The following is a 72,089-nucleotide window of genomic DNA, read 5'->3' as shown; positions in this document are numbered from 1 at the left end:
CCATCTGCTGGTAGTACTTTCTTCCCTTATGGAATCTCTGTTTAGCATCAGCATCCCGTGGGGTCGAGGTGCTGGCAAACTGTACTAAGTGAAAGCTAAGACAGCTTCCTCTTCTGTTCTCCCCAATTCTAGGCAACTGTCGAGTCTTTGAAAACCCAAGTGAATTTCGATCTTTTTGCCAAATGCCTTCACTTAAATTTCAAGCTATACCCAGAATTCACAGTGGTACGGGCAATCTATTTGACCTCATAAAAGCCACTTAAAGGCAAATGTGTACACCCAGCAATTCCACCTTTCCATTTCTCCCCAAGAGAAATAGTTGCAATGCTCATAAAGAAGCACATAAAAGGATGTTCACTGCCACCCTGCTTGCAGCAGCAGAAAACTGGAGACAGCCTGAATACCCACCAGTAGGAAACTGGTTAAATAAATCATGGCACGCCCATGCAATGGAAGCAGGCTCAGCAGTCTTAAGCAATGAGGATGATCTACAGAAGGGTCTACAGGACATATTGATAAGTGAAAAAAATTGCAGAACAATTGCATTTATGTAAAAACAAAATTAAGCATCACATTGAATGTTGTATGTATCAGTGCACAGATGCACAGAGAAATGTCTGGAAGGATGCCCAGAAAACTAGTAACAGTGAAACTGAATTAATTGGGTTGGGAGGGAGACGAAAAGAAATCAGAGAGAAATTCGCTGCCTGTTTTTTTCCCTGAATGCTAGATTTTTTTTTTTTTTTTGCAATAAGAATTTACTATGTATTCCTACCATAAATGGGAAAATGAAACACACTCACACATAGGAAAGGTTAAAATTACAACTCTAAAGAACATAAGCTCAACACAATTCCATAAAAATGAACACATCACCAATGACTTGCAACACTAGAGTGAAGATAAGTTGTGACATATTCTCACAATAGAAAACTATATGCTAATAAGAATAAACAAAACACAATTAGACACCACGACACAGATAATTCTCGCCAATGTAACAGTGAGTTAAAAGAGTTACACACAAAGAACCGTGCTATATAATTCCATTTATAGAAAGAAGAAAACCAGGCAAAACTGGAAGGGGCTGTTAGGAAGCTTCCAGATGCACAGGAATGCTCTTTCAAGATCTGGGCACAGGTTACACCAGTTTGTTCAGTTTGTGAAAATTCATTACGCCGAACATTTATGATTTGTGCACTTTTCTGTATGCATGTTATACATCAGTAAACGTTTCCCCAAAAGTCAATACATTAAAACATGCTTTTTTTATATGACGGGGGATAAAAGCCCTTTATCTTCCTAGAAATACCACCATAAACCAGTCTTAACCATTTTCGAAGCCTTTAACACAAGTAAACAATCATTTATTTAATGAAGGGAGGAGTCCATAGCTTTCATCAGATTTTCAAAGGGAACCTTCACCCCCTGAAAGATTAAGAACAAATGCTCATGCTGTTTTGCAGAGGTTGGAAAGGTGGGGTGGGTGATTACCCCCCCCCCCAAAAAAAGAATCTTGAGTTAAATTTATTTCTCGCACTAAAGGTAACAGCCACACAGTATCCAGCGAAAGGATGTTGGAAGTGGGGAAGGTCAGGGTGAGTTCCTCCAACAGCCGCCCCCTCCAAGGTCTTGGTCAGCCTTGCTTGCTTTCTTGCTAGCGGATGTTCACCTTGCCATTCCCCACATATCTGCGGTTTATGGCGGTGTGTGATGCTTACAGGGTGATTTATAGCAAGGCTCAGGCTTGGGGAAAAGGTTTCTAGAGGAAGGTCCCGCCACACTCGTTTGTAATTTAGGGGCATTTCTTGAATTCCCCAGCCCATTGGCTCCTGGCAGAAAATGAATGTGGGTCATTTCTGGGATAGATGCTCCCCAACATATGTGTCCCTGTGAAGAGAGATGGATGGTCACGGGAAGTGGCTGTTCCCCATAAATCACAGCATTTAGAATACACTGTCTCTTCTTATGAGATATGAGACCGGGAAGAGAGAGGGTGGGCTCACGTGCAGGACACTGCACAGGAAGCGGTGGGTTAGGGGGCAGAGGGGAGAACCGGGGCTGCCTGGGACATGGCAGCTTAAAGAGGCTTCGTCCCGGCAATGGCGTAACATCATCAGGTCACATGGTGGATCTCTCCCTGCATTTTCGGAGTCTTTTCTCACTACCTGGCATTGGGATGCTTTGTCTATTTCCTGGGCTCACTCCCTTCCCATCTTTAGTTTCCCTCTCTGATCTGTATAGGGGAAAGGCGTGTATAGACCTGGGTTTAAATCCCAGCTCTGTCTCTTACCAGCTGTGTGAACTTGGGCGTGTTATGTAAGGTCCCGGATCTAGAAAATGGAAGTACTAAGCCGACCTCATAGGGTTCTTGTAGGGGATTCAATGAGATGTTAAATGAAATTAAGTGCTTTTTACAGGACACTTAGTTGACTCTCAATTCATAGTCATTACTATTTTTATTTTATTTTTAATTAATTATTATTATTTTTCTCAAATGGGGTCTTACTCTGTTGCCCAGGCTGGAGTGCAGTGGTGCCATCATGGCTCACAGCAGCTTTGAACTCCTGGGCTCCAGTGATCCTCCCACCTCAGCCTCTGGAGTAGCTGGGACTACAGGCATGTGCCACCATGCCTGGCTAATTTTATAAAAAATATTTTTGTAGAGACAGGGTTTCGCTGTGCTGCCCAGGCTGGTCTCAAACTCCTGGGCTCAAGCAATCTGCCCACCTCGGCCTCCCAAAGTGCTGGGATTACAGGGGTAAGCTATTGCACCTGTGCATATTAATGACTATTTTTTATACCTTCCTGTATACCCATGGTTCTTAACAGGGGTTGACTTTGTCCCCAGGAGATTCTTGAAAATGTCTGGAGACATTTCTGTTTGTCATGCCACATTTGGGGGAGGGTCTGCTACCGGCATCTAGTGCGGGGAGAGCAGGGATGCTGCCAAATGTCCTACCACGTGCAGGACAGGCCCCCACGGCCGAAAACTGCCCAGCTAAAATGTCAATAGTGCAGATATTGAGAAATCCTGCTTTAGGCCGGACATTCGGTATTTTCTGTCTTTGGTATTCCCATATTGTTTCATCCTTCCCTTTTGGCTTTATATCATCCTGGATGATGAAGTTCTTAATAGTTGTCACATTTCCAACATTATTATTAGACATCACAGATTGGGTCTAAATTCTGGCTTTGCCACTTACTGGCTGTGTATCCTTGGATGAGTTACTTAGGCTCACTGAGCCCCAGTGTCCTCACCTCTAATGTTGGAAGTCGACTAGGAAGATGAAATATGATCATGCACAGGAATGACGGCCCGGAGCACTGCTCAAGAAAACATTGTGCATCATCAGTGTCCTCAACAACCTTGAGAAGCACGTGACCTGCTGGAATATCAAAGTGCATGGCTGGCTCATTCCTGTGGCCTAAAGTTCTTACTCTCTTGCCTCTCCCATGACTTTCTCCTAGTCCCCTCTTTTTCCTTTAGTTTCTTTTCTTCCTCCCTTTCATTTCTTCTCTTTTTTCTGGCTTACCCTCAGGCAGGAAAAGAGGGGGCCCAAACCCTCTCTACTGTGGTTACACATGCACAATTTCAAAGCCTGCTTCTGAAGACAATGTGGCCTGTTTAAAGGCGAATGATTCACTTGTCTGGTTTCTCTTTCACTCCCTGGCTCTGGCTATTAAAGTTTGGTTCCTGTAGGAGGAAGGGGTGAACTTTGAACGTTCCTCAGGGCCTTCTTATCGTGTCACCCACAGCCCCAGCTTTCCTCCCTTGGTGGTGAGAGTTGGGATCAGAAACTCTTGGGCAGGCTGCCTTCCTCTCTCCTCATCTGAGCCCCATTCGCCCTGATCTCTCTGCTGACAAGAGCTGACATCCACGTGCAGCTGGGATTCCCTGTACATCTGAGCACCACCTGCCCGGCAACCCCCCAGGACCCAAACAGAGAGGAAGGCCTCTGTCCTTGGCTACACCCCTGCCTCTTCTTCTTCCCAGGAAGAACCTCACCTCTCAGGGGCTCTGCTTAACCAAGATCCACTTAAAGTAAGAAGAGAGCCCCATTCAACACCGATGAAGTGTATTCAATATGCCAGACACATTGCTAAGTGTTTTACATGCATTATCTCATTCAATCCTCACACCAACCCAGGGGGGTGGCCATTTTGTCATCCATATGTTAAAGAGGATGAAACTGAAGCTCATAGAGTTGTAGTCACTTGCCCAAAGGCACACATTTACCAAGCGGAGAGCTAGAATTTGGACCCATGTTCCTTGGATGTCAGAGCTAAGTTGACTAACTTGTCCAAGTTTGCCTGGGACTTTCCCAGGTTTACCACTAAAAGTCTCAGGTCTTGGGAAACCCTTTAGGCTCCTAAAAACCAGGTTGTCCTATAATCAGAAGGAGAGAATGCCATGAGACCAACCCTGGTACTACAAATTCCGAGCATTTTTAAATAATAATATTCCCTCCATTCCTCTCCCTCCTTCCTTCCTCCCTCCCTTCCTCCCTCTCTTCTTCCCTTCCTTCCTCCCTCTCACTTCTCCCTTCCTCCCTCCCTTCTTTCCTTCTATTCTTCCTCCCTCCCTCCCTTCCTTCCTTTCCTCCTTCCCTCCCTCCCTTCATCCTCTCCTTCCTCCCTCCCTTCCTTCCTTCCTTCTTCCCTTCCTTCCTTCCTCCCTCCCTCCCTTCCTTCTTCCCTCCCTTCCTTCCTTCCTCCCTCCCTCCTTCCTTCCTTCCTTCCTTCCTTCCTTCCTTCCTTCCTTCCTTCCCTCCCTCCCTCCCTCCTTCCTTCCTTCCCCGTGTGCTCTACTGCTGGAGAAGAGACTGGGCCAGCAGTGACTTTTGTGTGAGAATCAAGAACTACTTAAAATTGACAATGCCTGGGTTTGGAGAAAGCCCCTTTCTGGTGCCAAGGTTATGCACAAAAGAAGTGTTGCTCCTCTGCGGGCTTAGGATCTTCCCAGGATGTTCCTCAGCCCTTCCCTGACATCCTTTCTACTTGTGGTCATGTTTTCCTGGGTCAGCTTCTGTTTTCTGAAACACCACTTGGCAGTGGGAGCTGTGGGCTTAGTTGATGGGATCCAGTCACACGATATGTAGAACCAAGCCTGGTACTCAAGGCTCTTTGGGATCTCTTCCAACCTTACCAATCTGTGGGAGAGTCTGACCAGCGTGTCTCCAAAGCCATATTCTCTTCCTCCTGGCCACCCACCTAGACTGCACTTCCCAGTCTCCCTGCAGGGAGGTGTGGTCATGCGCCTGAGTTCTGACCCTAGAATGAATATAGGTGGAAGTGGCATTTACCATATGGTTCTCGCATAAACATTGTCCATATGGAGTCCACCATGCTTTCATGCTTTTTTTTTTTTCTTCTTCTGTGTGACCTTAGGCAATGTGAAATCCACAGGACAGAAGAAACCTGGTTCTGGAATCCCCTCTTGGAAGTGAGCTGCCTGCTGATTAATAATACTTGTTGTTTTGGATTTTATGTAAGCTCAAAATATACTTTATTGGTGTGACCCAATGAGATTTGAGGATTTGTTTATTACAGAAACTAGCATTGCCCTAATATATATCCAGTCACATTTCTCTCCACTCTAATACACAAAAATCTCTATGCTGCTCAGAAGAGTTTCCATCTCCCCCACTACTGCTTATATGTCTTCTGCCTAGAATATCTTCAATTGCTTTCTTCCTATTTTAAACTATTCATCTTTAAGGCCCAAGCTAATTGCCATCTCTTTGTTTGTATTTTTGTTTTATTATTATTATTATTATTTTTGGAGACAGAGTCTCGCTCTGTTGCCCAGGCTGGGGTGCAGTGATGCAATCTCAGCTCACCGCAACTTCTGCCTCCTGGGTTCAAGTGATTCTCCTGCCTCAGCCTCCCGAGTAGCTGGGACTACAGGCACGTGCCATCACACCTGGCTAATTTGTTGTACTTTTAGTAGAGATGGGGTTTCACCACGTTAGCCAGGAAGGCCTCGATCTCCTGACCTAGTGATCTGCCAACCTTGGCCTCCCAAAGTGCTGAGATTACAGGCCTGAGCCACCACGCCCAGCCTATTTTTAATTTTTGAGTCTTGCTCTGTTGTCCAGGCTGGAGTGCAGTGGCACAATCACAACTCACTGCAGCCTTGACCTCCTGGGCCCAAGCGATCCCGCCATGCCTATGCTCCCAGCTACTTGGGATGCTGAGATAGGGGATTTTTTTTCTTTTATGTAGAGCTGATGTCTTGCTATGTTGCCCAGGCTGGTCTCAAACTACTGAGTTTAAGTGATCCTCCTGCCTTGACCTCCCAAAGTGCTGGGATTACAGGTGTAGGCCACTGTGTCTGGCCTACATCTCTTTGGTGAAGCCTTCCCATACCACCTATGTTTCAAGTCAACTGCAGTATCTCTGTCTATCATCTGTTTCTTCATTCATTCATTCTCTTAACAGGGTTTATGAACACCTTCATGAATGTCCACTGCTCTATGCTAAGCACTGAATATTTAGAAGAAGACAAATCCCAGGCCACACTATCTTAAAGTTCAGTGAAGACAGTAGATGAAACAAAAAATAGACATCACAATCCACTGTAATATGTGCTAAGTTTGGCAATGCACAGGGTGCTGTGGTTACATTGAGAAGGAATGATAGGCTCAGTTTGGGAAGAGCTATATTCAATAAATAATCACTATTGTTATTTTGCCAGGTCTCATATTTAGTCTGTTAGCAAAAGTCAGTGGACAATCAACGGCCCTCTGTATGACCCATGATGCACTGTCTCTCTTTTTTGCCTCAGTTTTCACCATATGCTACTCAATGGTTCCAGCTTGTCATCATCATATCAGTTACTAGAGAAAAGACTTGTTCAGAGAAGGGAAGACTTAAATGAATGGGCAACAGGCCTAATGAGAAAGGGGTGTTGGGTATGGAAAGCTGTGGAGGGAATCTGACATTTATTGAATGACTACTGTGTGCCATACGCTACTGCCTTTTATTTCACTTAAACAGCACAACAATCCTGTAAACTTAGTATTATTTTTGTGCATATTCTATAGAAGAGGTAACTGAGGTTCAGCAATGTGACATCACTTGCCAAGTTCTTGTATCAAGGAAGGGATGGACCCCCTAGGTTTAAAGTTTTCCTGAAACCAAGCTGCCAACCACAATGCTGCTATTGGTCAGGGTTCTGGTAGGAAAGAGGAGGCTCACTCCACAAGAGAAATGGAAGAAAATTTAATTAAGGGAACACCTGCAAAAATGTGGGCAGGGTGAAAGGAAGTCCATATGCCTAGTGAAACAACCTGGGATTGGCGATAGTCTGAAGTGTTACCTACTCTAGGCCAGAAGAGATTAGTACAGGGAGGCAGACATTACCAGAACCAGAGCAGTAGCCACAGGAAAGGGCTTCTAGACAAGATATGTTGCCTTAGTCATTGCCCGTCCCAGACCCAGCAGAGAGACAACCGAGGGAATAAACACTCTGATATCTCCCTTCTTCCTCCTTCCTATTCCCTGTGAACGGCTTCCATTGGTCAAACACAACTGGAATTTTGAAGACAAGGTATCCTGTTTCTGTTGACCTTGTAGGACAGCCTTCCGGGGTGGAAGTTGAGGTGCAGGCTTGAGCTGGAGTGGTAAGCTAGAATATGCAGCACGATGACCTATTGCCTCTCATATACACCTAATTTAAATGATAACAGATTAAACTTGCACCTTCCAATGGTTGTTTTTTGTACTGTATTTATGCAACTGTATTTCAGTAGAAATAAGAGAGTGGGCAAACTTAACAATAGTTTGACCACAGACCATAAATTCCTGCAGTTTAAAGATTCTGGGAGCAGATCTCTCTGGAAAATATGACCTGGGGCCAATGTGGTCAGGGTGGACCCATGAAACTTCCCTAGCCACAGGAGTTTTGTTAAATAGTCTTTGTAAGTTTATGCTCTATCATTTCTTAGATGGATTTAAAAATTCACTCATCACTGCTGAGACAAATTGTACCAAGCACAAGGACCACTGATTGAATAAAACAGAAGCAAACTTTTCCTAATGAAATAGGAACACAAAGGAGGCCTCCCAAAGATGGCTTCTTTAGAAAACAGAGAAGGAAATAAAACAGCCCACTAGGATGTGAAGACAAGAGCCTTAGAGAGAGCCCAGAGCCTTCCACAGAAAAGGAAAAGGGAGAACAAAACCAGAAAAAACAACTCAAAACAAAACCACCCATTTCTGATTTCCTGAGTTTTCAATATGGGGATCATTAACAGGAGCATTCTGGCTAATCTTAATTGCTAGGGCCGAGGAAGGGAATTGCTGGGGTAATCAGATCCCAAAGCATACAGGGCTTTATAGATTAAAGCAAAGTTATCTCCTAATCCCATCAAAACGTCATAATCTTGTGTCACAGCAGCATCTAAACACAGCTGATTGAGATGCCACGAGTGCTGAATCTGGGATCCATCACAGCCTTGCCGTCCGGAAAGCAAATAACCCCAAATGAGAAGATTGGATTTAGTGTGGTCTGGAGATATTTACTACAAAGGCCTAAGCCCTGGCTCCCTCTCTCCCTTGGGCTTTGCATGGGGAAAATTCTAGTGTCCCCAGATGCATTCCTTCTAAAGAAAATTTTCCCCAAATGGAAATAGATTCATCATTTTTGCTGATTATAAAATTAATGTGTGCCTGCTGCAAAAAAAAAAAAAAAAATGCAGTCAATACAGAGAAATAGGAGGAAGAGAATAAAAAGCACTCAATCTCACCAGCCAGAGCAACTATTGTTAGTCTGATGTGTTATCTTTTCAGAGCTTTCTTCTGTGCACATGCACACATACATGTACGATACATATCCTCCCTCCCTCTCTCTCTCCCACACACACCCTCACACCCACACACTCTCTCTGATCCTCTTGTGACATCTGTATTCTTCTCTTCCACTCCTAAGATCAGCGCCTGTGCTCTCCATGTAGACTAAGCATGGCCAGTCCATAGCTTTCACCTCTCCATCTGCTTAGTTTCACCAACCAGCAGAGACTGACTAGTATCTTTGAATTGCATTCCAAATCCCAACGAGAGCGGATCCAATGTGCCCTACTTCAATCCATTATGACGTTGCCATAGGGTCACATATACATACACAACTGTTATACAACAAAGTACCCTTGCTGGAAGTGGGGAGGAGAAAGTAGGGGACTGGTGGCAGCTCCCAGCATCACCCCAAACAACATCTAATACATTTTAAGTGGTCCTAGTTCATGCCCAGCTCCTACAGAGAAGAAATGGCCTGCGAAAGTCTCAATTTGCTAGTTGAAACTAGTGAGTAGCTCACTGAAGTCTGAGATCCAAGACTTATTCTTCCAAACTCTGGGGTCGCTCTATTTTATCAGTTATGCCTCCACTATGGAAATGTTACAAAGTCATATAACAAATAAGAATTTGAGGCCGGGCACAGTGGCTCATGCCTCTCAGTTCTTTGAGAGGCCAAGTTCGGCAGATCACTCGATCTCAGGAGTTTGACACCACCTTGGGCAACATGGTGAAAACCCATCTCTACCAAAAAATACAAAAATTATCCAGGTGTGATGGCACAGGCCTGTAGTCTCAGCCACTTGGAAGGCTGAGGTGGGAGGATCACTTGAGCCTGGCGGGGCAGAGGTTGCAGTGAGCCGAGATCACACTACTGCACACCAGCCTGGGCAACAGATTGAGACACTTTCTCAAAAATAATAAATAAATAAAATAAAAAAGAACAATTTGAGAATACAAAGAAAGATAATTGAATACTCATACAATGTTTTATATATAATTTCGGGGGGTTCAAAGACCCCTTTAACTTAGAAGTTTAATTTATGGATCCAATATTAAGAACCCTGTTTTAGAGGAAAATAATACTCATGTATTTAAAATATTCTTCAATATCAAATTGAAGTGTCTTCTACTTGTGTTCAACAGAAAAGCATATTCTACCCTCTCTTGTAAATTGATGATATTCAGGACCCACAAGCGGGAAGGGTTTTATCTTTTCTTGATATCGATGCAGAAGTCCCAATTCCTGGAATCCCCAGCTACGGAGACCTTCAGAAGACCTCCAGGATTCCAGCAGCATCAGGGCTGGTAACCATCTTTGAATCACTGGCGTCTTAGTTTTCTCTTCCCTCTCTCCCTCCTCTCCTTCTCTTTCTCTTCTCTGTCTACATGCTGAAGTTTCTCTGCCTCTGCCTGTGTCCTTTCTTTTTCCTTCCTCTATGTTTCTTTTCTTCCTTTCTTATTTGAATGCTTTTAATATACATTTCACATTTTTTATAAATCAGTTTTGCTGACATCAGGAACAGCTAATAAAGTTAACATAGTCTAATTACAATAATAGATCGAGAAGCTATTCAAATTGCCTTTTGCTGGGGGCTCAAATCTTTGTGTCTCGGGTTCAAGCCCAGCCTCTGAGACTCCCTTGCTCTAAGTTTTCGGATATTCCTCACCTCACTTAGACTACTTTCTCATCTGTATAATGGGTGTGAAAAATACCTCTACCTCACAAGGAGGTCAGGAAGCTTCTGAATGAGATAACGTATGGTTTAGCTGCCATCAAATATTAGAAAGACATCATGTTAAAGAGGCACTTGATTTATGCTATATAGATCCAGAAGGAAGAATTAGCAATTGTTAAAGTTGAAAGAAAGTTGAGTTTGGCTCAGGGAAAAGGAAAAATTGCCCAGAGCTGTCCAAAAGTGGAATAGATTGTCTCAAGAGATACTAAGCTCTCTGCCACTGGGAGTATCCAAGACAAGGCACAAAACCCAATGTGCTTGGATATTAAAGGAAATTCTAGGCACTGTGTACCAGTGTTGACCTCTGACTTCCCTTTTAGATCTAGTATTCTTGATGCTTAATACTCTTGCATTTTTATAACATACCCTTTATTTTCTGTTTTCTTTTCCAGAATCATAATTGTTGGTTAATTTCACAGAGCTTTGGGAGAGGTGGGCTGATATAGAGGTGAAAGACACTAGAATGTCTGAATTTGGAAACTTATTATTCCCTAACAGCAAGATAATTGCCTCCCTTCTCTTGGCCTTTGTTTACTCAGCTTGGCAAGAGACAAGCATACCCCACTCTGCCTCTCTACCCTCACTGATCCAAAAAAGGTACTGTATTAGTCCATTTTCACACTGCTGATGAAGACATACCTGTGACTGGGAAGAAAAAGAGGTTTAATTGGACTTATGCTTGCACATGGCTGGGGAGGCCTCAGAATCATGGCGGGCGGTGAACGACACTTCTTACATGGTGGTGGCAAGAGAAAAATGAGAAAGAAACAAAAGCAGAAACCCCTGATAAACCCATCAGATCTCATGAGACTTACTCACTATCACGAGAGTAGCACAGGAAAGACTGGCCCCCATGATTCAATTACCTTCCTCTGGGTCCCTCCCACAACACTTGGGAATTCTGGGAGGTACAATTCAAGTTGAGATGTGAATAAGGACACAGCCAAACCATATCATTCCACCCCTGGCTCCTCCAAATCTCATGTCCTCACATTTTGAAACCAATCATGCCTTCCCAACAGCACTCCAAAGTCTTAACTCATTTCAGCATTAACCCAAAAGTCCACAGTCCAAAGTCTCACCTAAGACAAGGCAAATCCCTTTCACCTATGAGCCTGTAAAATCAAAAGCAAGTTAGTTACTTCCCAGATACAATAGGATTACAGGCATTGGGTAGATACAGTCATTCCAAATGGGAGAAACTGGCCAAAATAAAGAAGTTACAGGGTCCATGTAAGTCTGAAATCCAATGGGGCAGTCAAATTTTAAAGCTCCCAAATAATCTCTTTTGATTCCAGGTCTCATACCCAGGTCACACTGATGTAAGAGGTGGGTTCCCACGGACTTGGGAAGCTCTGCCCCTGTGGCTTTGCAGGGTACAGCCTTCCTCCCAGCTGCTTTCATGGGCTGGCATTGAGTGTCTGCAGCTTTTCCAGACACACAGTGCAAGCTGTCAGTGGATCTACCATTCTGGGGTCTAGAGGACAGTGGCCCTCTTCTCACAGCTCCACTAGGCAGTGCCCCAGTAGGGACTCTGTGAGGGGGGCCTCCAACCCCGCATCTTCCTTCCACACTGACCTAGCAGAGGTTCTCCATGAGGGCCCCGCCCCTGCAGCAAAGTTTTGCCTGGGCATCCAGGCATTTCCATACCTCCTCTGAAATCTAGGCAGAGGTTCCAAACCTCAATTCTTGAGTTCTGTGCACTCGCAGGCTCAACACCATCTGGAAGCTGTCAAGGCTTGGGGCTTCCACCCTCTGAAGCCACAGCCTGAGCTATACATTGGCCTCTTTAGGCCATGGCTGGAGTGGCTGGAACACAGGGCACCAAATCCATAGGCTGCACACAGCATGGGGACCCTAGGCCTGGCCCACAAAACCACTTTTTCCTCTTGGGCCTCCCGGCCTGTGATGGGAGGGGCTGCCGGGAAGGTATCTGACATGGCCTGGAGACATTTTCCCCATGGTCGTGGGGATTAGCATTAGGCTCCTTGCTATTTATGCAGATTTCTGCAGCTGGCTTGAATTTCTCCTCAAAAAATTGGTTTTTCTTTTCTACTGCATCATCAGGCTGCAAATTTTCTAAACTTTTTTGCTCTGTTTCCCTCTTAAAATGGAACGCTTTTAACAGCACCTAAGTCCCTCTTGAATGCTTTTCCGCTTGGAAATTTCTGCTGCCAGATATCTTAAATCATCTCGCTCAAGTTCAAAGTTCCACAAATCTCCAGGGCAGGAGCAAAATACCACCAGTCTGAATGCTAAAAGATAACAAGAGTTACCTTTGCTCCAGTTCCCAACAAGTTCCTCACGTCCATCTGAGACCACCTCAGCCTGGACCTTATTGTTCATATCACTATCAGCATTTTTGTCAAAGCCATTCAACAAGTCTCTAGGAGGTTCCATACTTTCCCATATTTTCCTGTCTTCTTCTGAACCTTCCAAACTGTTCCAGCCTCTGCCTGTTACCCAGTTCCAAAGTTGCTTCCACATTTTCGGGTATCTTTTCAGCAAAGCACCACTCTACTGGTACCAATTTACTATATTAGTCCATTTTTATACTGCTGATAAAGACATACCCAAGACTGGAAAGAAAAAGAGGTTTAATTGGACTTATAGTTCCACATGGCTGGGGAGGCCTCAGAATCATGGTGGGAGGTGAAAGGCTCTTCTTACATGGCAGCAGCAAGAAAAAAAATGAGGAAGAAGCAAAAGCGGAAACCCTTGATAAACCCATCTGATCTCATGAGATGTATTCACTATCACGAGAACAGCGTGGAGAAGACTGGCCCCATGATTCAATTACCTCCCCCTGGGTCCCTCCCACAACACGTAGGAATTCTGGGAGAGAGAGTTCAAGTTGAGATTTGAATGGGGACACAGCCAAACCATATCAGGCACAGTGGGGAATGTCTTAGTAGGAAGGGTTGGTTAACCCGGTGATGGGAGTTGGTGCACATACTTGGAAGTGGAATTAGGCTGGGGGTGAAGTGTACTACATAATAAGAGGAGGCATTTGAGGCTCCATCAGAAGAACTGCAGGAGGAAGGGGAAAGAAGCCAGGTACCGCATTGGGCAAAGGATGGAGAACACTTTCCACTGATGGAAGCACAAGGAGGAGTCAGCTATAGAGACGACTTGCCCAATGAGGAGCTTTCATTGTTTTTTGTTTGTTTGTTTGTTTTGTGTGTGTGTGTGTGTTTTGTTTTCTTTTTTTTTTTTTTTTGGTGAGTGTGTGATGTAAACATCCTCTCCCCTTTGCCCTGTGGAACCTTCAGCAAAATCTGCATAGCTCACCACTGAATGCTTTTGATGCGAACAGTTGTCTGCAAGAGCACTGACATCAGTTAAAACAGAGAAACCACGTGGGGCTGGCGGACTTCAGGCTTATATCTGTAAAATGAGGACAGTAGGTGGTCTCTCATTTACAGTGAAGGGTGAATGCAGACAGCATGGAACATGTAGCCAGCTACTCAGTACATGCTTCTTGAATGTATAAGCTCCCCATAGAATGTGAATGCAGTCTTTTTCTGGAACTGTTGCATTTTTCTCTCTGAGCAATGACAAACACTCAGATTTTTTTGAGCATTGGATTTCACGTTTACCTTGGCCTGGAGAGTGAGGCAGGAGCAGCTTGTGCGTGCCGGAGAATGCTCCAATACTTTTCTTGATCTTTTTTTCCCCAGCCCTACCACACTACAGCCTCAAGCTAGTTCTGGCAACCTGGACTTTTCACTGCCTGAAATCCAATCCAACAGAACATTTTCTCATGGGAGAAAAACATTAATAGAGCTATTCAGTGGAAATGTCTAGCTCTGAGAGGGATTTTTTTTTTTTGGAAGGAAGGAAGACCATACTATATTACTGAGATAATTTTTCCCTTTCTTTCCAGAAATCCTATGATATCTCTGGATGTATTTCTCTCCCTCTCCCTCTTATTGTTTTTCTGAGGCAATAAATGCTAAATAGACTGATTGCACACCAAAACATTTTATCTGTTCTAATGTATTCTGCTCTGTGAATGACTTTAACAGAACAGGTGCAAGGTACAAGCTGGTGCTGTGCAGGTTTCCTTTCAATAGGAATTTTGTTTTTGGAGGGTTCCATAGATAAATCAATGCCAAAGCTTCATTCAGGCAACTACCTTTTACTCCCTCTGCCCAGGACTAAGTGATACAGTATTGATTCCTTGGGTTAAGAGAAAGTATAAGTTAACACGGGTGAGAAGCCGTTGCCTTTCTTCTCTCAGCACTAACAGTATGAAAAACATTGGCCTCAAATTAATTTGAAGTCAAATTCTGTCTTTAGCTGGGGTGAAGGGAGAGAGGGAAGAATGGAGGGAAAAAATAATGGCTATGGGTACTTTACCCGTGAGTTGATGTCTTGCTTCTCATTTCAAAAAAAAAAAAACAAACTCACTACATGGCATCTCCAGTCTCAAATACTGTCATGTGATCTAAGGGAGTCTTCACTACAATATGTGGGCTAGTTCTTTGCTGAATACCATGGAAGACCAAAGCTGATAGTGGTTGAAAACCTCTTTATGTGACAACCTGAAGTCCAGTTTTGTACAACTGGGAAGCTGATTGGAGAGAGAGAAGCACCTCCAGGAAACTTTTGCTTATAGTGGCTGCCATCAGGAATCTGAAAGTGCATCTATAAGACAACAGATAAATCAGCTCAGCAAGAAAATTAGTTTGTTAGGTTAAAAAATCAGTTAGATATTGTAATAATACATACTGACTAATGATATTATAAAAAGCTATTAATAATAATTATAACCATTATCAGTTGAATATTTAACAAATACCTGGATTTGACTATAATAAAATTAATTGACAGCATACAATGAGTATTTACCATGTTCTAGAACACTTCTAGGATCTTTGTTGTATATTAAATCACTTAATTCTCACAGCAATCCTGATATGGGTTGGCTGTGTCCCCACCCAAATCTCTTCTTGAATTTTAGCTCCAATAATCTCCATGTGTTGTGGGAGGGACGAGTGGGAGGTAACTGAATCATGGGGGTGGGTTTTGCCTGTGCTGTTCTAGCCATAGTGAATAAGCCTCATGAGATGTGATGGCTTTATAAAGGTGAGTTCCCCTGCACATGCTGTCCTTGCCTGCCACCATGTAAGACATGCCTTTGCTTCTCCTTTGCCTTCTGCCATGATTGTGAGGCCTCCTCAGCCACGTAGAACTGTGAGTCCATTAAACCTCTTCTTCTTTATAAATTACCCAGTCTCCAGTCTGTCTTTATTACCAGTATGATATCTAATACTGACTAATACAAATCCCATGAGGCAGGTACAAGTAATGTATAGATGGGGAAACTGAGGCACAGTGTGTCTAAAAGGAGATATTGTTAGTATCTGAATTAATCCTCATTGTGATTTTTGAGATAGGTAGCATAACTCCCACTTTGTGGGTGGGGAAATTGAGGCTGTGTAATTTGCCCAAAATTGCCCACACAGCCAGAAAGTAGCAGAGGTGAGGTTTGAACTTAGGTCTGCCAGGGTACTTCTAACACGGTACCATCTTGCCTCCTGGGCTGGCCTGGCATCTATAGACACACAGTGGGATGGCTGGACATGCTATTCATTCTTTACACTTCTTCCCATGACACCATACTGATCCCGAGGGGGAAAAAATGTTGAGATGTTTGGAGGGATTTTTAGCACCTGAGTATCTGCTGCCTCAAATGACCTGAAATGAGAACCAGCAAAAGAAATGAGGTCAGAATTTCACCCTCATAGGATCTTGCTCTTCTTTATCTCTTTATCTTTCTTCTCATACCCCTGAAAAGCCCTTAAAAAGGCAATTTTGTGATGCAGATTCTGCAAAAGATACCATGGAGGTTAATGAAATATGATTAAGCTCAAAAGCAGTCTTTAGAGCGGATGAGACCTATCAGAGATCCATTGCTCCAGCACCTGTTTTGAATAACCCTTCATTTCCCCTGAGCCATGCTGCCACCTTTGTCAAACACTAAATAATTGAATAAAGTCTATTTCTGTGTCCACTCTTCTACCTCTTCGAGCACATTCTCTCAACTCTTCCTCCAATGCATATGATCTGGTTATTGTTGCTAGTTAACATTATCACCTGGAAAGGCAAATACTTTCATCCTTGGAAAGAAATTCTTGGCTAAACTTGTACATTTATTCATCCAAAGGAACTTGAAAACTACTTTGCCACCCTCCCGCCCCTTAGTAGCAACTCACAAAAGTAATCACTGGTATTTTGTTTTAGAATTGCATTGCATCTTAAACAATTGGAAGGAAATGACATCTTTAGAATGTTGAATCTTTTCATTCAATCAAATATTTTCATATGCCTTTTAGGAATGTTAAGTAATTTTTTGCATATGGTATTATACATTTTGTATTGTTTTCTAGGCATTTAATAAAAATGGTTGCTATTGAAGCTGAGTCCCTTTTATTTTTTAGCCATTTGTTGCTGTTTAAGAAAACTATTGATTTCTGAATGTTTTATGTAGTATCTGGCAATGCAACTAAACTCTTTATTGGGTTTTGATGATTTTCAATTGTTTCCTTTGTGTTTTCAGGTAGAATATTATATCATCTGCAAAGGACATTTTTTTCCTTTTTTATGTCTATTAATCTATTTCTGTCTTATGAATTCTTACGTTGCCTACATCTCCCAGGAAAGATGTTAAATGCTAATGGTGAAAGTGAACATCATTGTCTCGGTAGGTTGACATAAAAGTAATCGTGGTTTTTGCCATTAGTTTTGCACTAACCTAATATTTCAATTCTAACAAAAATACTTATACAAGTTGCTATTAAATAGCACTCTGCGTGTGGTTTTAAGATAGGCAATCTTTAGAAAGTTTTATGAAAAATATCTATCCTTCTATTCCAAGTTTTCTGAAAGATGTTTTGGTAAAATGATGTTGATGTTTTTTAATGCCTTTTATGAATCTATCGAAATTATTATACATTTTTACTTTGGTATACAGATGAGCTATTTTATATTGTATTCTAGCATAAGCCCTCACTGAACATGAAGACTCGTGTTTTTAACTTAATATTTAAGTTAATTAGTAAGGATTTTTGCATTTATGATTCTAGGTGAGATTAGTCTGTAGCTTTCTTTTCTTGTATCAATTTGGTCTTCCGCTGTGTTGCCAGTGTCACAGCTGCAAAGAATGCAGTACGCAGTGATTCATCTTTCTCTATGGTCTAAAACAAATGTATATGTATGGCATGAAAATTACCAATGTATCCACGTTGAAAAACTGACTATTAAAATTGACCTCTGAATCTTTTTGGGGGATAAAGTTTTTGAATACTGTCTTCTATGATGCTTGTTCAATGACGCTTGTCCTCTGTTTCTTTAATCTGGTAACTTCTACTTCCAGAATATTGATTATTTTGTTGTGATGTAAATTATGTGTGTATTTATATAGTGTGCTTCTTATTTTAAACATTATGGTCGTACAAACCATATATCTGATAAAAGGTTAACATGCAAAACATATAGGCCAGGTGTGGTGGCTCACGTCTGTAATCCCAGCACTTTGGGAGGCCAAGGTGGGTGGATTACCTGAGGTCAGGAGTTGAAGACCAGCCTGGCCAACATGGTGAAACCTGTCTCTACTAAAAATACAAAAATTAGCTGGGCATGGTGGCACATGCCTGCAATCCCAGCTACTCGGGAGGCTGAGGCAGGATAATCACTTGAACCCGGGAGGTGGAGGTTGCAGTGAGCTGAGATCGGGCCATTGCACCCCAGCCTGGGCAACAAGAGTGAAAATCTGTCTCAAAACAAACAAATAAACAAACAAAATGAGGAACTCCTACAACTCAATAGTAAAACAACCAAATAAACAAACAAACATGAGGAACTCCTACAACTCAATAGTAAAACAAACCCAAACCCCAAAACCCAAAACCAAATAACCTGATTAAAAAATTGGCAAAGGATCTGAGTAGACATTTCTCCAAGGAAAATATACAAATGGCCAACAGGTATATGAAAAGGCGCTCAACATCATCAATCATCAGCGAAATGCAAATCAAAACAACAATAAGACACCATCTGGCACCTGTTATCTCTTATGTATCACTTATTATCTCACTCCAAAGATAATAAATGTAAGTGAGGATGTGGAAAAAAGGGAGCCTTTGTACACTGTTGGTGGGAACGTAAATTGGCACAGCCAGTATGGAAAACAGTATGGAGGTTCCTACAAAAATTAAAAATAGAACTACCATAAACTCCAGCAATTTCACTTCTGAATATATATCCAAAAGAATTGAAATCAAGATCTCAAAGAGATATCTGCACTTCATTACAACGTAATGTTCATTGCAACATTATTCACAATAGCCAAGACATGAAAGCAATCTCAATTCCCATTGATGGAGGAATGCATAAAGAAAATGTGGTATATACATATACTTTTATTGCGACTTTAAAAAGAAGGAAATCCTACCTTTGTGACAACATCAATGAATCTGGAGACCATTATGCTAAATGAAATAAGCCAGGCACAGCAGGACAAATACCGCATAAACTTTTGTATACGACGAATCTAACTTAGTCAAGCTCGTAGAAGCAGAGAGTACAATGGTGATTGCCAGGGGTTAGTGGGAAAGGAAATGGGGATCTGTTGGTCAAAGGGTACAAAGTTTAGTTATATGAGATAAATAACTCCTAGAGATCTACTGTACAGTATAGTGCCTACAGTTAATAATACTATATTACATACTTAAAAGTTTGTTAAGAGATTAGATCTTATGTTACCTGTTTTTATCACAAAAAATAGTAATAACAAATAAAAAGGGCGGGAGAAGCCTTTTGAAGGTGATAGATGTGTTTATGACATTGATTGTGGTGATGGTTTCATGAGTGTATGCCTATTTCCACACTTCTCAAGTTGTATACATTAAATATGTGCAGGTTTTTGAACATCAGTCATACCTTATTATAGTGGTTAAAACTAGCCCTCATGTTTATATTTTTCTTTCTGTTTTCTAATATTATTTGTAGTTTCTTTATTCTCAGCTAGTTGTGTGTGTGTGTGTGTGTGTGTGTGTGTGTGTGTGTGTGTGTGTGTGTGTATGTGATTTTTTATATAGACAGGGTCTAACTATGTTACCCAGGCTGGTCTTGAACTCCTGGACTCTGCTCAACAATCCTGCCTTGGCCTCCCAAAGTGCTGGGATTACAGGCGTGAGCCATTATACACCCAGCCTCTCTCAAATAGATTTACTTTACTAAATATCAACATTATTCAACACTTATGAACATTTGTAATAGCTACCAATGTGTGAGGCACTGTTTTTAGCACTTGACATGTATAAACTCATTTGAACCTCACACCAACCTAATTGGGTAGTTGGTAATTTCCTCCATTCTACAACTGAGTTATTGGACACACAGAGAGGCCTAATGACTTGCCAAAATCACCCAATTAACAGGTGATGAAGGTAAAATTGAAGCCCAGATTATCTGGCCACAGAGCCTGGGTACATGGTACCAAATGTGTGATAGCTTAATTAATATTTAAAAGGCAGAAGAATTGATCTTATTGAAAAAGAGAGAAGGGAAATAAAATGATATGCAGAGATGTTAAATATGTCAATGGTCTACCTTCCAGGAGAATTGATCCAATAAATTTTTCCATTCATTTCTTCATTCATTCATTTACTCATTAACTCACTATTTGATAGATGCTTTCCAAATATTTATTATACTCCTAACAATAATTCAGCCACTAATCCAGGTGCTTGAGAATCCTTGCCTTTGTGGATCTTACATTCTAGTTAGTGGGATGGAAGCAAGGGGAAAGTGGAGATGACAAACTTTTTGCCACAAAATATAACATGTAGATGGCATTTGGATACATGATTAGGCTACTAAATTCTGCTGTGCATGTGTATTTCTAGTCAGCTGTGTTTATTCTATAGATGATCCTGCTCTACAAATAGTTACTAGCATGTGCAGGGCTGTATTCATCCATTCTCTCATTGCTATACAGAACTATCTGAGACGGGGTAATTTACAAAAAGAAAAGAGGTTTAATTGGCTCACATTTCTGCAGGCTGTACAGGTTCTGGGGAGGCCTTGGGAAACTTACAATCATGATGGGAGGCAAAGGGGAAGCAGGCAACATCTTACATGCCCAGAGCAGGAGGAAGAGAGCTAAGGTGGAGGTGTTACACACTTATAAACAACCAGATCTTGTGAGGACTCACTCACTATCATGAGAACAGCAAGTGGGAAATCCACCCCCATGATCCAATCACCTCTCACCAGACCCCTCCTCCAACATTGGGTATTATAATTCAATATGAGATTTGGGCAGGGACACAAATCCATATCAAGGGCCCTGGAGTAAATGTAGGAGCCAGACAAGCACTAGATGAGGAAACTGGGACTTGAAAAATTTAAATCTGTCCAACTTCTCATAGGAGATAGTAGAGTTGGACTTATCTATGTGACTTTCACAGGGAACAAAGAACTGGAGTCTGACGCACCTCTACAAGGGCTCTGCACAAAAGAGAAATTAATCCAAATTTGTTGAATGAATGAATGATATAATTCTCAGACTTCCAGGGAGGTGAACATGATTTTAGAGAATTCCAATAATCAAAAGCTCATTCTGAGAAAAGCTGAAATCGACCTCAGTGCCCATAGGAAGCAGAGACATTTAGCTGGTACCAGGAGACCTTTAAATAATGACGTGCACACTCCAGGCGCTCTCAGATTGAAAGAGACAGGCATCTCAGTGGCTTTCCCTGGGCCTCGCCTCCCCCTTTGGTCATCAAGGCAGACTGGAGCTGCAGACGGGACCCGCTGCCTTCAACACGGGCCTTGCATTAGATGCGTGTCAACAGAGATTAGCTCAGCCTCACATGCCACCATTTGCCATTTGTTAGGCCACCTTCACCAACCCCGTAATCTAATCTTGGCTGGAGCAATGCCTCTTCCAGGTTAAATGTATTAAAGGAGCCGGGGGACGTGGGCTGTTCAAGGCGGCCGTGGCTTCTCCCTTTCTGACAAGCCTGACCCCACTCCAAACCCCTCATCCCCAAGAGACACCAGGGGTCAGAACCTCCTTGGTGTAGAAGGGAGCAAAATGCTAACAGAGAGAGACGAGCGGATATTGGAAACATATTCTCTGGGCCTCCGTGCTTTAGAAATCCGAGAAGAACAGGAGGTGACAAGTTAAAGCTTTCACTGCTGGAAATATTTTTCTTTTCCATGTTTCAACAAGAATTTGATAAAGATATTTGTGAGGTTGGAGAGGAGAGGAGGAAGCAGAGAGAGTCCTAAAGCAGATGGTACCTGAAGGAAAGAAAGGATACTTTAGACATTTTTAGAGGAAATTTATGGGGGACAACTTTCCATGGCACACATCCATTCTTATTACATGTGTTTTTAAATCATGTGACATTTTTAAGCAAGTAAATGTTTCATCAGCAAATTATGCATTTATTTTTCCTTTGAGTTCCTTTGAATCCCTGATTTGGTGTAGGGGGATATCTGTGTAGTTTCCTGTTATTCTCACTCCACTTTATTAAGAGTCGAGATGAATGATTTCCCTTTTTCTTCTGAACATACCTGGAACCCTCCAACTGCTGTCGTTGTTCTCATGTTGTTTTTCCTGCCCCCAAATCTCCCTCTACCCCCATTCATCGTTCATCTCTGCAAATCCAAGTTTAGTAGGTTTTATCTCCTATTTATCATTTTTTAACTCCATTCTTGAAAAGTTTGAGAACCACTATCTTGGGCCAGCCACCATCATTTCTAAAATGGTACCAAAAAAGTTCATTTTAAAAATATTTAAATTCATGTACCATCAGAGAATGGCACAGGTCTCAAGTGTCCAGCTTAGTAAATTGTCACAAACTAAACACATCGTGTAACCAGCACCCATGAGAAACAGAACCTCATCAAACCCCTTGTATCCCTCTTTGCCCGAGGGCAACTGGTATCTGGACTTGTAACACCATAAACTAGTTTGATTTCTTTTTATACTTTACCTAAGTGGAATTTTAAGGCATGCCCTCTCTTGTGTCTTATTTTTGTGAGAGTCATTTGTGTTATTGTGGGTAGTTGTAGATCATTCTTTTTAATCTCTGCATAGGACTCATTGTGTGAATAGGCCACAGTTATTCAATTATTTCTTAATTCTACTGTTAACAGGCATTGGGAAGTTTTCAGTTAGGAATTCTTGATTTTTATTTTATTTATTTATTTATTTATTTTTGAGATGGAGTCTCGCTCTGTAGCCCAGGCTGGAGTGCAGTGGCGTGATCTCGGCTCACTGCAAGCTCTGCCTCCCGGGTCCTGGTTTAAGCAATTCTCCTGCCTCAGCCCCCCCGAGTAGCTGGGATTACAGGCACATGCCACTATGCCCAGCTAATTTTTGTATTTTTAGTAGAAATGGGGTTTCACCCTGTTGGCCAGGCTGGTCTTGAACTCCCGACCTCGTGATCCGCCCAACTCGGCCTCTCAAAGTGCTGGGATTACAGGCATGAGCCACCGCGCCCCAGCCAGGAATTCTTATAAATTCTACTACTATGAATAGTCCAGGTCCTGTCTTCTGGTGAGTATATTATATACCAGAGAGTTCTTTTTCAAATCACAAAAGTCCAATTGTTCCCCTCTTTCAAATGATTTAACAGATCCTCATTGCTTTAAAGATAAAGACAAAACAGCCTTCAAGGGTCTAGGGAATCTGGCCTCTGCTGACTTCTCTATCCCAACAACAGGTATCAGAAGCATAACTGTGTGCAGAGACCAGGCAGGGAATATAAATGAGAGAAGTGGAAGACAAGTGTGAAGCAGTAGAGATGGGTGGAGACTATGGCAAATTAGAGAGACAAGAAGTAGAAGATATATGTTCTTGGCTGACAGTTGACACATGCAAATCTGGGTCCACTGTGACCAGATTTTCCCCGATTTAAAATATAAGTTGAAAGTTTATATGTTTATGTGAAATCTGCCCATTTTTAAATGATAACCATTTCAAAAATATTTTTCAACAGTACATGAATGCCCCAAAACACACATTTTGAAGGGTAGCGTCTGGCTCTTGAATCTGCAGTTTGGAACCACTGGCCCTTATTTATCCTTCCAAACTCTGAATTCCTATTACCCCCTGCATTGCCTAGTGAACTGCTCTTACCTCCTCAAACTCCCCATGTTCTTAACCCTGAGCTTTGCATTTTCTATTTCTTCTGCCTGGAGCATTTTATCCCTTGCAGACTCTTTCGCTCTTTTAGTCACCATCTTCCATCAGGAAATCCATCTGAATCCTCAAAGTGAGTAAAGGGATCCTCTGGTACATTCTTAAGGCATTCTGCCTTACTGTTGTCATAGCACCTAAAACAGTGCCCAGGATTTCAACAGGCCAGGCACATAGAAGGTGCTCAACAAATAGTACATGATTAATGACATTTACAGAACTGGAATTGTGTTTACATGTCTATGTCCCCTATAAATAACAAAACAGATCCCTGTCACATCTCTGCTTAAAACCTGCTGTAAACTTCTTAACAATTTCAACAACAAATATTAGAATCTCAAATGGCGACAGGAACATGGCGAGTGAGAAATGTGTAAAGCAGACTAAGGGGAACGATAAGGAGTCGCCGGGACTGTGGCAAACTGAAGAGTGCCTGAAAGATCCTTGACTAATGGGAGAAGAGCATCTTAATCTTCATTGCCCTTCACAATACCTAGAACATGGTAGGTCCTCATTAAATATATTCTCACTCTAGGTTTTCAAGGGATCAGTGGAACAATTCATATACGGGGTGCAGTATTTCCTACTTGCACTCCAGAATGGCATACACCAAGGATAGGGTAATAAAAGGCACATTTGGCAATACAACTGAAGGCAGAGAGAGCAAGACAGCAGACAGGCTTTTGGCATAATAGCACATCGATAGGTGAAGAGAAACTGAAAGTCATACTTGGAAGATGATGTGACACCATCCCCATTGTGCTTTCCGGAGATGAGCCTGATGGACTTGAATTACTGACAACCCACAGCAGAAGCTGAAGAGGTGAGCGGGCACCCTGGTTAGGTGAGAAAGAGATGGAGAGAACTGAGCCATGGAGAGGGATGGAGGAGAGAGCCCCAAGATGTGGTCAGGAGGCAGGAAGTACCTGGTTACGAGGAACTGGGGTGGTGTTTGAAAGAAAGGGTCCAGGAAGGGTGCCCCTGAGGATGTGCCTTTTGTACTTTGTTAAATAAATAATGAGAAACAGCCATGTCTCAGGCAGAGAGAAGCTCAGGAACAAAGATCCTGGGACAGGAACCAGCTTGGCATTTTGGGGAAACAGAAACAAAAGCCAGGGGAACTGGGTGGGTTGAGGCTGGGGAGCTTGGGACAAGGTGGGCTCTGAGCAATGCTCCAGGGCTGGGTGGGAATGCAGCCTCAGTGCCGTTGGGCGGAGTGTGGATTTTACTTTCAGTTAGGCAGGAGCTTGCTCATTCTGAACTCTAGCTCTCTGCTTTGGAGGTGACTCAGCTGCCCCCTTGTTTTTTCTCTGATTCTTGGCTTCTGTTCCTAGTACCACTGCTCACGCTCTTTCCTCCATGCCTGGGCCCCACCCAACCCCACTGAATCATTCTTTCTGGAGGAAGAGCCCAGACTTGTGTAAGTTACTAAAGCTCTGCATGTGATCCTGATGTACATTCAATATAGGGAACCAGTGGATCTCTCTCGCTCTCTCTTTCTCTCTCTCTGTCTCTCTCTGACTCTGTTTCTGTCTCTGTCTCTCTCTCTCCCCCTTTCTGTCTCTCCCTCTGTGTGTGTGTATACATACATGCATACATATATGTATCTGTGTATCTATATACACAGTATTTATATACATAATTATATATATGATAATCTACCCATCCATTCACCCCACCTATTATCTGTGTATCTATCTATATCTATCTAATCTAATCTGTCTACCTACCTATCATCTACTATCATATAGCTATCCATGTTTGTTTTATCTATCTATCCATTTTTAATTAAGCAAAAAAGAAAACTTCAAAGAATAGTAAAATGACATCATCTTTATGTCTCTTAGTATAACACTGATATAAACAATAAAAAGGAAACACAAGGAAAGAAAGAATGGGTAGGTCTCACTAAATAAAGACCTCATTTTGTTATCATTTGCAGCACTACAATGATTAATCAGGTACCTGAATATTTTGGCAGATTCATTTGGATTTCCTTAGGAAAAATTTCCATAAGTGGAATTGCTTATTCAAGGAGTATTAAGTTTTAAAAGCTTTCAATACATATTGTCAAATTGTTCCCTTAGCACTTACACCAAATCATTTATTTATTTATTTATTTTTAAAAAGACAACTAAAAGGCAAGAGATGTACTGGAAATAATTTTAGCTACATATATATTCAACAAAGGGTTAAGTGCTCTTTTACATAAAGCAGTCATAGAATAAGCAAAATTCTAAAACCCCAAAGGAAAATAAAATGGAACTGGGACATAAACTAATAAGTGAAAGAGAATGAAAATTTTGCTAATGAATATTTAAAACTATATATATTCACACACATTAGTTACCAGAGAAACACAAGCCATAATTGCAATAACATATTTTACTCTCAAATTTGTGATTAAAACCTACTTACCATGCTTGTGAGTGTGTGATGAAATGGACATTCATAGAATGCTGATGGGAATCTGAATTGGTATAAGCTCTAGGGTAGCATTTTGACACTGCATAGCAAAACTCTTAAAAGCATTCATTTTTCTTAACTGGATGATTCTACTTTTAGTGTTTTTTTCTAAAGAAATAAATATGCAGAAATATTTTGCCATCAGCTAATTCATTGTTGCAAATAATAGCAGAGTTGGTATGACCTTTATGGAAAACAGTGTGGAGGTTCCTCAAAAAATTAAAAATAGAGGCCGGGCGTGGCGGCTCACGCCTGTAATCCCAGCACTTTGGGAGGCCGAGGTGGACATATCACCTGAGGTCGGGAGTTCAAGACCAGCCTGACCAACATGGTGAATCCCCGTCTCTACTAAAAATACAAAATTAGCCGGGCATGGTAGCGCATGCCTGTAATCCCAGCTACTTGGGAGGCTGAGGCAGGAGAATCGCTTGAACCCAGGAGGTGGAGGTTGCAAGCTGAGATCACGCCATTGCACTCCAGCCTGGGCAACAAGAGCAAAACTCCGTCTCAAAAAAAAAAAAAAAAAAAAAAAAAAAAAAAAATAGAGCTACCATATGATCCAGAAATCTCACTACTGGTTATACATCCAAAGGAAGTGAAATCAGCATGTCAGAGAGATAGCTGAACTCCCATCTTCCATGTTCGTGGCAGCATTAGTCACAACAGCCAAGTTATGAAAGCAACCTATGTCCACTAACAGAACAACATATAGATGAAGAAAATGTGGTAGATATACACTGTGGAATAATATTCAGCTTTATTTTAAAAATCCTGCCATTTGTGGCAATGTGCAAGAAACTGGAGGACATTATGCTAAGTGAAATAAGCCAGCCACAGAAAGACAAATATTGCATGATCTCTCATTTATATGTGGAATCTAAAAACATTTAACCCATATAAACAGAAAGTAGAATGCTGGTTTTCAGGGGCTGGTGGAGGGGGTGTGGTTGTTGGGGAGATGTTTGCCAAAGGACACAAAATTTCAATTAGATAACAGGAATAAATTCAGAAGATCAGCTTTACAACTGAGTGACTAGAGTTAATGATGTACTGTGTTCTTAAAGAAGAAAAAAATATAATGTCCAAAAAAATTAGAACCTGAATATTCAACAAAAAAGACTGGTTAAATACATCATAGAATATTACAGCCTGAGAAAATGATGTCATCTATAAAATCCAAGATATAGAAATGATAAGAAAAAAAGACAGTATGCAAAAATGTGCGTACAGAGTGATCTCCATTTAAAACACAGTCACTCCCAGCTTATGCAAGAGTTTTTATTTTGGAAAGTCTTGTGCAATTCAAATTTTGCATAAGTCAAAAAGACCCTTTGTAGTCACTGCATATTTTAAAGTTGCAAAACTTTTGATGTGCCTTTGGTGTGCATGTAATTCGAACTGTCATTCAGATTTTTTCCTTTTTATTGTTGAAGTAGCCAGGGTTCACAAGAAAGGGAGCAAAGAGTTTTTTGAATATCACCCATAGTGTTGGTTGTTTAATCAGTGCTTGGTAAACACTTGTTGGATTTACTTGTAGGAGGCTGTGATGGTTTTACGGATGCTTATCAAATATTTCTGGCTCTTCATCTTTCCCAAATGTAATAGACAATCTCAGATCTCCTTGCAGTTAATTAGGGTCATGTGATTAAATCTAGCCAATGAGTTGTGAACTTCTTGATGGGCATTTAATGCCAGTGTGAGATCCACCAGAGAACTTTTTTCCTCTGCTCTTGAGAATGGCAGTATTCCAAATGATAGTTCCTCCATTATCCTTATTCTTAAAGTGAGGATGGCATGGAGCAGAGCCCTCAGCCAGCCTGTGATGAACATGTAGCATGCACAAGAAATGAGCCCTTGTTATTTCAATCCATCAAGATTTGGGGGACGTTTGTTACTGCCACAAATCCTAGCCCCTTGACACTCAAAGAGTGACCTGCAGACTGGCTGCATCAGCCTCATCTGGGGGTTTGTTAGAAATTCAGGATTTTGGACCCTTCTTTCAGACCTGCTGAATCAGGGACTGCATTTTTTTTGTTTTGTTTGTTTTTGTTTTTGTTTTTGTTTTTGTTTTTTTGAGACAGAGTCTCACTCTGTCACCCAGGCTGGAGTGCAGTGGTGAGATCTCAGCTCACTGCAGCCTCCGCCTGTTGGGTTCAAGCGATTCTCATGCCTCAGCCTCCTGAGTAGCTGGGACTACAGGGCTGCACCACCATGCCCAGCCAATTTTTGTATTTTTTAGTAGAGACAGGATTTCACCATATTGGCCTGTCTGGTCTTGAACTCCTGACCTCAAACGATCCACCCACCTCAGCCTCCCAAAGTGCTGGGATTACAGGCATGGGCCACTGCACCCAGATCTAGGAGCTGCATTTTCATAAGGGGCCTCAGGTGATCTGTGCACATAATAAGAATCCCAGAGTTCTGCTCTAGCCTATCTGGAATGATACTCAGGCGAAGGGAGGCAGAATCCGTGGAAGTTGAGAAGTGTACGCAGAAGCCTGCATTCCAGCAGGTAAGTCACTTAGCTTCTCTGAGTCTCAGTTTTCTCATAGAGATTACAGTGAGAATCCAGTAAAAATAACATACACTTCATGATGCATATTTTAAAATAAAATATATTATGTATATTTATCTATTATATATATTTACCAATAATGCACATTCAGTAATGTACATCATGGGTCCTAGTAAATGCTCAATAAATGATCGTGGGCATTATCATTTCAGAAAGGGTATAGATTGCCAAATGCCGGGACTGGAGTCTTGGCTTTCTAAAGATCTTTTCCATTACCTCTGCAGCAAGAACGACATCTTCTAAAGACTCAGGATGGCCTCTAATGTAAGGATTCAGTAAATATTGATCAATTAACCCACCCACGATGAGGTTCCTGTCAACCACTTAATCACCTTCAAATGGCATGTTTATTTACTTAATTCTTCTTCTGCCCTGTTTCTGCAGCTTCATGGCCTAATTCCCTGATCCTCCAACCAGGAGGCCTCCCCAGGCCTGAAAGAAGTGTTTGTAAAGGTAAGAACAGCTGTTAGCTTTGCATGCTTTTGTAGGATCAATGTTCTATCCCTCTTATGCCTACAGAGGGCCACTTTCTCTGAGAACTATGGAGAAATTGTTCAGCAGTAGCTAATAAACACACACACACACACACACACGCAAAACACACACACACACACACACACACACACTCTTTCTTTTTCTATCTAAGGCAGAGAAAAGTGAATACCCCAGGGAAAGGACCTGGGTAAACACAGTGATGATTAGACTGTTCACCACTTGCTTTTCCTGGAGAGAACCATCTATAGTATGTTTGTTCATTCCACCCTAAATCTTCCTGTGAGGAAGAAAATGCAGGGATTATTTATCTTTTTGTATTATGGAGAAACTGAAGTTAAGTGGCTCCCTAAGGCCATAGAAGACAGTGCCTACCAGGGCAGTGTTTGGAGTCAGGCAGGCCTGGGGATGAAGCAAGGGACCACCGAGGATGAACCTGCGGCATCCTGAGTGCGGTATTTAACTCTCTAAGCCTCAGTTTCCACATGCAGCTCCTCCCGGCTGGGAAAGCCCCGCCCCATGCACTCTGTGATGTCGATTTTGAGTTGTTTTTAAAATCAAGGGGTTGGATGCAATTATCTTTACAGAACTTTCCCATGCATGGAGCGTTAACTCATCTAATCTTCCTAATGAGAGGAAGAAATTGAGACAGAATCAGAGAGAAGAAATATAGGGGAAGAGAGAGAGAGAAAGAGAGAGAGGGAGAGCTGCTTATGGGAAACAGCATTTCATCCTTTATTAATAACAACCACATAAACCCAAACTACACTCAAAAAACTGAAGCCCACTATGAGAAGGAAATGATGCTGAATCTCTGACACGGGGACAAGCAGTCCCAGTTTGCCAGGGACTAAGGAATTCCTAGGACATGGGACTTTCAGTGCTAAAAGTCCCAGGAAACCCAAGGTGAGTTGGTCACCCTCATCTTTGACCAGGCCACAGAGATTACAAACTGGCCCAGAAAAGGTGGCATTTCAGGGAATGCTAGGGCATATGTAAAAGAGAGTGTGGCTAGAAATTTCAAGAGAGGAATTGAAAATCTCCATGGGCACCCACCACCCTCCTTCCTCATGCATGGCCTTGTCTGAGCTGAGGTTTGCAAGGGTGGGGTTGCTGGGCCAGGGGTTGGATCAATCTTTGGTAGGAGAGGGAGGTGGAGAGAGAATGGGAGGAATTGAAGCACAGAAGCTCTTTAGAAGATAGACACCAATAGCAAAACTCTAAGAATACATTCAAAATCGGAAATCATGAATGTATCACAAGACATTTTTTAAAAAGATGGGGATCATGTAATTATAGAGGAGACGAAGGCTTGCTTTTCCCTGGCATTCCCTTCTGGCAGGGAAAGAAACCAACAGGGCAACTTCATCACGCTGATTCCTTCACGCTCTGGCAGGCAAGTGATAAAATTATCAGATGAGGGTCCCCAGTCTCGTCTCCTACAGCCACTTTCGCCAAGTGTGCCATGTCTAAAATAATGAAGGTGGCCTGATTAAATGTTCGCTGGCTGCAACCGCTGTGCTAATTTGGAGATGGGCTTATTAGTTTAATGACCGCTCCAAATCATCAGAATTCATTAGCGTTAGTGCCGCGGCTTCATCCGACCTCAGCCCAAGGCTCCAGGCTGCCACCTTCGCCGTCGCCATGTCTCTATTTATATCACCCCTACTTCTCGGGGAGGACAGTGTGTGTGTGCGTGTGTGAGAGAGAGAGAGAGCAGGCACGCATACATGTGTATATGTGTGTGTACACGTGCCAGCACCACAACTGGGACTTTCTATGCACTTTATCTGCGTAATGATTTTAGCTTTTCTTCCCCCAAAGAAAAGTTGTTGTAGCCTTTTTCTGTTTTTAACACCTCCACACATGTGCAAAGAGGGGCTCTTAAAGTGCTTTGGTGAAATATTCTTTTTCATTAGACTAAGGAGGGGAAAACCCAAATAATTGCTTACAATGACCCACAGGCTCTACCTGGCCACCTACCCTCCACATGCTGGGGGGTATCTGATTTCATCTCCTGCACAGTTCTTTTCCTCACGCTCCTCCAGAGGCACAGACTTCCCATAATGCTCCTCAAACATACCAGGCATGATTGCCACCTCAGGACCTTTGCACTCACTGCCTCCTCTGCCTGAAACTCCTTCTCAAGATGGCGTCACGGAATACTCCCTTACCCCCAATTGTTGTTCAAATGTCACCTTGGGGAGGCCTATTCTGGCCATCTTATTTAAAATCATAACCTCCCTAATACCTCCCCCTCCACTTCACTCTGCCTTGTTTATTCCTATCAAATACACTATGTAATTTACATACATATCATATTTAATGCCTGACCCCCCTACACACACTGTGTCACTGTTGCCTGTTTTGTCTACTGTTATATTCCCAGTGCTTAGAACTACCAGAGAGTTGGTGCTCAATACATAGTTGTTGAATGAATAAATGAATGATCCCATAAATGCATGAATGGTGTCAATATACAAGGAAATAAGGATCACCATGGACTCAGTGGAAGTCTTTTATAGATTGCCTTTCAGCTGAGCTGTCACCGGTGGTGTTACTTGGCACAGATGAAGGTGAACAGGCCAATGTAATTCTCTCTCTTTCTGTAAGTTAGCTGGGAGGACACTGAGTGGAGGTGACAGGGAAGTTTGGGAGCTAAAAGGTTGTACAGAGAGATTGTGTGGGGCAAAGCTAAGGCCAGAGGAACCATGGTAACTTGAAGATGGAAAGAAGGAGGTGCTATAAGGGGCAAGGAAGATATACAGGTGAGGAAATGAGGAAGACACTCAAACGTGAAAAGTGAATAGAACTGAGTTACATTAGGAGAGTAAAGGTCTCCAAGTGACTGGCCCTGGATATTTACTCCAGCAACATTGTAGCTAGTATCACCTTCCAAGAGGTTTTTCTCTACTTTGCTTTTGTTTGGGGTGTTCTATGAGATTTTCCCTTTCATATCTCTCTTTCTATCCACCACCCTCTTGGGGTTATAAAGTAGGTTGTTAGACAACAAAAAGACCCTTGCTAAAATATAGGGGCTGAGAATTCTAACTTGTATTTGACTTGATTCTTCTTTTTCTCATCTGTAAAATGGGTCAGCTGTAGGTCAAATACTAGTGGTCTCCAGAAACATAGCTTAACCCTTCTAGGAACAGAGAGGTCTACAGATCTCTGCCCCTGTGGGTTCGTACAAAGAAAAGGGGTATAATGAGAGATGGGGTATAATGCAGAAAGATGTTTTTGAGTGCAATTACTTTGTCTTTAAAATAAACTTTTAATTATGACAAAAGTGATAAGGATTCAATGTAGAAAACATGGGAAATGCAGAGATAATAAGGAATATTTTGTTCCTTGGAATATTTTGCTCCTTCCTTCCTTCCCTCCTTCCTTCCTTCCTTCCTTCCTTCCCTCCCTCCCTCCTTCCCTCCTTCTTTCCTTCCTTCCCTTCCTTCCTTTCTTTCTTTCTTTCCTTCCTTCCTTCCTTCCCTCCTACCTTCCCTCCCTTTCTCCCTCCCTCCATTCTTTTCTTCCTTCCTTCCCTCCCTCCCTCCCTCCTTCTTTCCTTCCTTCCCTTCCTTCCTTTCTTTCTTTCCTTCCTACCTACCTACTTTCTTTCTTTCTTTCTTTCTTTCTTTCTTTCTTTCTTTCTTTCTTTCTTTCTTTCTTTCTTTCGTTCTTTCTTCTTGATAGAATCTCACTCTGTCGCCCAGGTTAGAGTGAAATGGTGCAATCTTGGCTCACTGCAACCTCCACCTCCCGAGTTCAAGCAATTCTTCAGCCTCCCGAGTAGCTGGGATTTCAGGTGCCCACCAACACGCCCAGCAAATTTATATATTATTAGTAAAGACGTGGTTTCACCATGTTGGCCAGGCTGGTCTCGAATGACCTCAAGTAATCCACCTACCTCGGCCTCCTAAAGTGCTGAGATTACAGGCCTGAGCCACCATGCCCGGACTTTGGTCCTTATTTCTGCAAAGATTATCTGCCACGAGTATTCCTTGATTCTAAGGTACACACATGCTCTCCTGATGTCTGAGATCAGGACACATCTTAAAATAAAGGATAGGTACATATATTTAATATTTCACACCACTCATCTCATACCCCTCTAAATAAAAGAGGACATCAAATCAATATTGAATCTTATAATGAAAATCATCTTAGATGAAAATATAACACTCTCTCTCTTAGAAAAATGGCATCGTGCTCTTTGCTGGTCTGCTCTTTTCTCACTTCATTTTAACCACACCAATATCTGGAGCTTTAGCCAAACAACTTGGCTTCTAGAAAATGTGGTAGGGAGTTTTCAAATGAGTGTGAGTTTTGCCCTTCCCTTTAACTCTCTAAATTGGTTTCTTAGGAATTAATTCCATAGTTCTTTCTCTAGATAATGTTTTAAAAAATATCTTCACATGAAAAACACAATCCCCCCCCCCTTTTTTTTTTTGAGATGGAGTCTTGCTCTGTCACTAGGCTGGAGTGCAGTGACTCAATCTCGGCTCACTGCAACCTCTGCCTCCCAGGTTCAAGTGATTCTCCTACCTCAGCCTTACAAGTAGCTGGGACTATACGCCCGCGCCACCACACCTGGCTAATTTTTGTATTTTTAGGAGGAATGGGGTTTCACCACGTTGACCAGGATGGTCTCGGTCTCCCGACCTCGTGATCTGCCCGCCTTGGCTTCCCAAGATGCTGGGATTACAGGCGTGAGCCACAGAACCCGGCCGATCCAATCTTAAACTTACAACTTATGAGTTTTGTGACCTTACACAAGAGTCTTAATCTTTCTGGACTTCACTTTTTTGATCTGCATAATGGGAACAGTAATAGGACCCCTCTCCGTGGGGTATCTGAAAGGATTATATGAGGTAATGGATGTAAACAGCACTTATGAAAACACATAGCAAGTATTCCATAAGTGGTAGCAATATTAAAAGGTTAAAAATTTGAAAAAAACATATAAACACAAAGAGAAAAATAACAATGATCTGCAATTTTGTTACCTAAAACGAAAACTACCTTTTAATTTATATTCATCCACATTTTCTGTACATTCTCAAGTATTATATATACACCCAGACACACACAGGCATGCACTTATATGCCCATAAAAGTGAGATGAAACTGTATATATCTTTCAGTAAACAACTTTTCCCATTCTCCAATAAAGTATAAATATCTTTCCAGGTCAACTCCCTTAGATCTTTTAGATTCCAAGAACAAAAGATAAAAGAAGTTCTATCAAAATACAAACAACAAGCAACAACAACAACAATCTTCCTACCTTGATGTGTACATCTGTAATTGTGGTGTTAAAGTTGTGTAGGGAAAAAGGGAGAAAGCTTCATTTGTCTTCCTCCAGCTTGAGTTGATAGGTGGTGATTGGACTAATGGTCCCATGTACTGTTGTAACTTCAGGAACCGCCGTGAAGCAAGGATTCACCAAAGAGGGGAAGTGAGAGGATTTTGTTTGCTTATTTAATAAAAAAAATTAAAAAAAATAGAGATTTCCTTTAGCTTGGAGGTATGGTTTAATTAGAATGGTTTTCTCCCGGGTTTTTGTGCCCTCATTCTCCACCCCTCCTCCATAAAGCCCGCCTGAGAAATGGCTTCTTAAATATGAACAAAATCATCCTAATTATTTAATCTACTCTTATGGAACACAGCACGTGGAAGAATGCGCCCTCAGTTTGACCTTGTGTGGTAGAGGAAAAGAGAGAAAGTCTAGATTTAAAAAACAAACAAACAAATACAATGACACAAAGCTCTTCTTTACTTTGACTGTTTTGCTCTTGTCTGCTTAATTTCTCTTAACTGTGGGCTCCTTGAGGGAAGATACCCCATCAGATTTATTTGTGCACCCTCAGAACCTCCCTAACACAAGGTACAGATCTCGGAATGAATAAGTGAATGGATGAATGAATGTAAGAGGGAGTGATTTGCAAAATCATTGCCAGCTTTGCTATTTTTCTTTTCTCTTAGACATGATCAGTAATAGAAGACTACTACATTTTATTCGTCTAAGGAAGGGATGTTCTTAAACTTAGGTTTCCTCTACCTTCTTTCCTCAGAAAGAAAAAACAATAAAGATTCCTATGAGGAAATTATAATAAAGAGGAGGCCATACACAGTGTTACATAACTCAAATTGCAAGCTGTGATTGGTTTTGGTAGGGAGGTGGGATTTGGGGGATGAGGAAGAGACCTCCTGCCAACAAGCTCCTCACATTTCAGTGTCCTAGGTAATCATCCACTGGAAATCCTCTTAAAGCCCACGTTCATGCATTCCACATTTAAAATGCATAAAACTTTTGATGATTCAAAAAGGTTCTCCGAGGTTGATGTGGTGGTCGGGGCCATGTGAATCCTCATACCCCATAATATGTCTCGAGGGATTTCTCAAATCCCATGTTTACGAAAGTGAGCCTTATGCCCTTCTGTACACTTACACATGTTTAAAGGATCGTCTTGAAGTGTGAAGAAACAAAGGTGTGGGAGTCAGAGCCCATTTCATTGTCTATGGAGCCAGGATCCCAGCAGAAAAAAAAAAAAAATGCGTTCAGCTGTTTAACTGAGAGACATTTCCATAAGGGCTATTTACAGAATTGTGAGCTGAGTTAGGAGAACCAGAAATGGATGATGAAGCACCATCAGGGACTTCTAACAGCAGGAAGTTGTCACCAACCCTGGAACACAAGGGGCAGTGGGAGGAAAACGACCCTTGGGGTCCAGTGAAAGCTGGAGCCATGGAGGTGAGGTCACCTAGTGAGTGGTGTAGACATGGGGAGCCACAAACCCTTTCAGATATATAATACAGAAGCAGAGAGGGAGTAGAGGCATTGATACCCAAGCTCTCTCTCTCTCGCCACCCTCAGTCTTCTGCTGGTGTTTATCATTGGTCAAACCCAACTGAAAGCCAGGGGTAAGGGAACATGAGTTTCATAGTCTGCGTGTATCACAAAGAGGGCAGAGCAAGGTAGAGAATTAACTTTTGAGATGGAATTGGAGTTAGAATAACCAGCATCCTTGATTCAAGGTGGTAAAAGGGAAGACAATGCCACCTGCCTATTTGTTGAGGAGACTGAGTTGACAGGAACAAAGTTTATCGGGTGATATTCCCGTGCAGAATCAACATAGAAGCTCCTCATTCTTTGGCAAGAAATGTTCCCTCCAATTGTATATATTTGACATTGGTCCGAGTGATGGATGGAGAGAAAAAATAAAGGATACTAGGTCCTCGGTGTGTTGTTTCACATGAAGACCACAAAGATTTTCTAGCTGAGAGATGTATTCTTATGGTAACCAGCTTCTAATAGTCCTATCCTTGTGTAGTTCCCTCCCACATTATACCACGGTTGGTCTCACCAATGGCATACAGCAGAAGTGATGGTGTTTCACCTCTGAGATTAGATAACAAAAGAAATTGCAGGTATATTATCTCTCCCCCATCCCCCCCTTTCCTGCTCTCCTTTTTCCTTCCTCCCTTCTCCCTCCTCCCTGCTCTCTTCTCTCCTCTCTGTCTTTCAACTGATCACGGCGGGGCGGGGGGCAGGTGGGGGGAGCTATTTTGGGAGCAGCCCTGAAGAGAGACCTACATAGTGAGAATCTGAGACTTCCTGCCAACAGCCACATGAATAAGCATTGAAATGAATTTCCCCCAGTCAAGCCTTCAAATGAGATGACAGCCCATCTGACTACTTGACTGCCATGTCATGAGAGACTCTGAAGCAGAACCATGCAGTTAAGCTGCTTCCAGATTCTTGATGTTCAGAAACTGCGAGCTAACTTTGAGGTTAAATGCATTTGCTCTTTTTCAGTAATGATTTGTAACATGCATTGGAACCTTTTATTTTGTGCTTATTTTAATCTTTCACAAAGCCTGGGATTCACACTCTCTTAACTGTGTAACAAAGTCCTTGTCTAGCCTCTGAGGCTCAGTTTCTTCAATTTTCAGTGAAGATCACAATAATCCTATCAAAAGGGTTGTCCTGAGGATCAAATTGTTGTCCAAAATACTTATAGTATTCTAATTCCCTAGGACAGTGCCTAAAACAGAGTAACTACTTAACAAACTTAGTTGTTATCATTAAAGAGGGAGAAAAATGGGTTTCAAATACTATTTATAATTAAGAGCATGGCACCAATGAGACCTGAGATTACAGTTCACCATTACTGCATGGTCTATTTCAGCTCTGTTATTTCTCTTGCCTCGAAGACAGTTCTGTTCTCTCACAATTGCTGCAATGCACAGTTTCCCAAAACAACATGCAGTTCTGCCAACCTCAGAGGCCTGGAGTTTTGAAACATCCCCCTCCTGACCATGGAGAATTGGCTGTCTCCACTCGCTCCTCCTTGGCAGAAGGGGAATCCCTGATTTTCTGGACATGCTTTGTCACTCCCTGGGTGTAAGCCAGATCTTGCTCATGATTTCCATTCTCTAATGACTCGGGGATGAGTATGTGACTGAGTCATAGGGAGCCGGTGGGGTGTGGGTGGCTGTATGGTGTTTATACTGAAATCACAGGGGGTTGGGGCTTCATAGAAAATAGCAACAATGAGTAGATGACCGGTTCAGATGTGAGTTCAGCAAACCACCAAGGCACGTGTATACCTATGTAACAAACCTGCATGTTTTGCACATGTATCCCAGAACTTAAAGTATAATTTAAAAAAAGAAAAAAAAAAGAAAATAGCAACAATGAATAAGGAGTCAGAGCAGCTCACCCAAGCTCTGTCATGTTTCACACTTAACCTGGGAAAATTCACCAACTTTCCTTGTTGCTAAAAACTGCCAAGTTTTTCAATCAGTAAGCGCATCTTCTTTCTCTCTAAGAATGATGTCAAGAGCACTATTAGTAGCTTTTGTCTTGAAGCTTGAGCTGGCCTTCATGACAATCTTCCCACTTTGGCAAGAGAGTACATCCATTTTAGTTTTCAACTCTCCCTTACTCCCCAGAAGCAGGTAAAAAGGAAAAGCAGCAGTGAAAATAGTAGCTGTCATTCTGTGTCAATTACCCTCCCAGGCATAGAAAACTCTGACTGGAAAAGAATGGAAGAAAATTGCCAAGTGGACAGAAGGTTGAATCCCAGTATTTTCTCTCCAAAGCAATTCACCTTTCAGACTACACAGATTCAAAAAAGCATATGGGCCGGGTGTGGTGGCACATGCCTGTAATACCAGCACTTCGGGAGGCCGAAGTGGGGGTATCACATGGAGTCAGGGGTTTGAGACCAGCCTGGCCGACATGGTGAAACCCCATCTTTACTAAAAATACAAAAATTATCCAGGTGTGGTGGCATACACCTGTAATGTCAGCTATTCTGGAGGCTGAGGCAGGAGAATCACTTGAACCGAGGAGGCAGAGGTTACAGTGAGCCAAGGTTGTACCACTGCACTCCAACCTGGATGATAGAGTGAGTGAGACCCTGTCTTAAAACAAGCAAACAAACAAAAGCATATGTACAAGCACATATTTAGAGTCATGCTGTTTACAATAGTGAAAAATAGGAAGCTACAAAAATGACCATCTATTCGTGACTAATTCAACTCATTCATATACTTTCAAAAGTGGTATACTCTATAACCATTAGCAAGAATATGCTATATTTATTTGTATTATATACCCAAAGGATTATAAATCATTCTACTATAAAGACACATGCACACATATGTTTATTGAGCCACTGTTCACAATAGCAAAGACTTGGAATCAACCCAAATGCCTATTAATGATAGACTGGATAAAGAAAATGTGGCACATCATATACACCGTGGAATATTATGCAGCCATAACAAAGAATGGGTTCATGTCCTTTGCAGGGAAGCCATCGTTCTCAGCAAACTAATACAGGAACAAAAAAGCAAACACTGCATGTTCTCACTCATAAGTGGGAGTTAAACAATGAGAACACCTGGACACAGGGAAGGGAACATCACACACGGGGGCCTGTCAGGGGATGGGGGGCTAGGGGAGGGAGAGCATTAGGACAAATACCTAATGCATGCGGGACTTAAAAACCTAGATGATGGGTTGATGGGTGCAGCAAACCACCATGGCACGTGTATACCTATGTAACAAACTTGCATGTTCTGCACATGTATCCCAGAACTTAAAGTAAAATTTAAAAAAGATAAATAAATAAAAAACAAACAAAATCACACAAAGGAATGTATAAAATATCTATTAAGTGAGCCACGTCACAGTATAATAGGAATAGTGTAGTTCCATTTCTGTTTTGAATTATCCTCTGAGTGTGTATCTGCATATATTTATTTGAATAAAACATTTAGATGTCTGGAACGTTACACGCTAAACTATTAACAGTAATTGGGGGTGGCCTGGTTTTGGGAAGGATCATAAGAAAAACAGCTTTTACTCTCTAAAAATCTCTAAAATTCTATACTGTTTGAAATTCTAACAACAAACATATTTGTGGATGACTTTTAATTACTTTTTATTAAGCAGCTTAAAAACGGAGAGGTATAAGACATGGTGCCCTGGGTTTCTTCTAGTTTCTCTGCAACAAACCAGTTATGAACAACTAGCTAGTTTTGGAGAGAGGCCCCAAGTATAGGAGAAGGGGAAAAAATGAAGGGATGTGGGAGAAAGAAAAGAAGGGAACTGGACAGTGGGAAGAGAAAATAACTACACGAGTATAGTCCAACAGGAACTATGGAAGAATTCTAAAACTCTAGACTCACCTGGAAGTTTGCTGAAAGACAAAGTTGGGGCCCTAGCCCTGGAGATCTTGAGTCAGTCGGTCTAGAGAGGACAAGGGAAACTGCATTTTAATGCTTCTCCCAGGTGTCTCTCTCATTAGAAAACATAAACAATGGGGTTAAGGCCCAGCTCCACAACCACTGCCTCTGCAACCTTGGACAGGCTGCTTGACCTCTCTGTCCGTTTGTTTCCTCATCTATAAAAAGAATTCCTTACACTCTCTTTCTCAAATGTGACTTTGTATCACAATAGCCTGGAGGGCTTGTTAAAATGCAGATTTCTGAATCTCCCTTTCTGCAAATTTCTGAGTCATTGGGTCTAGCAGTGAGCCCGATAAATTTGCATTTTGAACAAGTTCAAGCGCTGTGGATGCTGCTGGTCTGGAAATCACTTTTGAGAACCAGGACTTTACCATTGAACGAGCCACAGGTTGCTGTAAGTAAGGTGCAAACGAAATCATACATGAGTGAGTGTTTTGAAACTAAAAAGGCTCATGTCACGGTGGTTAAATGTATCATTAACATCCTGCCTCCTCTACTTATAACTTTACAATTTGAGGAAAAACATCATATAGTCTTCCTGAGCCTTGATTTCCACATCTCTAAAATGAGTATAACATTTGATAGATGTGAAATTTCCGTGAAATATGCATTAATTCTCACATGATTACCACAGGAATGCTGGGAAGATTAAATCATTTTCAATGGAGAAAGTGTCTACCTGTGACAATTTTTGCTTTTATTACTGTCAGTGCTAAAACACTGTAAATGAGGAAAAAAAAAGATTTGGGCACCAGGGGAATTCAGCTATAATTTATCAAGCCTCGTCTGCATGCTCAGGGGTGGCCATTCAGTGAAAATTGAAGTAGCAGGAATCTCTTTGCCAAACCACAGCAAGAACTCAGGCACCGGGCTCTGGATCCTGATACAGGTGTGCTGCAGAGTGGGTCATGTGACCTTGATACTAAGAACCATTATTCCCTTGCTTAGAATTGGAAATCTGAGAACTTCCCCTTGGGACTCTTGAGAAATCAGCCAGTCAACATGATCAAGAGCTGGCTGGAAAGCCAGGCTCTTTTCCTCCAGACCTATTTGGGTCTTGAGGCCTTGAACACCCATGGGTCCCTTCTCCACTCTGAGCCCAGTTCACCCTCTGTGTCCCAGTTTTTCCATGCCCCAAACTCCCAGATCTTCGTGCGGGTTCTGCGAAGAAGTGGCAAGAACACAAACCCTGACACCAGCATCCTGCCCATTGGTAGGCAAGCTCTGCTCCTCCCTGCTGCATTCTGATGGGGAGCGGACAGATGTAAGAGTTGTTGAAAGAATTGAGTTAACCCAAGGGAACCACCTGGCACATAGTAGATGCTTTCCCAGTGAGATCTGCTGTTCTCAACCCTCCACCATGCCTATCTAGTCACTGTCCCTTCCAGGGACACCCTAAAGTGGTTGAAGGACTGTCCTGCCAGGGACATGACTTGGCTCCTCCCTACTCATGAGTTTCCTGCCAGCCTTTCCCATGACGTCTTTCATTGCTTTTCAGTCCATGATTCATCTAAACAAACGCTTAGTGTTTTTTGTAAGCATGCTTACCCCAGTTCTCCATCATCAGGGCCACCCGGGAATGCTCTTTTAAATAACAGATTCTTCTTCTTTCTTTTTCTTCTTCTTCTTCTTCTTTTTTTTTTTTTTTTGCCAATTCTTGGGCTCTAATTTTAAATAGCAGATTCTTCTTCTTTCTTCTTCTTCTTCTTCTTCTTTTTTTTTTTTTGCCAATTAATTCTTGGGCTCTAATTTTAAATAGCAGATTCTTCTTCTTCTTCTTCTTTTTTTTTTTTTTTTTGCCAGTTCTTGGGCTGTAACTCAGATTATCTGCGTCAGGTTCTTTGAAGATGAGGCCACTTCCGCATTGTTAAGAAGTTCCATGGATTCTCATGCACGGTAAAGTTGAAGAATCACTGTTCTCCACGATTTTGTGTCTGTACTGGAGAAGTTGGCTCAGAGATGTATGTATATTATTATCATATATTGTTAAAGCTATTTTGATAGATAACATCAATAACAATGACTGTATCCATTGAGTATTTACTAGGTGTGAGACCTTATAGCAAGGTGCAGGCAGCAAACTACAGCCCCCTCGCCAAATTCAGCTCACCTCCTGTTTTTGCAAATGAAATTTTGTTGGGTTCTGTACTGTCTATGGCTACTTGCATGTGCCACAGCAGCAGAGCTCAGTACTTGCAACAGGACCCCAGGGTCAGCACAACGAAGAATATGTATTCTCTTCCCTTTTAAGAAAAAGAGTTTGCAGAACTCTGCCACAGAGATGAGCACAGACCCTGTGTGCTCAAAGATACTGTGTCCACTCTACCATGAAATCATGGTGAATCCTTAAAAGTGATGCCATAGAAAAATAATTTCTGCTACTGAAAAATGCTCATATTGGAGAGTGAAGTAAAAAACACAGAGACGCTAGATTTCAATCTTGAGCAATTATTGCTCTGTGCCTCACTCTCCTTATTGGAAAAATGGCAGCAACAAAAATAGTTCCTCCTGGCATTTGTGGAGATTAAGTGAGAAGACTAAAGTAAAGGGCTTGGCCCCATGTCTAACACATCATAAATGCTCTAAAGAAACCCACAGTCATTCTTTAATCTGCATGGTAAGTAAGATTTTCATTCTCTCCAAGTTACTTGTCCACTTATACTAAATGTTTGACAAAATTTTACAAAAAGTTATGCGTGCCATACAAAAGAACAAAGTCATGCCCTTTGCAGCAACATGGATGGAGCTGGAAACCATTACTCTAAGTAAACCAGCACAAGAACTGAAAACCAAATGCCTCATATTCTCACTTATAAATGGGAGCTAAACATTGAATGCACATAGACATAAAGATCAGAACAACAGTCACTGGAGACCACTAAACGGGGGAGGGAAGGAAAATGGCTGAAAACCCACCTACTGTGTACTATGCTCACTACCTGGGTGATGGGATCATTTGCATTCCAAACCCCAGCACCGTGCACGATATCCATGTCACAAATCTGCAGATATACCCCCTGAGTCTAAAATAAAAGCTGAAAAATTGTAAAAAGTGATGCATGTGCTTGCATAGCTGTATGATAGGCAAAAGCACCTGTTTGCTGTTTGCTTGTTTGTTGTCAGGATGGGTCCTGCCTCCTGGAACTTTGCTCTATCCCCACTTACTGTTCTGCAGGACCTCATGATTCTCAAAGCAAATCACCTGTAAATTGCTCCCTGGCACAGTTTCCAGTTGCCACCTGCGATTTTATTTGCCTGTGGATTTTGCTGATAACAAATGCCTCTGTGCCTTTATACAAATTCCTCTTTTCTTCATCTGGTCTTGGTTTCTCTGTCTTTAAAAGGGGAACATTAGGAGGAGATGGTCTGTGAGCCCCTCTCCAGCTCTCACATTCCGCTGCCCTGGGATGGTGAAGCAGCTTACGCACTTGAAGTTCCCACCACGTCCAGCTTCCTCACTGTGCTCTGGGGAGCGGAAAGCCTGTGAAACAGAGCTTCCCTCCTTCTGGGCTGCTGGGCGTGGTGATCCTTTCAGCAACTCTGGGATCTGGATTAGGAGCTTGAGCAATGACCCTAAGCCCTGCACTCTATTTAATTTCCTTGATTTATAGCCAGGATTTCTTGCACCTCCAGGGGAGAGAGGTACTGCCATCTCAGTCTGATTCCCAGGCTGAGCCCACAATTCCTCGGCCTGTTTATCCACCTCTTGCTACAACAGAGTCCATCTCCAGGGGCCATTGTGCACCTCTTTTGAATGAGGTGGCATAGCCAAGCCCTGGCTCCTCTCCACCCACTAGGATTTCCTCTCGTGGAGGTGGCTTTGGGTTCTCATGATGCATGCATCCTAGCCCTGAAGACTGCCCAAGGGACAACATGTGAATTTTATCAGCAACCCCCAGTGGGGCTTCCTTGGACCCCTAAGATCCCATTTGTTTGTCTGACATTGGGGGTGGAGACCAGCACAGCCCCAAAGGTAGAGCTTGGTGAGTCTTGGGGCGGCTGGAGGACGTGTGCAGGCCAGCAGTTGGGAGCAGAAGCCCTGGGGAGAGAGAGTTGGCCCCAGCTTCAGTTGGCTGTCCTGGGTTAGAGGGGAAGTTGAGAAGGGAATCCAGGATCTGACAAGACCCAGGAGGGGAGGAGGTCAGGATGGGGAAATAAGGACATGAGAACTCTGTCCTCCTTTCTCATGGCTTTCTCCTTTAACTGGAGCCAGGTTTGCTTCCAAAGCAGCTGGTGTAACCAAGCTGAGGCCAGGGAACTGGAAACCTGGGCATATCCACAAGCAATATGGATGCGGAAGTTGTCGCTGTGTATATGGTAGGTGTCCCCACAGATGCAGGAAGCTTAACTCCCACTGGTCCTTTCCCAGATGCGAACGTTGACACCTTGGGAACCCTTATGCAAGTCTGCAAGCAGCTCAGTCTCCTTCTTCCTTTTTCTCCCTTTTTCTTCTCTTTTACTCATTATTCTTCTATTGTGGTCCTCTTTTCCTAGCTTTCCTCTCTCTTCCCAGCTTTTTCTCTCCCCTTTCCCTTGTTCTCCTGTCATTCTCACTATCTCCCTGTCTTCTCTCCCACTCCTCTTTTATATTTTCTTTCTTCTTTTTATTCGGTTTCCTCTTTGTCTATCACTTGTATCCCCTTCCCTTCTTCTGTTGCACTTCGTTACTTCCTAAAGCAGTCATCCTCAGTGTGGTCGCCGGACCAACAGATCAGCATCACCTGGGAACTTGTTAGAAATGCAAATTCTCTGACCCCACTCCAGACCTGCTGCCTCAGCCACTCCCGGAGTGGAACCTGACAATCTGTGTTTTCGTAAGCCTCCAGGGGAGACAATGCAAGCTAAAGTTTGAGAATCATGATATAAGAGGAAAATGGCAATTTTCAAAAAAATTGGAGTATCTTTGAGTGCTGATCCAAAAAGCCCTCATTTCTAAACATGTAAAGCCCTCCTGTCCCCATTAGCTAATTTGGACGTTGGACCACCAGCCTGGCTGAGATGCTTTCAGAAAGCAACACAAGCAATTACACTCAAGTTCTCTGATTACTATCAGGCTGCTAAATCCCCTCGGCCAAACTATGTCTTTCCTGTTCCTGGACTCTGCCTTGCTTCCTCTCCTTCTCCAGTTGCTTTGAGGAGTAAGGCATCAGGGGACACTGGACCTTATATCCAGCAGCTCATAGTCAGGATCAACATTTGGCAAAGTGTGTTTCTCAGATACTGATAGGGATATTAATAGAAAAGGGTACCGTAGTCGAATACAGGTGGGGAATGCTCAGTAAACAGATTTCTTGATTGCAGAATTTTTTAGAGTCCAAGTGCATAGTGGCTCTTGGTTGTTTCTTTTTTTTTTTTCCCCCCCAAGGCAGAGTCTCACTGTGTCACCCAGGTTGCAGTGCAGTGGCACGATCATGGCTCACTGCAGTCTGAACTTCCTAGGCTCAAGAATCCTCCAGCCTCAGCCACCAGAGTAGCTGGAACCACAGACGTGCACCAGCGTAGTGGCTCTTAAAAGCGGTTCGGTGCTAGTAGCATATCCTGAACTTAACCACAGAGCTCTATTTTCCACTGGGCATTGCACAGGATAAGTAGATTTGGAAGATGCTAATTTAGGAGTTCATAACCTTTCTCCTCAGGAGTGTCACCTGTCTTAGGCAGTGTCTGGTATGGAGGAAAGGAACCAAGATGGTGCTCAGTAGAGTATTTTGACCCTGAAAGGGCCTGTGCATGAAGAGAAAGGGCATGTTCAGGAGCTCCTGGGCCTCCTGACATGCCCACCTGTTGGTGTCTAAGTGGGTGATGAACAGCCTTTTGTGCTCAGATGGTGAAGCCAGCTTCCCTCCATGATACTGACTATACTCTGATTCCAGGAGGAAGAATGAGAAAACTATCCTTAAGTTGCTCTTTCTTAAAGATGCCCAGAACATACCCCTGGAGGTTCTCTTTCAGTAGATCTGGCATGAGGTCTGGGAATCTAGATTTTTTTAAAGTTCCCAGGGGCTTTGGATATAAAACGAGAGCTAAAAGCCACTGGTTTACATGAATCCATGCATGGTGTTTAAATAATGATATGTTCAGGGAAATAGAGAAACCAGAGCTATGTCCATAACCTTTGAAACAGACATAAGGGAAGACAGCCAGATCCTTTTTCTAACATCATACATGGGGCCCTCAACAGGGAAAATGGACTGTGGTTTTGCTTGGGGGTGGTAACATTGAGGTGGGAGTAGAGAGAGAGAGCTTCTTATTTTCCTATAAACCTGAAAGATACAAAACCGTGGTTTAGATCAGTGACAAATAACCCTGTTTTTTTCCATCAGAAAGAATTATTCAGGAAAAACAGAACAATTTTATAGCCTATTTTTTCCATTAAACTTGAAAATAGTTTTATTGAGTCCCACAAGGGGGAAATGTGTTTTTACCATTGAGATGATCAACCTGCTTTTAGCAGCAGAAATCTTTTCTCAAGAGAAGCCTTATATTTAAACTCCAACATATACTATATTAAAAAAGGTCACACTGCTTGAAGAGTAGATGGGAGATCTGAGGTTCAAATAAGTGGGTCATTTTCTCACTGAGTTTTGGAGGTAATACAGGCATTTTGGGGGAACAAGAATGGGAAACCCATATCCCACTTTCTGGATTCCTCCGCCCGCCAAAGTCAATGAGAAAATCAGCACTTCTCTCCCTCCACAAAAATGTTATTTTCCAAGAATATTAAATTAGTCACAACATGACAGCAGCTTCCCAATTTGTAACATGATACCAAATCTCAAACTACATTTATTTTAATGAATTGAGATTCTAGCAATTACACTTAAAAATTCTCTTTAATTTTTAGAATTCACATCACTTAAACTTCTACAGAGACTTCTTAGTTGTTGCTGTTTTTAATCTGGGATTTGATAGAGTTCATGACTTTTTCATCTCATCTGAAAAGACTACAGCAACAATAACAAAATAAACTTAGTGTATACTGTCCTTATTCTTGCAGGAAGAAGTAACTGGAACACAATCATCTGGCAAAATCAACTGAGGAAAATGGAAAAAAGTACCACCTTGCTAGTAATATTTTAGTGGCAATAATACCCAAATAATGTGGATCCCAATCAAGGTAATAAACAGATCCATCATCTTCCAAAGTTTTCTTGTGTCCCTTTGTGTGTGTGTGTGTGTTTGTGTGTGTGTGTGTGTTAAGAACACTTAACATGAGATCCACCCTTTTAACAAATTTTTAAGTACATATTATTGTATTAACTACAGGCACTATGTTATACAGAAGATCTTGAGAACTTATCCATATTGCATAACAGAAACTTTATACCCATTGAGGAAACAACTCCTCATTTCCCTCTTTCCCCAGCCTTGGCAACCACCATGCTGTTCTCTGCTTTTATGAGTTTGGCTATTTTAGATTTCTCATAGAAGTGGGATAATGCAGTATTTATCCTTCTGTGACTGGTTTGTATCACTTAGCATAACGTCCACCAGTTTGATTCATATTGTATGTAAATGGGAAGATTTCCTTGTTTTCTTTAAGCCTGGATGATATTTTGTTGAGGTTGCTTCCATGACTTGGCTACCTGTGTGTGCTACTTGAAGTGTAGATTATCTCTTCAAAATCCTCATTTCAATTCCTTTAGCTATAAACTCTGGAGTGGAATTGCTGGATCATATGGTAGCTCTATTTTTAATTATTGGAGGAACTTCTATTTTGTTTCCTAAAATGGCCATACCAATTTACATTCCCACCAATAGCGTACAAGAGTTCTTTTTTTTTCTACATCCTTGCCAACACATCTATTTTCCCTTTGAAAATAGCCATTCTAATAGGTATGACGTGATATTTCATTGTGGTTTTGATTTGTGTTTCCCTGATGATTAGTGATGTTGAGCACCTTCTCATATATGAGAGGACTTCAAAAATTCATGAAGAAAAACTTTATCTTTTATATTAAAAGATAAAAAGAAAAAATGCAAACTTTATTTTTCTCAACATAAGAATCATCAACTTCAAGACACTTTTGCAAGCAGTAATACCAGCCATTTAGTCCATCACTAAAGAACAAAGGGTTTTGGGGATTTAACCATGTTAAGACAGTATTTTTTACGTTATTAACTGAAGAAAAATGGGTACTATTTAAATATTTTTTAAGATTAGGAAGCCAAAAGAAGTCAGAAGAAACCAAATATGGACTGGAAGGTGGATGCCTAATAATTTTCCATTCAAACTCTTGCAAAAGTGCACTTGTTTGATGAGAGGAATGAGCAGGAGTGTTGCTGAAGTGGAGAAGGACTTTCTGGTGACGGTTTCCCAGGCGTTTCTCTGCTAAAGCTTTAACTAACACTCTCATGATAAGCAGATATTATAATTCTTAGACCCTCCAGAAAGTTAACAAGCAAAATGCCTTGAGCATCCCAGAAAACTGTTGCCATGACCGTGCTCTTGACTGCTCTGCTTTTGCTTTTACTGGACCACTTCCACCTCTTGGTTGCTATTGCTTTGATTGTTCTTTGTCTTCAGGATTATAATAGTAAAGCCATGTTTCATCTCCTGTTACAATTCTTCAAAGAAATGTTTCAGAACCTTAATTCTACTTGTCCAAAATTTTCATTGAAAGCTCTGCTCTTGTCTGCAGCAGGTCTGGATGCAGCTGATGGTGTTGGTGCCATTGAGTAGAAAGTTTGCTCAACTTTAATTTTTCAGTTGAAATTGCATAAACTGAGCCAACTGAGATGTCTGTGATGTTGGCTATTGTCTCTGCTGTTAATCATTGATCCTTTTCAATTAGGTCAAGATTAATTTTTTCCTTACAAATCATTGTGGATGGTCTGCCGCCGTGGGCTTCGTCATCAACACTGTCTCGTCCTTTCTTATAGTGAGTTATCCATTTGCAAACAGCTGATGTCTTTGGGGCATCATCCCCATACATTTTTCATAAAACATCGATGATTTTGCCATTCTTCTACCCAAGCCTTACCATACATTTGGTGTTTGTCTTTGCTTCAATTTTAGCAGAATTCATGTTGCTTTGATAAGGACTATTCTCAAACTGATGTCTTATCCTTCCTAGTGCCTCCAACTAGATCCTGTTGAGACATGTTGTAACAAGTTAGTATAAGTTTATTTCCATGTAAAAAATTTTGAAATCCATGCCTAGTTTTTTTATAATACACATCTTCCATGAACATTTTGAATTCCTTTTGTACTTGGCCATTTGTAAATCATTGGAGAAATGTTCATTCAAATACTTTTCCCATTTTAAAATTAGGTTATTTGTATTTTTGCCATTGAGTTGTAAGAGGTTCTTGTATATTTTGTGTATTAATCCCCTATCAGATAAACAGTTTGCAAATATTTTCTCCCATCCCATAGGTTGTCTTTTCACTCTGTTGATTATTTCCCTTGTGCTACAGAAGCTTTCAATTTGATGTAGTCCCACTAGTAACTTTTTGCTTTTGTTGCGTATGCTTTTGGTGTCATATCCAAGAAATCATTGCCTAGATTGAAACTTCTCAACCAAGAAAAGCCTAGCACCAGATGGCTTCACTGGTGAATTCTAGCAAACATTTAAAGAAGAATTGATGCCAATATATTTCAAGCTCTTCCAAAAAATTGAAGAGGAAGAAACCCTTCCAAACATATTTTATGAGGCCAGAATTACCCTGTTACTAATGCCAAAGATACTATAAGAAAAAAAAACTACAGGCTAATATCCTTGATGAACACAGATGCAAAAATTCATAACAAAATACTAGCAAATCAAATTCAACAGCACATTAAAAGTCTCATACACCCTTAAAAGTGAGATTTATCCCTGGGATGCAAGGATGGTTCAACATATACAGAGCAATGAATATAATATCCCATATTAAGAGAATGAAGGTTAATAAGCATATAATCATCTTAGTAGATGCAGCAAAAGCATTTGACAGAATTCAACACCCTTTTATGACAAAAACTTTCAGCAAATTAAGTGTAGAAGAAACTTACCTCAGAACGCTGAAGGCTGTATATGAAAAGCCCACAGCTAACATCATACTCACTGGTGAAAAACGGAAAGTGTTTCCTTTAAGATCAGGAACAAGACAACGATGCTCACTCTAGCTACTTCTATTAAGGATGGTACTAGAAGCCAGAGCAATTAGGGAAAAAATGAGATATTTAAAAAGACATTCAGATCAGAAAAAAAGTAACATTGTCTCTATTTGCAGATGGCATAATCTAAAGACTCCACCAAAAAAGTGTTAGAACTAATAAATGAATTTAGTAAAGTCACAGGATACAAAATCATCATTTAAAAATCAGTTGCACCAGGCATGGTGGCTCACCCAACATTTTTGGAGGCTGAGGTAGGAATATAGCTTGAGTTCAGGAGTTTGAGACCAGCCTGAGAAACATAGTGAGACTCTATCACTACAAAAATAAAATAAAAAAAACCAAATTAGTCAGGCATGGTGGCACACAACTGTAGTCTCAGCTACTCAGGAAGCTGAGGTGGGAGGATTGCTTGATCCTAGGAGGTCGAGGCTACAGTAAGTCATGACTGGTCCACTGCACTCTAGCCTGGATGACAAAGTGAGACCCTCTCTCTCTCAAAAAAAAAAAAAAAGAAAAATCAGCTGCATTTCCATACACTAAAAATAAACTATTGGCAAAAAATTAAGAAAGTGACCTTATTTACAATAGCATCAAAAAGATAAACATGCAAAAACAATTATGTTTCTACAAACTACCAATGAACACATGGACACAAAGATTAAAAAGTACAATACCATTTACAACAGCATAGCTACAAATCTGATAAAGCATATACAGGACTAAATGATACACATATACTAAAAAATGCAATATGCCAATGAAAGAAATCAAAGAAGGTCTAAATAAAAGGAGAGACATACTGTATTAAAAAAATAAAATACTTAGAAACAAATTTAACTGTAAAGGCACATTGGTACAGTGAAAAGTACAAAACATTGATGAAAGCAATTAAAGTGACACAAATAAATGGAAAGAAGTCCATGTCATGGATTTGAAGACTTAATATTGTTAAAATATCTACACTACCCAAAGTAAATCTGTAGATTCAATGCTATCCCCAACAAAATCCCAGTGACTTTTTTTGTATAGAAATAGAAAATGTTCTCTTTTCTTTGTTTCTACCAGGGTTGAAGAGAGACCTTTTGGGAGGAGTTTAAAGGGGGAATGTCCTTGAGTATGTGGAAGAAAATTGAGGATGGTAAAGTGTTCACTGGAAGTGACATGGGGTGAGCCATGAAATGCATCCTCAATAACATCCTTTGATAGACTCAGATAAAGAATGAAATTCCTTTTCATTTCATTGATTGGCTGTTTGATATGGTTTTGCTGTGTCCCTGCCCAAATCTCATCTTGAATTGTAGTTCCCGTAATCCTCATGTGTCGTGGGAGGGACCTGGAGGGAGGTAATTGAAACATGGGGGCAGTTACCTCCGTGCTGTTCTCCTGATAGTGAGTGAGTTCTCACGAGATCTGATGGTTTTATAAGGGGCTTCCCCCCGACCCCTATTTTGCTCATTCTTCTCCTTGCTGCTTCCATGTGAAGAAGGACGTGTTTTCTTCCCCTTCTGCCATGATTGTAAGTTTCCTGAGGCCTCCCCAGCCATGCTGGGGAGTCAATTAAACTGTGAGTCAATTAAACCTCTCTCCTTTATAAATTGCCCAGTCTCAGGTATGTCTTTATTAGCAGCATGAGAACAGACTAATACACTGTTGAAGGACACTTTTTGAATGCTTCATCACTCAGAGGTGAAAAATCAAAGGGCAATTATGCTGCATTTATAAACAAGTGTTTTTGCTACATTTCTTTAAAGCTACTCATGATTCAACATTTTAAAAAATCAGCATGGCTATGCCACGACTAGTGAAGAAGGAGATGTGAATAATACACATCTTCCATGAACGTTTTGAAGTCATTGAAGCCTTTAGTAATGGACTAGATGGCTGGTATTATTGTTTGCATAATCCGCATATTTGGAAGGTCTCAGTTCCTGGGCTACCTTACCCTTGCTCCTAGTCAGTCTGAATCCCGTGCACCCCAGGGGGCTTAGAAGAGTGGTTCTCCAACTGGGGTACCTGGACTAACAGCAGCAGCATAACCTGGGAGCTTCTCAGAAATTTACATCCTTGGTCCCCATCCTGAACCTGCTGCATCAGAAGCCATGGGGGTAGGGCCTGGCAACCTGTGTTATTCTAAGCCCCCCAGGACATTCTGGTAGTCACTCAAGTTTAAGCACCCCTGGCCTTTTCCAAGGTTTTGGTGGCTAAGCCTCTGTTACAAAGCTGCCCCTTTTTCCTGAATTCCCCTCTCTAACCCTAGCCTCACCCTTAATTACATGGCAAAGGTGTGCATGGGGGTTAAGAGTTCAGACTCGGAAGTCAGGGTTCTGGGTTCTAGATTCAGCTGTACCCCAACCAGCTGGGTGACCATGGCCAAGACAGGTAATTTATTTGTATTTTGATTTCTTTACCTGTAAAGGGGGGATGATAATAATAATAGTGTTGTCTACAATAGTGATTGCAATGATTAAATGAGTTATCACATTAGGGAAATCAAGCAGTGCCTGGAACATAGTAGGTGCTCAAGATATGTTACTGGTTGGGAACAGTGGCTCACACCTGTCATCCCAGCATTTTTGGAGGACAATGGGGGCAGATCACTTGAGGTCAGGAGTTTGAGACCAACCTGGACATCATGGTGAAACCACGACTTTACTAAAAATACAAAGAAAAATTAGCTGAGCTTAGTGGCATGCACCGGTAGTCCCAGCTACTCAGGTGGCTGAGCCAGGAGAATCGTTTGAACCCGGGAGGGAAAGGTTGCAGTGAGCCAAGATCGTGCCACTGCACTCCAGCCTGGGTGACAGAGTGAGACTCCATCTCAAAAAAAAAAAAAAAAATGTTACTAATCGCAGTTATCAGTCTCCCACCTAGCAAGTAAGTGCCTTAGGTAGAGAACACGTGCTCTGATGGATTTTTGTCTATGCAGTGCCAAGCTGCAGGCTAGATACCAAGTAGGCACCCCACTGCATCCCCCTTGGTCATGGTTTGCCATCCCTGGCTAAAGTTTAGATCTTGTCCATCGTACTTGTTAAAAAGACAAGGCACTCATTTTTTCTTTTCTTTAATTGAACACTTTGTGAGTGCCAGGCCCTAGGCCAGGCCCTGTGCAAACATTACCTCACATAATCCTCATTGCCAGTCTAGGAAGAAAGGAATGTCCTTACGTAACAGAGTAGAGGATAGACTCAGAGACGCTCAGTGGTTTTCCTGGTATCAACAGCTGGGTAAATGGCAGAGCCAGGATTATAAAGCAGGTGTGTCTGAACTCAACATAGAGGTTTCCTCTAGAGAAGAAGAAGTGAACTCTGTAAGACAGAGACTGCCTTTTCCTTTACTGGAAATACTCTTATAACCTTTTCTAATTATAATGTGACCTATATTTGTTTAAAACTTCAAACAACATGGAAATATGACATATATGGCAAGTGGACATATTCTAGTAACTCTGCCTACCAAGAATAAACACTTTGGTAATCCAGTAGGCATAAGTCTGATTTTTTAGGTACACATAAAAACACAGACATTCACTTTCTTAATAAAAAACAAAATCATACTTTACATCTCTTTATACATTGCTATTTTTAACTTAATCTACTGGGAAATCTTTGCATGTCAATACATCCATTTGCTAATGTCACATGGATTGAAAACTAGATCTCCTGGCTCCTCCCAGCTCTGTCCCATTCCAGGACCATTTTCTTTATGCCGATTGCCAATATTTCTCAGCCAAAAGCTGAGATTCTTGGCAGAGTTTTTCACTTGACCCAGTGTACCTTCATGTGTAAATAGGCTGTTCTCTAATTATAATTCATGATGTTTGCATGTAATAGAAGTCCTGGCCGAGAAGTGTTAACTTTATTGGATATCAACCACGGAATTTTTTTCTTCCAAATCACCACCCCCTCCCAAAAATAGAAAAAAGGAAAAGAAATGGCCAGGGCTACAGACAGGCCTTTATTTCTAATACATCGCCTGAGCCCTTGTATTAGGTCATGTTTTCTCTGGCAAGAACTGCCCTTGTATTTTTTTTTTTTTCCTGTCCGTTTAGTCTATAAATGAAATGGAGTTACTGCCCCTATTAAAATGGAACATTGTGCCCTTAGTTTGCTCTTAACGGGTGGGAAAACCCCATTAAGTGTTTGTGAAATATGTCTTAAATACAGGAATTTTAATGTAGTGGTCTAATAAATCCCTCTCCTCTACTCAAATGAAAGTCTTAGGTTTTCCGGCATCTGTTCAGTTATTTGTTCACCAAAACTTCCTTACAAAAATCTGACCCTGAGAACTGTGAATTAAGGACGTTTCTTCCATCGGGTTTTTTTTTTTTTAAAAAAAAGACATCTTTCAAAGTAAGAAGGAACTTTGACAGGTGTATTTCATGGTAAGACACTATTTTTGAAACGTGCCTGGAATTCTTGCTCTTGGAGGGTAAAAGCCATGAAATCTCTATGACTGCCCCAGGATGTGACAACTCATAATATTCTAAGACCTAAGACTTCGTAAAATTGTAAGTCCATTCCTTTGCCTCAATGTTCGATGGCTTCTAAAAAGTACACTCTCCTTTGGGACCATATTTCACGGGAGTTGGAAAGTTTCTCCTTAGCACGTCAAGCTGGATATAAGTAGATTAAATTCATCTCTTCTGCATATTTATGTCTACTTTTTTTTTAGGGAAAAGATGTTTATTAGGAAACTCTGAGTATATTTTCTGGTGTAAGTTCTATCTTTATATTGGAAGCAATAGGAGAAGATGTACACTTACATTTTAGGTCAAGGTTTATATTTTTTAGCCCCAACAATTTAATATTTATTTCCTAAAATCAAGGGCATTTCCCTTTATAATACAAATGTAACTATTAAATTCAGAACAGTAGTATTGACACATTGTTACCCTATAGTTCTCAGATGTCATTCAAGTTTCGCCTATTGTCTCTATGATGTGTTTGTAGGCTGGCACGGTGGCTCACACCTGTAATTCCAACACTTTGGGTGGCTGAGATGGGAGGGTTGCTTGAGCCTAGGAGTTCAAGACCAGCGTGGGCAACATAGCAAGACCCATCTCCACACATAGTAAAAAGATTAACCAGCTGTGGTGGTGTGCACCTGTAGTCCTAGCTACATGGGAGGTTGAGGAAGGAGGATTGCTTGAGCCCAGGAGGTCGAGGTTGCAACAGTGAGCTGCGATCACACCACTAGGATACCCCATCTCAGAAAGAAAAAAAGTGATGTGTTTGTAGCCAAAGAATCACACGTTACATTTGGTTTTCTTGTTTCTTTTAGCTTCCTTCCAATCCGGAGCAATTCCTCAGTCTTTCCTTGACTTTCCTGTGTGGCCAGTGTATTTCAGCAGAATATACTTCAAAATAAACAATATCCATGGGGATCCTACCTACACTGTGACTTTCAAAATGGGATGGAAATAGGAAGGGAGCATGTTCCGGCAAACATCTGGGATTGATACTTCTCAAAAAGTTCACTTGAAATCCATGGTTGTGATATGATTCATTTCCTCTTGCCTAAGGGGTAGGTCTCACTGCTCAGGTATTCATTCACTCACCAACTTCCTTCCTTGCTTTATCCCTTCCTTCCTCCCTTCTTCCTTTCTTCATTCCTTCCTTACCCTTTCCTTCTTTCCCTCCCTTTTTCTTTCTCTTTTTTCTTTCTTTCTTTTTCTTTCTTTCTTTCTTTTTCTTTCTTTCTTCTTTTTTCTTTCTTCTTTCTTTTTCTTCCTTTCTTCATTCCTTCTTTCCTTCCTTCCTTCCTCCCTTCCCCCCTCCCTCTTTCTTTCTTTCTTCTTTTTCTTCCTTCATTCCTTCCTTTCTTCTTTCTTTCTTTCTTTCTTTCTTCTTTTTCTTCCTTCCTTTCTTCTTCGTTCCTTTCTTTCTTTCCTCCTTTCTCTTTCTTTCTTTCTCTTTCTTTCTTCTTTCTTTCTTCCTTCCTTCCTCCCTCCCTACCTACCTCCCCCTCTTTCTTTTCCTTCCTTCCTCCCTTCCCTCCTTCCTCCCTCCCTCTTTCCCTCTCTCTTTTTTCTTTCTTTCTTTCCTACTTTCTCTTTCTTTCTCCTTCCTTCCTTCTTTCCTTCCTCCCTCCCTCCCTTTCTTTCTTTCCTTCTTCCCTTCTCTTTTTCTTTTCTTTCTTTCTTCTTTCTTTCTTTCCTTTTCTCTTCCTTCCTTCCTTTTCTTCTTTCCTTCCTTCCCTCCCTCCCTCCCTTCTTTCTTCTCTTTCTTTCTTTCTTTCTTTCTTTCTTTCTTTCTTTCTTTCTTTCTTTCTTTCTTTCTTTCTTTCTTTCTTTCTTCTTTCCCTCTCTCTCTTTTCTCTTTCCATTTATCCAGGCAGCAAATATTTGAGTGTCTATTAAAGATAAGAGGGGAAAAAAACCATAAATGCACTTTCTCAGTGAGTATGGACCTCAGAATCCTTCTCAACACAGCATCTCCACCCCATTTCTTCCTATAGGTGTGCTAGAGGAAAACATAAGAAAGCACATCTTAGGTGGCCAGGGATTCCCACACACCAAGTGAAACAGGGCCTTACATGCAGAAAACACTTATGGAATTAATTTAACCTGGTGTTAAATGATCTTTCCTTTCAGGGTAGGAGAGGAGATGAGTCAAAGAGCAAAAATAAAACAGAGAAGAAAAGCACATAATATAATATTGAGTCAAGTATGTGCTTGTTCCTTTTGTTGCCTATCCTGAGGAGGACAGATGCCTGGAAAATTCGAGTTGCTAAGAGCTGGGGATTGTCCCAGATACTATTATGAACATAAAAGAGGAAGTGGAACTGAGTTCATTAATAGTGACTAAGAAAACCCTTAATGCTTGTTTTAGTTTGTGATTTTAGAGATCATGCCCGACCAATCGGTTCTGCCCTGAAATAGTTTCCTGTCAGAGTCTTGACACTTGAAGATTTGATCATTATTCAGAGTATTTGTAGAAGTTCTTTTCTGAGTGAAGAAGGGGAAGAGGAGTGTAATACAAAAAATCTTGCTTAATTTTTTGGAATAATTTTTTTTACTGGTGACAAGATCTATAAACTTTGAGAGTAGATTTAACTTGGGGAAAGAATAAAATATCACAGAGAAATAATCATTAAAAATAAATAGATGATTTACTTGGTTATACTAATCTAGAGTCCAACAACTAAAATGCAATCAAGATATTTTGTCAAAAAAAAAAAAAAAAGATAAATGGGCTGAGCACGGTGGCTCAGGCCTGAAATCCTAGCACTTTGGGAGGCTAGGGCGGGTGGATTGCCTGAGCTTGTGAGTTCAAAACCAGCCTGGGCAACATGGGGAAACCCTGTCTGTACTAAAAATACAAAAAATTAGCCAGGCGTGGTGACACACACCCACAGTCCCAGCTACTCAGGAGGCTCAGGCACAAGAATCACTTGAACCTGGGAGGCAGAGGTTGCAGTGAGCTGAGGTCACGCCACTGCACTCCAGCCTGGGCAACAGAGTGAGACTCTGTCTCCAAAAAAAAAAAAAAAAAAAAAAGAAAAGGAAAAAGCCTCAATGAATAATAATGTTTTTTTTGTGCCTCACTTGTAAATGCCCATTTAGACATTTCCAAAGGCCATGTTCAAAAAGGAATTCTAAGAACATTTGGTGGGAAGGGAATGGCATCGTATTTGTTCTGAAGGAATACTTGTGAAAAGTGGTCACGTGACAAACTCATTCAGGTAAGGTGACTAAAAACCTACGTTGTCACTTTATCATTGCCTCCTACTTCTCTTTTGACTGGTGCCTAGAAAAGAGAGATCCAAAAGAGGGAGAGAATAATCCACAATTAAGATAAAGATTATTTTAGGGGAAAGGGAAAGGAAGGAATGAGAGCAAAAAGTGGGCCCTGGGGGTATTTCGAGACTGCTTTTGGCCATGCTTTGCTGCCATTTGGCAAGGCGACCCTGGCCTTGTGTGCTTAGAGTCATCTGACCGACGATGGCCGGAAGCCGACTATGACAGAGGCTTGAGATATTGCAGATCGGGTTGGGGAAGGTCAAAATAATTAGTCATTGGAGATGATATGAGGAAAGGGAGGAGGGGGAGGTTGGGGGAGTGGGTGCAACAGAAACAGTTCTAGTGTTGGAGCCGAGGAAGCCAACTCTGAAACATTTGGACCTTTGTTGTCTGACATTGCTTTTGCCACTCCTTCTTCCTTCCTCCCACCTTTGCCTTCCCCACCACCTCCTCCAAACTCCCCTGCCCTCTATCTCTGGCCCCACTGATGACCCCTCCCTGTGAGTCGTAGGCTTTTACTACCCATGATTTCTTTTCTCCAAGCAAAAGAGAGAAGAGTTTATTTCATTCTCAGCAGCATCCCTGGCCAGCCTCGTCAAAGGTGAGATGCTCCCAGGGTGACCTTCCTTTAGGACTGCCATTGGGCGGGTAGGGGTGGAAGACATTCCAAGAAGCAAGAGGGCACTCTCTGAAAGCGCTTTTATTACCCACGCTGCTCCCCTAGCCCTCCCCCATCATTCAGCCTACTTTGAAATTAATAAATGCACAGCTCAGAGAATGCAGGCTTTATCTAATAAAACCTCTCCCTTACTCTGCCCTCGCTCTGAACCCTTGCCTCAAGCATTTTAGTGAATTTGAGGCTGTTGATGTGGGTGGATTGACAGCCCTTGATTTGGGAGGCCTCCCTCTTTGACTGAAGACAGGTAGAGACAGTGGTGGTAGCAGCACCCAAAACAATCTGGCTGTTTTTCTCTCTCTCTGTCCTGGAAACACCCAACCTTGGGGGGCCAGGGCTGAGCTTAGATGCTGCCTTCTCTGGAAAGCCTTTTTAAAGTCATGGACACTTGTGATTCTCAAACTTTGCTGCATGTTAGAATCATCTGGGGGAATTTTAGAAAATCCTGATGTTCAGGTCACATCCCAGACTAACCACGCCAGTTTCTGTCCGTGCGATTCTAACGAGCAGCTAAGTTTGAAAACCAGTGGCCAAGATCAGTGCTTCTTAAGCTTTAAGTTGCAAATGAACCCTCTGAGTGAAGATGTTGTTAAAACGAAGATTCTGATTCAGTAAGTACGAGGTGAGATCTGATATTCTGCATTTCTTGTTTGCTCCCAGGTGACAATGATACCACCGATACACAGACCACACTTTGAGAAGCAAGGTTCTATAGCAATGGTTCTCAATTCTTATTGCGCATCAGAATCACCCAGATGGCTTGCTGAAACACACACTCCAGGGCCCCATCCTTGGAGATTCGGCTTCAGTAGGTCTGGGTGGAGGGCCTGAGAATTTGCATTTCTAATAATTTCCCTGGATGACTGATCCAGGAACCAAAGTTTGAGAACCACTGGCCTAGACTGCTTTGCTCATGCCCCTCCCAGGTCTTCCAGAGTGCCTAAGCTGACTTCGTCGCAGCAGTCATTTATTCAATCAGCTGGTGTTTACTCGGACGCTTCCCATGCTCCAGGGGTTGTACCGGGCACATAGGAGGCAGTGCCTTGTAGCTGTTGTCAACAAGAACTTTAAATGTGGAAGATGCGTTGTAAATTCCAGCCTAAGCTTTTTAGCCTCCTAACTAGGACAGATTGTTTTATCTATACAATCTGTCATATAAGCTATTATATGTTGGAAACTCTGGAAGATCTATAATTACCCTTAACACTCAGCTCTACTTTGTAAGTTACATTTATTTATTCTTAGTTTCTAAATAGGATTACCATGGCCAGTGCCTTTCTAACAATTTTAGAGTCATTTTATTTGTGAGATTAATGATTTGAAACTTGGATTTTGTCAGAGATCTCTAGACTGACCTCTAGAGATAGGCGTGTTAAGAATTAACAGCCTTTAAATTCTGGGATACATGTGCAGAACATGCAGGTTTGTTACATAGGCATACATGTGCCATGGTAGTTTGCTGTACCAATCAACCCGTCATCTACATTAGGTATTTCTCCTAAGCTATCCCTCCCCTAGCCCCCCACCCCCCAACAGGCCCCGGTGTGTGATGTTCCCCTGCCTGTGTCCATGTGTTCTCATTGTTCAATTCCCACTTATGAGTGAGAACATGCAGTGTTTGGTTTTCTGCTCCTGTGTTAGTTTGCTGAGAATGATGGTTTCCGGCTTCATCCATGACCCTGCAAAGGTCATGAACTCATCCTTCTTTATGGCTGCATAGGATTCCATGGTGTATATGTGCCACATTTTCTTTATCCAGTCTATCATTGATGGGCATTTGGGTTGGTTCCAAGTCTTTGCTATTGTGAACAGTGCTGTAATAAACATTCATGTGCATGCATATTTATAGTAGAATGATTTATAATCCTTTGGGTATACCCAGTAATGGGATTGCTGCGTCAAATTGTATTTCTGGTTCTAGATCCTTGAGGAATTGCCACACTGTCTTCCACAATGGTTGAACTAATTTACACTCCCACTAACAGTGTAAAAGCATTCAGTGTTTCTTTAACAGTAGACATTTTCATTATCAAATAATGATGTTCATGTTTTTCTAGAAAAACTATCATTACTCCATTTGTTTAAACTTTGATCTTGAATAAAAATAAAACAAGCAAAAAAAAATTAACAGTCTTCAGCTGGGCACAGTGGCTCATGCCTGTAATCCCAGCACTTTGGGAGGCTGAGGCAGGTGGATCGCTTGAGGTCAGGAGTTCAAGACGAGCCTAGTCAACATGGTGAAATCTGTCTCTACAGAAAATACAAAAATTAGCTGGGTGTGGTGGCATGCACCTGTAGTCCCAGCTATTCAGAGGCTGAGCTAGGAGAATCGCTTGAACCCATGAGGCAGAGGTTACAGTGAGCTGAGATCACACCACTGCACTCCAGCCTGGGTGACAGAGCAAGACTCTGTTTCAAAAAAAAAAAAAAAAAAAAAGAAAGAAAGAAAGAAAGAAAGAAAGAATTAACAGCCTTCTTTCTAGAAGCAGGGATCTGCCCAATTAGCAAGGAGATTGGGTGGACCAATGCTGGGAATAGAATCCTGAGATTAAAGATATTGTTATTAAAAATATCTCTAATGTCCTTTGAAGTGAGGAGGCTCATTGCCTTTTCCCATTTTAAGAACGTCAGCAATTTTGAGGCACCAGAATTTTCCCTTTAAATCTAACTTCTGTCTTTCCTACTTTATTGTCAGTCCATTTTTAAGCCAAATCACTGAGATATGATTCACATTGAAAAGCTGTGCATCTTTAATGCATACAACTTGATGAGTTTGGAGATAAGTGTACACCTGTGAAGCTATCACCACAATCAACACCATAATCATTTCAATCACCTCCAAAAGTTTCCTTCTGCCCTCTTTGTTTGATATGGTTATTATTATTGTTATAAGAAGACAATGTAAGATCTATCCTTCTAGCATATTTTTAGTATACAACAGAATATTCTTAACTATAGCCACTGTGTTGTCCTCTGGATATCTAGGACTTATTTTTCTGGCATAATCAAAACTTTGTATCATTTGACCAACATCTCTCCATTTTGCCCTCCCTGTAGGCTTGGCAACCACCACTCTGCTCTCTGCTTCTGTGAGTTTGACTATTTTAGATTCTTCATAGAAGTGGGTTCATGTAGTACTTGTCCTTCTGTGCCTGGCTTATTTCACTTACCATAATATCCTCCAAGTTCATCCACATTGTTTCAAATGGCAGGATTTTCTTGCTTTTTAAGGCTGAATAACAATTCATTATATGTATATACCAATTTTCTTTATCTGTTTATCTGTCAGTGGACATTTAGGTTGCTCTCATGTCTTAGCTATTGTGAATAATGCAATTCTGATTTCAATTCCTTTGGATATACACCCAGAAGTGGGATTTCTGGATTATATAATGATCTATTTTTATTTATTTATTTATTTATTTATTTATTTATTTGTTTGTTTATTTATTTTGAGACAGTCTCGCTCTGTCACCCAGGCTGGAGTGCAGTGGCACCATCCCAGCTCACTGTAACCTCTACCTCCTGGATTCAAGTGATTCTCCTGCCTCAGCCTCCCAAATAGCTGGGATTACAGGCATGTGCCACCAGACCCAGCTAATTTTTTTGGTTTTAGTAGAGACGGAGTCTCATCATGTTGCCTGGGCTGGACTCAAACTCCTGGCCTCAAGAGATCCACCTGTCTTGACCTCCCAAACTGCTGGAATTACAGGTGTGAGCCACTATGCCCAGCCATGATGACCTATTTTTAACTTTTTGAGCAACCTCTGTACTGTTTTACATAGTGGTTGCACCAATTTACATTCTGACCAAAATTATACAAGAGTTCTCTTTCTTCCACATCCCCACCAAAACTTGTTATCTTTTTAAGACAATAGCCATCCTGACAGGTGTGAGGTGAGGGTGAGATCTCATTGTGGTTTTGATGTGCATTTCTCTGATGATGTTGAGCATCTTTTCATAGCTATTGGTCATTGGTTTGTTTTCTTTGGGAAAATGTCTATTCAAGTCTTTTACTCCTTGAAAAATCTGGTTCTTCTTCACTTCCTTCCTTCCTTTCTTCTTTTCTTCCTCCCTTCTTCCCTTCTTCTTTATTTCTTTGCTTCCTCTCTTCTTTTCTTTTCCTTTTCTTTTCTTTCCTTCCTTCCTTCCCTTCTTTCTTTCTTTCTCTTTCTTTCTTTCTTTCTTTCTTTCTTTCTTTCTTTCTTTCTTTCTCTCTCTCTTTCTCTTTCTTTCTCTCTCTCTTTCTTTCTTTCTTTCTTTCTTTCTTTCTTTCTTTCTTTCTTTCTTTCTTCCTTTCCCTCCCTCCCTCCCTCCCTCCCTCCCTCCCTTCCTTCCTTCCTTCCTCCCTCCCTCCCTTCCTTCCTCTCCTCTCCTTTCTCCCTTTCTCTCCCTCTCTCCTAGTAAATTGTAGGAGTTTCTTATATCGTTTGGATATCAACCCTTAATGATATATACAGTTATGGTTTGCAAACATTTTCTCCCGTTCTGTTAGTTGTATTATCATTTTGAAGTTTTTTTGTTCTGTGAAGAAGGTTTTTAGTTAGATATAGTCCAATTTGTCTGTTTTTGCTTTTGTTGCTTGTGCTTTTGGCGCCATATCCAAGGAATCATTGCCAACGTCAATATCAAGGACACTTTTTCCCATTTTTTCCTAGGAGCTTTATAGCCTCAGATCTTAATTTAAATATTTAATTCATTTTAAGTTTGTTTTTGTGTATGGTGTAAGATAAGGGTCCACTTTCATTCTTTTGCACATGGATATCCAGTTTTACCAACACCATTTATTGGACAGAATACCCTTTCTCTAAGTGTGTTCTTGGGACCCTTGTCAAGTATCAATCGACTATATAATCACAAGTTTATTCCTGGGCTTTCTGTTTGTTCCATTGGTCTACATGTCTGTCTTTATGCCAGTACTGTATTGTTTTAATGCCTGTAGCTTTGAAACATATTTTCAAATTAGGAAGGGGTGATGCTTCCAGCTTTGTTCTTCTTGTTCAATAGTGCTTTGGTTTCTGGGTAACTTGTGGTTCCATAAGAATTTTAGAATTTGTTTTCTATTTCTGCAAAAAAAAAAAAAAATGCCATTGGGATTTTGATAGGATGGTATTGAAACTATAGATAGCTTTGGGTAGTATAGACATTTTAAAAATATTAATATTAATTGTATCAGTCCATTTCATTTAGGTGTTATCCAGTAATCTGAAGGCTTACTGAGGATAAGAATTGTGTCAGGATATTTCCCTTTTATCTTTCTTGATTAATGGGCTGGTGCATAGTAAATATTAACTGAAAGAATGCAGAGATGAAGATTAAGGGCCTTGAGGAGGGTGGTGGAGCTGGAATTTGGACCCAGCTCTATGTAAGTTTAGAATCTCTGCCCTCCCTAAGAATTAATTTTTGCAGGCACCTGAATTCACTCGTATGTCATTGAGAAGAGGCTATGGACTCAAAAGACTGGAGTCCTTTTCTAACAGCTTTGAAATCATAAAATGAAAAGAATGAAGATTTCTTTTAATATATTGACAAATTTTGGCACACCATAGAAGGGGTTTTCCTATGTTATTGGAGATACTTCCAGGTCATGCATTGTCATAGCAGAACTACAAATACTTAATTATTTTTCTACCTTACCTAAAATGTGTTTACCACTCTAGCAGATCGCTCTCCTAATGACTGCTATGAAGCAGAGCCATGGGTTCTTTGTACGTCCCAGCCTACTAGAGTCAGGTGGAGCCATGTCTCCAATTCTGTCTATTGGGCTGAGAGAAGAGGGAATACATGTCATTCCCATGCCAAAGCACACAAATCAGATGTGGGTTCTCCATGAGCTCTCTTCCCCTTCTGTAGTGACCATGGCGGACTAATATTGCAGATGATGCAGCTAAGACTAGGTAGTCAACGGATCCTGCCATCATCCTGGATCCTTGAATGGCTATGTGGAGCAGAGCCCCCTTACATTACCTGCTGGACATACAACATGAATAAGAAATCAACCTTTATGATATTGAATCACTAAAATTCCAGGGAAATTGTCTGCAAAATAGTCTAGCCTCTTTTGAATAATTTAACTCCCAACAGAACAAGCCAAGTTTGTTCTCTCGTGGGGATCTTCATTAAAATTGATGGTCTTTCTGAATTATTTTCTTTTTCTAGCAATTCAAATTGTACCCAGCTCCCACCACCCATTTAACCTGTGACACCGTCATTGGCAGCCATAGTCAACAATGATTTCTTCCTGTAGTTCATTCATTTCACAAATATTTCTTGAGTATTTATTATGTGCCAAGTAGATTAAATAAAAATTAATGAGCCTAAGTACTAAGGTAGAGAAAGTACATGTTTCCTGGCCTTAATACCTCTCTAGGACCTTTTTAGTCTCTGATTACCTTATTTTTTCACAATGTGTTTATATGATCTTCTGCTCTAGTTTTATGAGTGTTTGGCTGGCCGGGGAGGATCCTGATGTTCTTAAATAACCTTTCTTTTATGACCTTTTCTTCTCTCTTTTCTCTTCTCTGTGAATATTTGCTGCCTTAGGCTGTCAAATAAACACATTGCTAGGAGGATCACCTCAACCTGTAGGAACTTCCTTCCTGCCAAGAAGCTGGTTCATTCATCACCAAGCATCATCATCATGGAATGTAAGTGCACGCTTTGCTCTGGGCTCTCAGTCCCACTGGGACTTTGACCTGGACTCAGTCAGCTGCTTGATTTTCAGAAAGGAGGCTGACCCCGTGGGGTAGACAAAAGCTTGTTTTGATAGTCATCACCACGTGGAAGCTGTGTGTATGTGCCAATTTACACAGCATCAAGGTTTTAGGTTTGCTACTTGGAGTTTGGCTCCATCAGGTAAAGCACTGCAGGTTTAGGGAAGCTTAGTTTTTCCTGGCTTTAATGCTCTCCTCTAGATGGAAGGGGACTTGTAACAGCTGAGTTGAGAGGTAACCCATGATACCCGGAGCCCAGATTGGGGAAATGCCCTGCTTAATGTAGCACAGTGAGTGGGGATCGGAGCTGGAACTAGAAGCCAGGACTCATGGGTCCTAATGCAATGTCCATCCCTTCATATCATACTCTCTGGCTACACTTTTCAGGATAAATATTATAATTATTTCAGCCTCCCTTATGAGGCAAAATTATCTAAATAAAAATAATAACTAATAATGATAATTTCTACCATATAGTTAACACTTAGTCTATACCAGGCTTGAACAGGGTAGACCATATACTAAGAGGGTAGTAGGCCCTCAACAGGTAATAATTGGATGGGTGAATGAAAGACAGCATAGCAAAGTGCTTAAGAGGAGGGGTGGGGTTCAAATCCTGGCTCATAGAGTTACAAGCTGCAAGACTTTAGCAAGTGAACACAACCTCTCTGTGCCTCATTTTCTGCAATGTTCACATTGCCATAATAATATTGATAACCATTGAAAGGACTGAATGAGGTGGTGCAAGCAAACACTTACTGGCATGCAGTGGGTGCTTGATAACGGGAAACCCATTACTACCCTTATCATCATCATCGTCATCGTCATCATCTTCACTCTTGCTTAGAGTAGAGGGAGGAACAGAGAAGATTAAAGTTAGAGGCAGGAAGCCTACTTAAGAACTTAAGATGCTATTGTAATTATCCACTCAGTATCTCCCATTACTGAGCCCTTTCCACCTGCCAGACACTGTGCTAAGTGCTTGATGTGCAATATCCCTGGTAACATCATTCTGAGTTTTATGTGTACATTAGATAAAATAAAGAACAAGCAGGATTCAAAATATTTGTCCCCACTCCATAAACAAACCTGCCTGTGTCATCACCATGAGCCTCGTCTCAACATCCTAACTTTGTAAGGCATTTTCCAAAATCAGAGAAGATTCTGCACAATAGAAATTTGGATGCTGGGCCACTGAGAGTTTCACAACTTGTGTCCCCAAAGTATAGTGGCAGCCACCATTCTTCTACGGGGATTCTAGTTTCATGAACTTTATCACAGGGGTTGCTGGAGAAAAAGTCATAGATGTGATAGATGCCTTGAAGCCAGAAACAGCTGTGCCCAGTAGCATCAAACATGAATAGGACTCTGAGTCAGTCTCATATTCTTTTCTCATAGGGACCAGCGTTTCTCTTTCACCAAAGAAAAATGCTTAGGGAAGCGTTACCCTGCCATATGTCAGCCTTGACGGATGAGCCAGTGCTACAATGGATTTACCAATCCCAGGACATTGTATAAAAACTTTCTCAGACCTAGCCACAATTTTGGTATTCTTTCTGAGGGCTTCGGAGAGGCAGATCAATCCTTTCATTGGTCATCTGAAAAAAAAAAAAAATGAGTCACTACCAAGTCGGTGGGGCTGAGCTGGGGTCTGTGGGGAAATTTCATGTATAAGTTTGGTAAAGCTTCCGGGTCTTCTGGATCCAAGGCAGATCTTGACAATTCAGAACAGTCCTGCGAATTGCTCTGAGGCCATCTCCATGTAGTTCTCCCATGAAATTAGTTACATCTCCTCCTGAAGCTTTCATGGGATGAGCAATTTGATGAATAAAAACAAACAAACAAACAAACAAAAACTTGAGACTTGAGTGCAAAGTATTATTTGGAAATGTTACCTCCTAATGAACGTATTTCAAAGGCAGCTTACCGAGTTTGGTTGAAGGTATGAAGGTAAGAAGTACCTCTACAAATTTATGTAGGGTGGAGGTGGCATGTCCAATTGCCCACATGACACAGTGCTTGTGCAATGCAAAGAACGTTCAAGAATCATCTGCTGTAGGAATGACAGAGAAGCTTCTTCTCAAAGTCTATCTTTTATCAGTGGGTAGTGGCTCCCTGAAACTCTCGGCTGAGATAAATCCTGAGACCTCATCTGGGTTCAACAGGAAAAATAAATAAAATGATTGACTAATGATGTCTGTTGTGGATGCGACAATAGAGAGTTATGACCTGTGAGCCAAATATATGCTCTCCTACCTACTGTCCAATTTTCTCATTTTCTAGATGGGCAATCTGAGTTTCACGTAAAAGTTACTTGCCCAAAGTTACATAATGTACTACAAGTTAACTCCACATTAAGTTAACACCAATGCGTCTTTTCTACCACATTATAAAATTTAGCTCCAATCACCCATGAGAGGAAAGCAGGCTGATTAAAGAAAAAAATTGTATATGGCCTCACAATATAAGTTAAGTTTAGTTTGCTGGTTTCCACCAACATCTAACATATTGGTGACTTATGCATTGTGGTTTATTTTAAAGCTGCCCCCATTTTTTTTTCTTTGCAAAGAGCCTGAATTATTTTAACGGCCACTTTGTGCCAGTCATTTACAAGCCATGGGAACTTCTTGAATTTACACAGTCAGATTAAAGTTATTGTGAAACAGGGTGATGCAGCTTTCACAGGGGATATCCAAGCGACAGGGGTTGTTGACTCGTTATTTGTTGAGTGATGGGCCCTAAACTTCCCCCAGTGATATGTTACACCACCCTGATCCTTTTTCTCCCATTTCCATGGTGTCCTCTTCCAGACTGGCTGGCGCAGCTGAAAAATAAACACTGGGTGTCCCCCGCATATGGTGTGAGGAGTGGGAAGAGAGGAATCATATTTATTTTAGAGGCACCCTGGAGATCTTGACACTAATGCATTTCTATCTCTCTTCTCAATTCCATGAGTGGACGCTTAATATGATCTCTGGCTATTGCAAAGGAGGAGGCCAGTGTGACAGCGAATCTGGGATCCAACCCAGACAAACAGTGGGAAAGCAAATATCCTGACAGACCAGTATGGAAAATTCTCCTTTCTTTAGAAGACAGATCTGTCCCCCTTATTTAATCCCTGGCACAGCTGCTCTACTCAGGGCATAGAGACATCAAATGAAAATGGGCTGATTTGGGAATCATAGCGGCAAATCTAATTTCAGATTATTCCTTTTTCCACAGTCTCACCCTGCTGGAGGTTCGAGCCAAGACATAGAAAGAGGACATTACCTGGGGCAGGAATCAATTGCCTATCACTGGGGATGCCTGCAGATCATTGTCCAGAGTGGCTGCTGTTCACTGAGTGTTTCCTCTGTGCCGGGCATCTTGCACACCTTATTTTCAGTCTCCGCAGCTGCCTTGTTGAGGTTGGCTCTCTATGCTTCTGTTTCACAGTTGGGGAAACCGAGGTTCAGAGATGTGAATGAATTTTCTCAAAGTAACATTAGGTATTGGTAAGATTTCATTTATCCATTCACTATTAAATATTATTAAGTAATTACAGTGCTTTAAGAACTCCATGTAAATGGTGGATTTGAGGCAAAACTTTAAAATCTGAATTACATAAGGAGTTAACATTGCAAAAAGCTTAGAAATTTATGTTCCAGGTGGAGCGAACAGAGGTTGTGTCTTTTCATTTACAAGTAATAAAATCCAGAGGCTATCTCAAGGGAAAAATAAAGCACTAGATGGTCTACCAAAGATAGAGGGGCAGGTGGATTTTGGGAAGGGGCAAGAATGAACAGCTAGAAAAATGTGGCTTACGTTTTCTGTCTTATCTGCCCCTTAGCTTCATAGCTTTCTTTTTCTCATGTGTAGAGTGATCAAAGATGACCACCACCAAACTTTCATATTAAAGATTAAAACACAAAAATAGGCCAGACACAGTGGCTCATGCCTGTAATCCCAGCATCTTGAGAGGGTGAGGCAGAAGGATCGCTTGAGCCCAGGAGTTTAGGTTCAGCCTGGGCAACATAGCAAGATCCTGTCACTATAAATAGTAACAAGATTAGGTGGACATTATGGTTCATAACTATGGTCCCAGCTCTTCAGGGGGCTGAGGCAGGAAGATCCCTTGAGCTCAGAAGTTTGAGGCTGCTATGAGCTATGATTACGTCGCTGCACTCCAGCTTGTGTGACAGAGCAAGACCCTGTCTCAAAAAAATAAAAAAAACAACAACAAAAAAACATCTAAATAGATAAATAGAGCAACTCTCCCTCTCAGAATCCTGGGCACAAAATTTATATTGGCTTAGCTTCTTTCAAGTGTTTAATCCTAGTCACATATCAGAGGCTGTGGGTGGATGGGGTCATATGATATATTACGGCCTCGGGGGGATTGATCACTGTGGGTGAAGAACTCAGTTAAGGTGGCATTAGAAGGTGGACAGATAGCTTGAAAGATGCTGCCTCACCCAGTTACAGAGCTAAAAACCAGACCTAAGTGTGTCTAAGTCAAAACACTACAGTTGACAACCAACTTCATGTCTTCTATCATTTCAGAGTAGCACGACACTGGTCAAGAAAGGCCCACATGTTGGTAATTTGTGCCTCCCATATGGTCAATGCTACATTGCAAGGAAGCATGCTGAGCACGACAGTATGCTCTACACCTGTGTGGCTACCATGTTTTGGTTGCCTCCATATAATGGAGTGGTTAAGAGTCCGGGTTCTGGGGCTGGAACACTGGAATTTGAGCCCCAGCTCTGCCACTGTGTGCCCTTGAGAAAGCTAACTGCCCTCATTATATGTGTTGGTCTTCTCATCCATAACAGGCAGATAATATTAGTTTCTAGCTCAAGGGGTTATTGCCAAGATCAAATGAATGAGTACAGATTAAGACTTATTGAACAACAGCCAATAAAGGCAAGTTATTTTGAGATACTCAGACTGGACACCATGGGAAACAATGATGAAAGACTCTCCCACAGAGAGACATGGTGTGATAAGTCAGGGGTTGCAATATTCCGGAAGCTCAGTCACCATAATGAAATAATAGGTCCAGGCATGATGGACACAGTTCCTTTGGAGTCATGTTCCAATTACCACATGGAACCATGGTCCCAGATGCTGACCAAATCTGCTGGCCCAGCTTGGCTTCATTAGTCCCCAAAGATCACCCAGACAGATCAAAGAAAACCCATCCTCAACCAGCCAGAGATTGCTCAAAAAACCAATGACTGTCCCACCAGGGATTGGAATTCCAACTTGCTGGCTAGGTCTGGAGAAGGAGGAGGAGGTGGAACTTCATCCTTTTTTCCAGTATGGACTGAGAGCCAACCATGTGCCAAGGCTGGGAGGAGGTACCGAGGTTGCAGAAAGAAAGGCCCAGTCACGGAATTCAGAGAACTCAGAGTTCAGTGGGGAAGACATGGGCATCCACAATGATATGGGACAATTCATGTTTTTCATTGTTCTGGTAAGAATTTAGTGGGATTATAAAAATAACAATAAAAACAAGAACAATAAAGTGAGATTAAATGAAATGCAAAAATAAAATATGTAATTTCATGAAGAAGTTAAAACAAGGGGAAAATGAGAGAAGAGGGGATAAAATTGTAGCTGGAGTTAAATTAGTGGCTGAAGTCAAGAGACTGGCTTTGGAGCCTGTGTTCTGCCTCTTCTGAGAGAGCACAGTGAGCTTGAGAAAGATAGTCTACCTTCAGCATCTCTGCTTCCTCTTCTGTAATGTGGGGATAACAAAAATCGTATGTGGATTTTGTGATGAATGAATGACAGCAGCTCTACATAGCACATTACACAATGTAGAGCCTATTAGAGGTGGGGATGAGGTTTCAGTTATGGGCTAATGGTGCAAAGCTTGAGATCACAATGCTTTGCCATTCACCTCTTCTCCCTAAAAGGGTCCTAACAGAGGGAGCTTTTCACATAAGGAATACCCGCCAAGCAGGAAGCAGGCCACTGCTTTATTAATAACTGATATGAATGAATAACCTAGCCAACATTCAATGGCACCAAATGCTGAGCTTTCTAGCAGGGCTAGGTTTGGGATATAAATGAGGGCTTGGTTTGGGATATAAATGAGGGTTCCTGCTGCTATACCCTCATGGCAAGTTCCTAGCCAGACTAGCTTCCTCATTTCGGAGAAGGAAGAATTAGAATAGCAACCAAAAAAAGCACATATACATCATTTGAGTTGGACATACAGTCCCTGAGAATAAAGACTACAGCCTCCCTTGCCACTAGATTTGGCTATATATCTAAGCTTTGGCCAGTACATTATAATATCTTTCCTAAAAAGACAGCTGGCTCAGACCCTTGTTTATTTATTTGTTTGTTTTCATTTGTTGTTCCTTTCTCCTTCCTGCTGGTTGGAAGGTGAATAGCATGATGACAGTCCTGGCAGTCAACTTGGATTACGTGAACCTGGGCCACATCCTAAGGAAGGCAGGGCCAAAATCTGGAAGGAGCCTTGGCCTCTGGGGACTTGACCTTCAAAAGCCTCCCATTAGCTCTAGACTTCTTCCCTTCAGATTTATATATGAGAGAGCAGGACACTTCTACTGGGGGTACGCTGCTGTTAGTTTGAGACTCTGTTACAACTAAACTTAGTTCTAATGATACAAAAAACTTGGGGCTTAAAAAATATAAATATCAGTATCTAGAATCATAATTCAAAGTCATGGGTTTTAAAAAAAAATACATAATTGAATAAGACATGCTCCAAAAAAGTTCTCTGCTTGTTATTCTTTCAAACTAAAAAGAGTCTTTGAGCCTCCACTGGGTGTCAGGTGCCAGCAGAGGAT

At 41.5% G+C, this 72,089-nt stretch overlaps 2 long non-coding RNA genes across 3 annotated transcripts; one reads left to right on the top strand and one right to left on the bottom strand.

The window, feature by feature from the left end:
• The first annotated feature begins 24,501 nt into the window (after positions 1-24,501).
• On the top strand, positions 24,502-47,161 carry LOC129525639 (uncharacterized). Of its 2 annotated transcripts, none has more exons than XR_010129269.1 (4): positions 24,502-24,580; positions 29,183-29,251; positions 41,855-41,947; positions 47,046-47,161. It is a non-coding gene; the product is annotated as an uncharacterized lncRNA (long non-coding RNA). The 2 variants fall into 2 exon arrangements; XR_010129268.1 differs by having other exon boundaries at positions 41,855-42,012.
• Positions 47,162-63,396: 16,235 nt separating this feature from the next.
• LOC129525656 (uncharacterized) lies at positions 63,397-67,116 on the bottom strand. The gene is made up of 3 exons (XR_008670084.1): positions 66,731-67,116; positions 66,043-66,121; positions 63,397-63,636 (listed from the first exon to the last, which is right to left on the bottom strand). It is a non-coding gene; the product is annotated as an uncharacterized lncRNA (long non-coding RNA).
• Between the last annotated feature and the right edge of the window lie 4,973 nt (positions 67,117-72,089).

The sequence above is a fragment of the Gorilla gorilla genome, chromosome 10, assembly GCF_029281585.2.
Source record: "Gorilla gorilla gorilla isolate KB3781 chromosome 10, NHGRI_mGorGor1-v2.1_pri, whole genome shotgun sequence".
Taxonomy (NCBI): domain Eukaryota; kingdom Metazoa; phylum Chordata; class Mammalia; order Primates; family Hominidae; genus Gorilla; species Gorilla gorilla.
Note: the sequence above shows the minus strand (reverse complement) of the source record. Positions and strands in the feature narration are given on the sequence as shown.